This window comes from Protopterus annectens, chromosome 1.part1 (genome assembly GCF_019279795.1).
Source record: "Protopterus annectens isolate FY-2018-M chromosome 1.part1, PAN1.0, whole genome shotgun sequence".
NCBI lineage: Eukaryota > Metazoa > Chordata > Ceratodontiformes > Protopteridae > Protopterus > Protopterus annectens.
The window spans coordinates 1452972685-1453044773 of NC_056726.1; positions in this window are offsets into that span (position 1 = coordinate 1452972685).

The window sequence follows — 72089 nt, forward strand, 5'->3', positions numbered from 1 at the left end:
CAGTACTGAGTTGAGACAGCTCAGCCTCCGGTTTGGATAAATGGTTGCATCTCTCACATATATTAGTATTTCTTGGGGGGAGGTGAGGGTTGTCTGTGTACATGGGGCAGGTGTAACATTGCCTCAAGATTCACAGTGTCAACTTGTTGTAGCTGGCCTTAGTGGATTGTATGAGTGGACATATTTTATTGCCATACTACTGATTAGAGATTACTTCCCTTTTTATGTTTGCTCTATCATGTAGTAGCTTCCTCATTCTCTTGCATGGTTTGGTAACGGCTGGAGTCCACCATGGCAGATGCCTACGTGTATGGCATTGTGTCTTGGTTTTATTTGGGATTGCATAATCCATGCATTCCTGGCAGTCTTCATGGAATGCCTGTATAACAGGTTCTGAGGTGTGGCCCATATTTTGCACCTGCACAGGGCCTTTAATGAATTCCACATCAGTTTGGAGGAGTGCAACTTTTGCTTTACACATGTTTTTCACTGTGGTTTTCTGGCCAGGGACTCTGGTCAGGATGTGTATATCTGGTGTGATTACTCTATGGTCTGGTCTTACCAGTGAGGGATACACTTCTCATCTTGCCATCCAGTACCCATGTTGCTGATTATCACATCCAGTATGCTTACCCCTCTTGTGGGAGTGGTACGTTGTTCCTGGGCATTTTGGTTTATGGATTCTAGGAACTTTTGTCCTACAGTGTTGGAGCTAGAATAATGCTCCCAGTCTATGTTTGGGTATTTTCAGTCACCCAATATAATGTGGTTTGGAGGGCTTGATATATTCATGTATTCCAACATAGGCCAAGTGCAGTTCCTGGTGTTAGGATGGTAGTCTGTAGCAGGCAGACTGTGGGAGGCAGTTTTAGCCACTGTTACTTGACCATGGCTAGTCCATGCTGCTTCTTGTTGTGGTACCAACATGGGGGTGTGGTTATCCTTGACAATTATTGCTAGTCACCCTCCTTTTGTAGCTTGTTCCATGTTTTGAGGCTGTACAGCACAGTATGAGGTGTAACCTGGTAGTGTTAGGGTGCTGTTGTGAGCCTTGACCCAGTTTTCTGTTACAGGACAGATATCAACATTCTCCATACTGGGGGAGTTTAGACTGCATGCATCTTGCTGTTTAGACTTCTGGCATTGGGTAGCATTACATCCAGGTTCTTATCCCTTGTGATACCTATGGAGGTGGGTTTGTGTTTTGAGCCTTACCTATTCAAGGCACGCTGTGGGTAACAACAGCCTTTGCCAGGATCCATAAGGCCAGGACTGATAGGTGCACGCCACCCCTAGCAGGTGGAGCATCATGTCATGCTCAGCATGACATCCCAGGCTGGCACACATTGGCTCCCCTTTGACTAACAGCAATACTTCAGCCAATTATTGCAATTGATCATCTCATCGTCATATTGTGGCATCATGCTTGGTGAGGGTAGGATGTTAGTCAGGGTCATCAAGTTTGCATATACTACATGGTGTTACATTGCTTAACACATGGCATTCATGCCTCAGGTGGTGCTGCAGGGCTGCCTCTGTCGGATGCACATACTACACTCCCTGCACATGTTTGAGAGCAGGTTATGTCATTTTATGCATCCCTGTTATTATATGAGTGAGTCAAAGAGGGGTATCATTCCCAGGGTTCCTACTGAGCCAGTGTATGTGCTATGCGTTGCCTCTTTGCCAAGGCCAGGGCATACTGGGCATGCCTCCTTCTGCCTACTGGGGCAGACTCAGGTTGTTCCTCCTCCGAGTCACGCTCTGCCTGTGATGGCTTTGGAAATGGTGGGGGGCTGTTTGGCCTGGCCCTATGCTAGTCCTGCTGCAGCTGTTTTTGCAAGATCATATTATGTAGCATAGCACATACCATGACAATTTGGGTACATGTAGTTGGTGAGTACTGCAAGGCTCCACCAGATGTGTCCAGACACCAGAACCGTGACTTGAACAGCCCAAACACACGCTCTATTACATTATGTGTTTGTGCATGTGCCTCATTATGGTGTTCCTGTTCAGGTGTGTATGCGTTTCTGATGGGTGTCATCAGCCACGGCTTCAGTGCATAACCTGCATCCCCCACTAGGTGTCCATGTGGGATGTCCCCATTGGCAAATGTCTGGTACAGCTCCGACAAATGCCAGATATGGGAATCATGGTAGCTCCCAGGGCAGCCAGCACACACATTCATTATTATGCCCTGGGCATCACACACGACCTGGCAGTTGATGGAGGGGAAGCCCTTGTGGTTTATGTAGGCCCTACCCTGCTCACCGGCTGGTGCTTTGATGCATATGTGCGTGCAGTTTATTGCACCCACTACCTCAGGCTATTCTGCTATTTGCTGGAAGAGATGCATATTGCTGGCCAATACCTCACGGGCATTGGGGAAATATACATGATCACCGACATGTGCTGACATGGCATCCAGGAACTGGTGCAGTACCCTGGAGGCTGATGCCAGTGATATCCCCATCATATCACCAGTTGGTCTCTGGAAGGTACCTGTTGCTAGTATTCTTATGCCAACACATACCTTGGTTTCCACTGGGATGGGTTCCCCTCTGTTGGTTCTGTGTGTGAGGCGTGGCCTGCACAGCTCAACAATTTGCTGCAGGAGGTCTCTGTCCACTCTATAGCGCTCCACTATCTCCAGCTCATGTAACCCATGGTAGGTGACCCTAGGCCTGTACACTCTTCTCCGTCTCCTCACTGTGGGTTGTCTGGCACCATTTCCATTGTCACCACCCTCAGCAAGTCGCCTATGTCTCCTTATGACAGCTATGGCAGCTCCTAGCATTTCTGCTCTGAGTTCAGCTTTTTCAGTTTTCACTTCTAATAGCTTACTTCTGTCTTGCAGTGTCTCTTGAGAGAAACATCCTGCACTGCTGTTTGCAGAGTTTTAAGTGCTTGGCTGAGCTACTATTCTGCCTGTGTAATTGCCTGCTTCTAATTGTTTTCACCTGCTAACTCCAGCAGTATTCCCTGCTAGCTTCCTACTAATTCTGTTGCTTCCTGTTTCCTTTCTGTTTCCTCAGGGGGGAGCAACGCGCATACCAGCAGAAACACGCTCACAGTGGCTTACATGCGTGCACACATGCTTACTCGGTTTAGAATCTTCTTATTCGGGTTAAAACATGAGCACACCAGCGCAAACAGTCTTACAAGTCTGCCAACAGGCTCCCACATGCTCAGTCTGCTTTACACGCGCGCACACTGCCCTACTCGCACCTCATGGCGCGCACACATGCGCATGCACGCCCAGCAAGAAACTTTGGTGTAAGCAACAGTGTACACCTTCCATTTCTTGACTTTCCCATGCTTATCTTTTGGCACTCCTCTTTCCATGATATGTGTCTGACATCTGTCATGTAACACTGACCTCCAATGAACTGCATTTCTTTCTGCCATTTCCCCCCTGTGATGTCACCTATCTCCTACTCTGTTCCTCCCCCTTATGTAACTTTTACACTACTCAGAATGTGCTCATTTGCTATGTGACAGTGGGATTCAGTATCCTAACACTCATTTACATCAGATTGCCTACTAATGCTTAGTTACATGTCTTAGACTTAGCTTCCCCCCTTAGCAACCACTAAACGGTGGACATGTTGTTTTTGGTCTGCTGGTCCCTGCATTGTAAATCCATGTATTGCATAAAACCCACATTTGTGGGTTTATAACCTTCATTTTTATGTTTTATATAGCGCAGCCCATTTGCGCGGGGCTGCGCTGCATTTAAACATCGGCGATCGCCGAAAAAAATATATATTTATTTCTCATATTTGCATCGGGGTACCTTGCCAATGGCCACATATTTGGCCGTTGGCATGCTGCCTGACACATATGCACCCTTTATTTGGAGCTGACATGGCTCCATTGTGTTATTTGCAGAAACGTACTCATTTGTCAACTGAGTACATTTCTGCAGCTAAAACGGCTCTTACACGGGCTGGTTTGGGCTTCATGGATCGCTAATCTACCTCATTTGCATGTCTTTTGGCTGCAAGTGAGGTGATTAGCATATCCACACCCAGTCCGTGTAAGAGACGTTTTAGCTGGTCTCTTACACAGAATTTCGAGCTGTTCCTGGATCGCGAGGGCTGCATGGAGTCTTACACTACTCTTAGACTCCGTGCAAGCCTTCGTGAATCCTGCCCATAGTCTAAGCACACACAAAAGAAGCAATTAATGAAATAACATTATTTCACAAGCTGTTTAGCTAAATGATAACTGCTGTGCTCTATTTAGCATATACTAAATAGAATAATAAAAAAGATAAATCTTTTTCTCATTGCAGTTTGCTGTACGCACTAATATTGAACTAAGTCAATGAGAAATGCTTTCCATTTTTGCTTGTAACGTATCTCAAGACGGCAATGAGAATAATTTCTTTCTTCAGTCCAGAAGATTATGACTGAGTCTCCAGTCATAACCAGCTTATTCTGTCTTCAAGGTATGGATGCCAAGAACAAATAATAATAGGCTATGATCAGTGATGTCATCATAATTCTATTACATGAGCTTTATCTTTTCCATGTGCTACTAGTTACAGAAAAAAGTACAGGCAGTGTAGGACAGCAATATGTTTTGCTGGCTTTGAATCCTGATAAAGCGCTTGGTGCTGGCAAAACGAGAACGGCATACTCACCTTAACGTCTTTGCTTAAGAATTCTGATCAAGTCCAGAAATAATGAGGGGACAAAGGATAAAAACCATGGACAATTTTTAAATATTGCTCTAATCCAAGTAGGAACTTCTTAGAACAACTGTTTTTGCAGCAACGTGTATTTTCTAAACAATAAGACGCATGAAACGCTAATGTTTGATATTATTGACTGACTGTTACCCATAGTGAGTTACCAGAAAAACAAACAATTTTACAAAGGACAGGGCAAATAAATGAGACAAAATCAGGGACAATCTGAAAAATTGTAACAATATATGGACAGCTGGCAGAAATGACATGCTTTCTGTTTGTAAGCGTGGAAAAGTGAACTTGTAATATATTTTAAAAGCTGGTTTGTCTTCTGAAACTGTTCTTTGTTGGCTTTCTATCCATTGTACAAGACTTGATCTTAACAGTGGTTAGGTATCCCTAAGAAGATTTTGTTAAGCACCCCTGCATACTGCTAAGATTGGATCTCATGCTAAAGAAGTGTTTATGTTTATCTTTTTCACAATTTTGAAGCATAATTATAGCACTTTGTGTATTACAATACTGTTAGATGGGTTATCCTTCCTCCAAACCTAGCTTCACTTATAGAATATTTGAGAATAGCCATAAACTCTTTGCACCTATGTGTATAAAGGAACACCTTGTCAGTTTTAATACTTAAAGGAATACTCTTCCCAGAAACTGAAAGAAAGCACTTTTATCTTATTTTGCTATAATGTATAGTACTGCTGCCTCAGTATTATTCTACATTTAGTATTAAACTGTAAATTACTGAATCCTTAAAATCATCTGATGGGGGCTTATCATTCTAATGTGAATTTTTAGCATCCTGTGTAGCTTTCCCACTCAGTAAACTTTGTGTTCTCATAATATTGTAGACTGTATAAACAATAACTGCGAAGGTCTGTTTCTGTATTTACTTAAAATAAAATGATGCAAGCTCATAGATAATTACTAGCTTATTACTTTGTAGCCTATCACAAACCTATCCAATGACAGAATCCAACCTTGCACTTTGGGTATGTGAGATAAGACCTTAACTATTATGCCAACCCTCATGCCTTTTCTGTCTGCTTGGTCTATCTCTAGAAAAAGGTGTTTCTTCTGTATTGACTTACTCTGATTTGTGTTGAATGTTAAGCCGCTTAAAGGCTTCTTATGTTACACTTCAATCTGTTTCAGACTAAGTAGCTAAAGTTCAGGTTTCTGTTATGAAATGTGGAGTGTAGTCACTAGCAGGTTTGCACACTACTCCTATACTGTCATAACTAGCTAAGAGGTCTGGCAGGTCTCCTCATATATCTGTGAAGGGCAGATACATTTCTTAGATGTGGCAAATAAGTGTCAGTATTCAAACAGCCTGGTCTTAATTCCTACAGTATAAGGACAATCACAGCATGTCACTGGCTCACAATGAAAGTGTGTGCCTGTTTTTTTTGTTTTTTTTAGTGCTGCAGTATGCATGAACCATGTTGTTCACCAGAGGATTATTCTAGTGAACAAGTCAGCATAAAATAGTTAACTATAGCAGCTGAATGTGTGCTTCTTCTCAGAAAGAAAAGCTTTCAGTCTGCAAAACTGTTCTAGATGCTTAACAGTGAGAACGGGGAAAGAGTATTGGCATTCCAATGGCATGAATGCTGTGGCAAACTCCTTTAAAAAACAATGTGAGATTATATAATGGGGCTTCCAATGTCTGTCAGGAAAAAAATGAAAACGATGAAATTAAATGATACTGAGGGGCTTTCGGTCATTAAATCAAAAAGAAATAATCATACAGGGATTACAATTAACAGTGGGATTATGTTACCTACAATAGAGCTAGATACCCCCTTTAGACTGCACTCATTACTAAGCCTTTTGTCATAATACACTTCTCCTTGTCATAACTGATATCTATACAATCTGTTAGCGATGCTGGTCAGTAGCTGTTTTGCAACTTTAGAAGCTGGAGGTACACTTTGTGAAAGGGCAATCCACATTCATGTCCTTTTCATCTAGCAAATGCTCTAATAAATGATATTTATATTTTAGCTGGACTGAATGCACTTTATAAATTAGCACAAAAGGAAAACACTATTATGATTTATTTGTTTTATTAAACTCTGTTAAGGATTAATCACAATAAACTAATCAAGTGTGTGTGTGTGTGTGTGTGTGTGTGTGTGTGTGTGTGTGTGTGTGTGTGTGTGTGTGTGTGTGTGTGCGCGTGTGTGTGGTAGCACACTTTCTTTTGGAACACAAGGCTGTGGGTTCTATTCCCACATCAGGCAGATCAATGGCTGACACTGTAGTGCAACTCAAGGGGGGTGCTTTACTCCTGTGTATGTTTTCCTTTGGATGGGCTGTTAAACTGTGGCCCTGTCTGCCTGAGTTGGTGGAAGATTATGTAGATATAAAAGTTCCCATGCCAGCCATTGAAAAGAGAAAGGGTGTTGTATTATACCTGGCCAAGTTTCGCCCGATAGCATAAATACCACATTGGGTTTCCCATTGTGGGGCTAACCTGTCCATCCATCCATCTTTTTACAACAGGAGATTTGTCCAAAATGCTGCAGAAATTCTTGCCCTGTATGATAGCAAATGGTCAGGATAGCACAGGAGGATTTTATGCATGATGGCAATGTCGTGGACAGGGTGCAGAGTTTGAGGCAATCTGAACTACTTGTGACTATTTCAAAAAAATGTGTGCAGATTACAACTTTAAAAAGTGATCTTAAGTGATTAAATACTGTTATAATTAACACGAGAAGAAACAGTTAAATAATTTAGAAATACTTTGGCCCAATGTAGTGAAGACTGCATTGCCATATCAACAGCCCACAGTATGGCAATATTAAAATGGCAACAGTTTTGTGGTGCAGATCCTGTCTACAGAAGGCATTGGTGACAGTGAATGTGTGTCAATGACAACAGGGAAGAAGAATGCAATGTGAGTTCACATTGAGATGGTCATTGCCCATGGCATTTGAAGCATATGGTTCAGACACTGAAATGATGAGTGCTCCAGGAGTTACATGGCATGTGGTCAAACACTGAGAAGGTGACTGCCCCTGGTATGACACTGCATGTGGTTCAGACACTGTGATGGTTGACTTCTTGAGTGACACAGTATGCGGTTCAGACCTTAAGATGGTGACTGCTTCCAGTGTGATAAAGTATTTGATTAGGGACTGAGATGATGACTGTTCCTGGAGTGACACAGCATGTGGTTCAGATACTGAGCTGGTAACTCCTGGAGAGTTACTGCATGTGTTTCAGACACTGAGATGATTTTTAGCTACTACATTCTGAACAACTGCATGTTTACTTTACAGAATACAGCAGAAACTGTAGAACAAAATTTTTATTAATTATATATGAACTGCATCTTGTACAGAAAGAAAAATAAAACTTTGAAAATAGACTCAAAAGAAACATGTTCAGACACTGACATGATTACTCTGGGAGTGACACAGCATGTGGTTCAGACACTGAGCTGGTGACTCCGGGAGTGACACAGCATGTGGTTCAGACGCTGAGCTGGTGACTCCTGGAGTGACACTGCATATGGTTCGGACACTGAGATGATGATTGCTCCCAGTGTGACACAACATGTGATTCAGACACTGAAATGATGAATCCTGGAGTATTTAATTAGGCACTGAGATGATGACTGTTCCTGGAGTGACACAGGATGTGGTTCAAATACTGAACTGGTGACTCCTGGAATGACACTGCATGTGGTTCAGACACTGAGATGATGTCTCCAGGAGTGGCACAGCATGTGGTTCAGACACTGAGCTGGTGACTCCAGGAGAGACACAGCATGTGGTTCATACACTGAGATGATGACTTCTCCCAGTGTGACACAGCATGTGATTCAGACACTGAAATTATGAATCCTGGAGAATTTGATTAGGCACTGAGATGATGACTGTTCCTGGAGTGACACAGCATGTGGTTCAGATACTGACATGGTGACTGCTCCTGGAAAATTGCACAGCATGTGGTTCAGACACTGAGATGGTCACTTATCCTCATGTTCATAGGTTCATAGGTTGGTACTAGGCTATCGGCCCTAAGGCCTATACAAGACTAGCCATAATAATTCCCTTGCTATTTCTTCCCACAGTGTTTACTTCCCTGGACCCCTGTCTAGCAGGGCGACTGACATGATATCCGGAGTGAAGTTCCTTTTGAAGAGGGCCAATGAGGCTCTCTGCTTGACATGTATGGGCAGTATATTCCAGAGTCTGGGGAGTCTCTGGGATAGGAACCTATCCCTCCAGCATGTTTTGTTCATTGTGATGACAAGGTTTAGATCCCTGGAGCATGTGTCTCTGAGGGATTGGGATTTCTTTAAGTGTAGCATGTCCAACAGCTCTGGGTTTGACATGGCTTTGTTTGTTAAGCAGAGATCGCCTCGGAGTAGACGATATGCGACAGAGTATATGTGGAGTTTTTTTAGATGGTCAGCATAGGGCATCTGCTTTAGGCCTGTGATTCTTTTATTGAGGTATTTCTGTGACCTTTCCAGTTGTTGCAGATGTCTTGAGAGGTACATATCAAATAGGACATTGTATTCTATAATGGGTCTAATGAGGGATGCGTACAGTGGGACAATGACCTCCTTCATTCTGGATGAAAAGCCCTTAGTGATGAGGTGTGCCACATAGAATGATTTCCTGACTGTTGTGATGATGTGTAACACACGTAGTTTAGACACTGACTGAGATGGTGACTCCTGGTGTGACACAGCATGTGATTCCAATGCTGAGATGATGACCGCTCCCAGTGTGACACAGCATATCTTCACAGGTTGGTGCTAGGCTATCAGCCCTAGGACCTATACAAGTCTAGCCATAACAATTCCCTGGCTATTTCTTCCCAAACTATTTACTTCCCTGGACCCCTGTCTAGCAGGGCAACTGACGTGATCCCTGGGGGTGAATATCCTTTCTCCCATCCAATCGTCAAGGTTCTTTTTGAAGAGGGCGAAAGAGGCACTCTGCTTGACATGTATGGGCAATCTATTCCAGAGTCTGGGGAGTCTCTGGGTTAGGAACCTATCCCTCCAGCATGTTTTGTTTATTGTGATGACAAGGTTTAGATCCCTGGAGCGTGTGGCTCTGAGGGATTGGGATTTCTTTAAGTGTAGCATGTCCAACAGCTCTGGGTTTGACATAGCCTTGTATGTTAAGCAGAGATCGCCTCTGAGTAGACGATATGCGACAGAGTATAGCTGGAGTTTTTTAAGGCAGTCAGTGTAGGGCATCTGTTTTAGGCCTGTGATTCTTTTAGTGAGGTATTTCTGTGGCCTTTCCAGTTGTTGCAGATGTGTTGAGAGGTACATACCAAATGGGGTGTTGTATTCTATAATGGGTCTAATGAGGGATGAGTACAGTGGGACAATGACCTCCTTTTTTTTTTGGATGAAAAGTCCTTAGTGATGAGATCTGCCATATAGAAGGATTTCCTGACTATTGTGGCAATGTGGTTATCGAAGGTGAGACCACTGTCCACCTGTGTACCTAAGTCTCTTATCACACTTTCAGTGTTTAGTGTACTGCCACCTATATGGTAGTTCACGGCTACATGTTTTTTCCCAAAGGGGATAACTATACATTTCTTGGCAGTGAGCTTGAGCCCATGGCTCTGGCACCAAGCATCTGTTTCTGTAAGACCCTTTTGTAGAGTATCCACATCATTTGGGGATTCAGTAATGGCTCCCAGTTTGCAGTCATCTGCGAACTTTGTTAGCCAGAGTACCTTACTGTTGGCCTGTACTTCAGGGAAGTAGATGCCAAACAAGAGCGGTCCCAGGACTGAACCCTGAGGTACTACACTTGTCACTTGTCTGGAGCTGGATTTGGAGTTGGCTACTTTTACAGTGTGGGTTCTATCTGTAAGCCAGTTAGCAACACATTGGGTGACGTAGGGATTAATGCCCAGCTTAGTAAGTTTATCTATGATTCCAGAGTGGGGGATGGTGTCAAAGGCCTTGGCAAGTTCTAGATAGGCTGTGTGAAAAACCTTACCCTTGTCCATGGCTCTTGAGACTGATTCAAAGAAGTCAATCAGGTTTAGGAGACAAGATCGGCCCTTCACGAACCCAAACTGGGTGGGGTCCAGTGTTTGAAGGTTGCCAATGTCTTTGTTTATAAGTTCCATGATAATATGCTCCATGGCCTTGCAGATGAATCTCATCAGACTTATGGGACGGTAATTTCCGGGATCCAAGGTGGACCCCCCCCCCTGTGGAGTGGGATAACTGTAGCTCTACGCCACTCAGTAGGCACGAAACCTGAGGTGAGGTGGTTCAGATACTGAGATTGTGACTGATCCTGGTGTAACATAACATGAGGTTCAGACACCGAGACAATGACTCCTGGAGTGACACTGCATGTGGTTCAGATACTGAGCTGGTGACTCCTGGAGTGACATCCATGTGGTTCAGAAGCTGAGATGTTGACTGTTCCCAGTGTGACACTGCATGTGGTTCAGATATTGAGATAGTGACTGCTCCTGGAGTGATATAACATGTTTCTGACACTTGTCCAAAAACCCTGTATCATGTTCCATCACGTCCTAAAGTGACGCAGATGTTCCTGGATTGCTGTAATGTGTGGTTCAGACACTGAGATAGTGGCTGCTCCTGGAGTGATATAACATGTGTTTCATACACTGATATGGTGACTGATCCTGGTGTAACAAAGCATGTGGTTCAGACACTAAGATGATGACTGTTCCAGTGTGACACAGCATGTGGTACAGACACTGAGATAGTGACTGCTCCTGGAATGATATAACATGTGTTTCTGACACTTAGATGGTGACTGATCCTGGTGTAGCAAAACATGTGGTTCAGACACTAAGATGATGACTGCTTCCAGTGTGACACAGCATGTGGTACAGACACTGAGATAGTGACTGCTCTTGAAGTGATATAACATGTGTTTCATACACTGATATGGTGACTGATCCTGGTGTAACAAAACATGTGGTTCAAACACTAAGATGATAACTACTTCCAGTGTGACACAGCATGTGGTACAGACACTGAGATAGTGACTGCTCCTGGAGTGATATGTGTTTATGACACTGAGATGGTGGTTGTTCGCAGAGTGACTCAGTGTACAATTCAGACATTCTGACAATAATTGCTCCTGGAGTGAAAGGGCATGTGGTTCAGGCCAGCATGGCTCTCCTGGAGACAGAATGTGCTGTCTGATGGAGGATACTGACAAGGTGAATATGGTCATGTGACTCAGTAGCCTTGGAATATCTAGGAATCTATAAATCTATGAATTCTTTTTTGGTTGGTAATATCTAATGTAACATGGCTGGGTGATATTAATTGTAATTTAAAAAAAAGGGGAAAATGTAAATGATTGAAAGAAATGTAAAGAAATATGTCATACAGTCAAGTTACAAATTGGTAAAAAGGAAATTTTACTTATATGGCAGACTTTATTGGAACGGAAATATAGTCTTGTTTTTCTGAAAACCTGGAGCAGCTGCAGGTGATAGAATATGGTACAGGGTTTTTGGACCATTTATTACTACTGGGTACTTTTGGAAACCATATATATTAGAAAAGGTTATAAAAGAAATAACTGGTCTTTCTTAAAGTTAGAATTTATTTATTTTATAAGTCTGAGTGGGCATAGTTTTACTTTAATGAGTAGATTTCAAATTATTGATATTGCAGTCATGAAAAAGGGTGTCAGAGTATTGTATTAGACTGTAATCAGTCAAGATTGTAGTAATAGAAAAGTCTGAGGTTGTACAGGTGAGTAGGGCATTAGGATACTCAAAGAAAGTACAGTAAGATGAGACAGATTAAAGTTAATTTCAGTGTTTATGGGATCGGTATGAGAAACAAGTCATATCTTATAAAACTGCAGACATAACTGCTGCTACACATAAAATTAAAAAGTCAAGCTCCGTAGCACCAGATAATGCATCTGTTGGTTTCTTACACAGATTCAATGAAAACTTAACTAAACCCATGTCAGTCATGCAAAACAAAATGTTAAGTGTGTGGGCTTGTCCTCGAGTCATGGTCATAAGCTATAGTGATTTTAATTCCTAAAGCAGATCCATTAGACCATTTCATGGGTATAACTACTAGTCTTGCAGTCCAGAATACCATTAGGAATCCTAGCCCAAATTCTCAAATGCCCCAAAACTCTGAATAAGTGACTTGCTCAAGGTCACACAAGAGGCAAAGGAAAACTGAGGGAATCAAACCCTGTACCAAAGTAACTTGTTAACAGCTCATAGAATGAATCCTCTGTTCTAAGTGCCAGATTAGTATAAAGTACAATTCTAAAGTCATCACCCTGATCAGTATCCTCATCTGTGACTTATTATTAATTGAGTTCATCCAAAATGAACAGGGGACCTGCTTGTCTTAGATATGGAACAGTATCAGTTTGCTCAGAGGAGATCATGATGTTTGCATCTTATGGCACTCTTTGAAGTGGAAACAGCAGCACTTGTTCAATGTTTGACACAGCATGTAGCTTCTGTTCACCTAGTTAGGCATTTGAGATTGTTCCACATTGGGAGATAAATGACAAAGACATTAAATGACGAGCCATGTGTAAAATACTGGTTAAGTAATAGGGTACAATAAATCAAGGTCATAGGTTACCTGCCATCCTGCACCACCTTACTAATGTGGGCTAACCTTAACTCTAACTGTGCTACTACATTCATTCCCAGTCCAATCCCTTATCTTAGAATCTCCCTTTCCATAACACTACTACTAAACAAGACCCTCAGGCACACTTTACATACAACAGCTGCTCACATTCACACACTAACTCTGTCCCCTTCCTCAGCCCTTACACTAACCTTAACCCCCAAACACACACACACACACACACACACACACACACACACACACACACACACACACACACACACACACACACACACACACACCTCCAATGCCAAATCATTTGGTATATCCCAAAACTGTTGCCATTAAAAGCCATTCCCACACTTACCATACAACAAACACTTGCTCTTCCTTCATTCAGCATCTTGAGCACTCGAAAAACACCCCATCCATAAAGTGACTATTCAACAGAACGAGCTGCATCCGTCTATATATATGTATATATATTGTAAAATGCACAAGATAAGCACCAAGAGTAAGCCTAAGCCTAGACCAGCTGTAGGAGCACCATCGGCACCAGTACACAATGTTGGGGTTTATATAAGATACATCCCAACATGTGGTACGTTCAAATAGTCGATCATTTGTGTCCACTTTAAGATAGGAAATACTGTAACCATAAAGAAACTTACATGAAATTGTAAAAAAAATGTTTTTTTCACTCATAAAATAAAGTGTTTATGAGTCATCTCAAAGGTTTTATATTGAGAATGGATGAGACTTCATCAATGAAGAGATGAACAGTACAATTGAGAATTTCAACACAGGAAAAATAAACAGAAGAGGTTTAGATCCCTAGATTGAGTATTTCTGATGCCATTTGACTTGCTGTTGTGCAGTAAATTCTTCATTAATGAGTCAGAGGATGCCTTGCATGCCAGACGCAGGTCACCTCTTAGCAGACTGTAGGATACCGAGTATAGTGACAGGGCTTTGAGTCAGTCCATGAAGGGCATGCTATTTAGGTCTTCTATCATTTTAGTAAAGTATTTCTGTGGCCATTTTAGTTGTTGCATGCACATAATCAGCTCATTAAAAGAAATAATGAAATGTTCTTATAATGTTGTAAAAGGTAAAACAAAATAGATCATGTCACTCGGAAATAATCATACCCTGGGCTCTTATAGCAAATAAATCTGTTTACAATATTTATAGTTGCAACCTATATCAACTGTTACTAAGGAAAATTTCACTTATCCATTAGTATTAATTGAAGAACATACACTATGACAAAATTAGAGAGGGATGCAACCGGATGAGCTTATATTCAAAATAATTTAATACACATTTAGCACTTTCGTCCATGCTGAGGGTACAAGGCTAAGTGCTTCAGTATAACAGCAGATCTCTGCCTTACATGTTACACAGAGCATTTAGTAAAGCACAATGCTTAGACATGATTTGAGAAGCCTTATATAACCAGGTATGCCTATAAAACAAATCTACAAGGCTGAAGATAAAATAAACTGCAAACACATAGACTGCATACAAGACAAGGAGGTATATGTGTGCAGGTACATCACCTAAAACTCAGGCAGGTGATGCACAAGGTAGGAATAGAAAGTTATCTGGAGGGCAATGGACCACAGTAAACACTGCTGAATTGGCAGGTGACAACTATACACTTTGTAGTCAAATGTCATGCAAAACAAACCAGTGATGCACAGGCAGCTAAAAGTGATCCAGACTGTAGTACTGAAGAAGCAGCAGGCATGCAGTATCCACTACGCTGAGTCAGCATGAGAACTTTTATTGAAAGGTTGGGCAGACTCTCAAATATGTGGTTAGAAAAAGCTGTGACTCCAGCAAAAAAGTCTTTAGATGTACAAGAATAATCAAAATGGGGGAAGTTACATCCACAAGGAGACCAATCACCAGTGGAGTCCCCATGGTTCTATGCTGGGACGTCTACAGTTTGTCATTTACTTTTCTGAAGTAAAAAGCCAGTACTGCAGGGCTTTGGATAATTAAGTTTGCAGATGACTGCAAGCTAGGAGCAGTTATTGAATTACCAAATGACTTAGCCATCCTGCAGGAAGGTTTGCCCCAAATAAATAAATGGTGCCAAAATCATGGACTTAAACTAAATACCAAAAAAATGTATTATTGTATCCTTTGGGAAATCATCTACCCCATGGAACTATCACATTGACAATATGTACGTAATGGTAGATCCAGATAGTTTGGATTTGGGAACTTATGTGAAAAGTGACCTAACATTTGAACAGCATGTGTTCATTTTTGTAAGAAAGTCCTTCTATATTGCACAGCTTATGCACAAAAAGATTGTGTTTAGATCTAGGGATGTCATTGTCCCACTTTACTCAGCCTCATTAGGCCATTCATTGATTATAATGCCCCCTTTGAATCTATCTGTCCAGACACATGCAGCAACTGAAACACCCACAGCGATACCATACTGAAAGGATACAAGGCCTAAACAACATGCCCTACATGGACTGACTCAAAGCCTGTCGGTATATTCAATATCCTACTGACTGCTAAGAGGTGACCTGTGTCTGACAGTCAAGGCATTCTCCAATCCATTACTGAAAACAGAGGTAACCCAGAGGGCTTATGTTAAGTCTGGTATCCCACCTGTGACCCAGAGGGTGACAGGACTAACAAGAAATGGAATACAAAGGATGAGCCAGATAAAATCACTTTAGCTAGCAGATCTAAGAGACGGTCTGTGATACCTTCCCTGTGGGAGGAATAAAAACACCTTGTTGAAGTTTTCAGTAGTTTATTCAGTTAAGCAGGTAGATGGATGAGTGCTCTTATCCTAATATATTACATTCAACAAGTCAGTTATTTAAATGCAGTTACAGACAATGGTGGAACGGTCCATGGGAGCTGATTGGAGGAAAATCTGGGAGATGGAAAAACAAGGAGCCAATGGCAAGGCTTAGAGGTTAGTCCCTTATTTGAATATTCATAGGTTCATAGGTTCATAGGTTCATACTAGGCTATCTGCCCTAGGGAATTTATAAGCCTAGCCAGAATGTGTTTGGCTTTCGCCACACATTTTAAATTTATTTTGCTATTCCCTTTTTCGAGGTTAGTATACTGTGCCTCTGTCTAACAGTGACACAGAAGTGATACCCGGGGTAAACCTACGATCTCCCATCCACTCATCAAGATTCCTCTTGAAGAGAGTCAATGAGGGACTCTGCCTAACCTGGACTGGGATTTTATTCCAGAGTGAAGGGAGCCTCTGGGTTATGAATCTGTCCCTCCAGCATGTCCTATTTATTTCAGTGCTGAGGTTCAAGTCTCTCAAGCGCATAGCTCGATGGGATTTGGATTTTCTGAGGTGCAGCATGTCCATTAATTCCGGGTTGGACATGGCTTTATATGTCAGGCACAGATCGCCTCTGTACAGGCTCATAGGTTCATAGGTTCATAGGTTCATACTAGGCTATCTGCCCAAGGGCATTTATAAGCCTAGCCCATAGTTATGTGGCTTTCGCCACCCCTTTAGTTTGAATAAAAACTATGCCTATCATTTTGCTGTGCCTCTGTCAAGTAGTGACACTGAAGTAATCCCTGGGGTATATCTGCAATCTCCCATCCATTGGTCAAGATTCCTCTTGAACAAGGCCAGAGAGGTGCTCTGCCTCACATGTACTGGGATTTTGTTCCACAGCATAGGGAGTCTCTGGGTGATGAATCTGTCCCTCCAGCACGTTCTATTTATAACCGTGTCAAGGTTTAAGTCTCCCGCCCTTGTGGTTCTGAGGGATCTAGATTTTTTGAGGTGAAGCATATTCATCAAATCTGGATTTGACATGGCCTTATATGTCAGGCACAGGTCACCTCTGAGCAAGCGGTATGAGACTGAATAAAGCTGGAGTTCTTTCAGTCGGGCAGCATAAGACATATTATTGAGACCCTTTATCCTTTTGGTGAGGAACTTTTGGGGCCTTTCAAGCTGCAGCAGGTGTCTGGTCAGATACATTCCGAATGGGGCATTGTACTCAATCATAGGTCTAATGAGTGATGAGTACAGGGGGACGATGACCTCCCTTGATCTAGATGTGAATCCCTTCATGATCAGGTGGGCGATATAGAAGGTTTTCCTAACTACTTTAGCAACATGAGTGTCAAGCGGAAGGCTACTGTCAACCTGGGTCCCCAGATCCCTGATGACTTTTTCTGTGCTCCGTGGATTGCCACCTATATGGTAGCTAGGGGTAACCTTGTTTTTCCCGAAGGGTATGACTATGCATTTTGGCGTTTAACTTCAGGCCATGGCTCTGGCACCAGTTATCCGTTTCTGTGAGGCCCTTCTGGAGGATATCTGTGTCAGATGTGTTTTCGACTATGGTGCCCAGTTTGCAGTCATCTGCAAACTTTGTCAGCCATAACCCTCCTGTGTTTGCTTGTACTTCAGAAAAGTAGATGCCGAACAAGAGTGGACCCAGGACTGAGCCCTGTGGGACTCCACTTGTGACAGGCTTTGAGTCTGACATGGCTCCAGCAACTCTGACCCTGTGGGTTTTGTCACTTAGCCAGTTTGCAACCCATCTTGTGATGTATGGGTTTACATTCAAGCTGATGAGTTTTTCGATGATACCTGAGTGGGGTATTGTGTCGAAGACCTTTGCCAGGTCGAGGTAGGCTGTATGGACTGCCTTTCCCTCATCAATGGCCTTGGTGACTGTCTCGAAAAAGTCAACCAAGTTTAAGAGGCAGGATCTGCCTTTGACAAAGCCAAACTGGGTTGGATCCAAAGTCTGCAAGTTCCCTATGTCTTTATTTATGAGTTCCATTATGATCCTCTCCATGGCTTTGCAGATAAGGCTTGTCAAGCTAATGGGCGGTAATTTCCAGGGTCTGTGGAGGCACCGCCCTTATGAAGTGGGACCACAGTGCCGTCGCCACTCCTTGGAGTGTATCCTGAGGTGAGGCTAAGATTAAACAGCTGTCCTAACTGTGGGTTTAATTCCTCGTTGAGTTCATGAAGCACACAGCCGGGGACACCATCCGGTCCCATGGATGCTGTGTTTTTTGCCTTAGTGAGGGCAGTTCTCACCTGGGCGTTGGAGATGTTGGGGGGGCTACAATTCTCTGGAATAGATATCTCTCCTTTTGGGGGGGGGGAGAAGTTTGCACTGAACCTGTCAGCCAGTATGTTGGCAATGTGTGTAGGTTCAGTAATTTTCACATCATTTTGAACTAATTCTGAGCATATCTGGGAGTTTCCTCTAAGGTTTCTAACATAGCTAAAGAAGGCCTTATGATTCTCTTTAGAGTCCTTGGCGATTTTTCTCTCAAAATTTGCCTTGGATGATTTTATGAGAGCTCTTAGTTTTTTACTTATAATGATCAAAGGTGTCTTACCTTTCAAGGATTTTGCTCTATCTTGTAGTAGCTTCCTCCTTTTGTTGTAGAGCTTGTTTATGGCTGGGGTCCACCAGACTGGACGCTTGCCTTTGGTACAGAGAGTCTTAGTTTTGTTTGGGATTGCCTGATCCATGCAGTCCTGTAGGTGCTGGTAGAAGGCATTTGTAAGTGATTCAGCGGTTTGAGTAATGTTTACCACTGGCTCAGGGGCCTTAAAGGAGACCACACTAGTTTTTAGAAGTGTGAAATCGGCTTTTGAGAAGTTTTTCACTGTGGTCTTTTTGTTTCAGGTGGGGGCGGGATGAGGACCTCCAGCGAGATTAGTTTATGATCTGATCTCACCAGTGAGGGGTATACTTCTGGTGTTGAACATTTTGATCTCATGTTCGTGATGATGAGATCAAGTATGTTTTCTCCTCTTGTGGGGATGGTGACTAGTTGTTCCATGGCATTTGAGTTTATGAACTCCAGGAATCTTTGGGTTAGAGTGTTCGGGCTTGAGTAGTGTTCCCAGTCTATATTAGGGTAGTTGAAGTCACCTAGTATGATGGTGTTTGGAGATACATTTATCCCCTCCAATGTTTTCAGGAAGGCCATGTGAGGTTCCTGAGTTTGAGAGGGTGGCCTGTAACATGCTACAAATTGCAGAGCAGTCTTGCCTATGGTTAACTGCACCTGGATGGTCTCCTATGCATCGTGCGTTGCCACCAACCTTGAGGTGTGGGTGTCCTTTATGAATATGGACACCCCCCCTCCTTTCTTGGTGTTGTCCGGATTTTGGGTCCGGAACGCATGATATGAGGTGAAACCTGTTAGTGCTGGGGTGCTCTCAGGAGCCTTGAACCAGGTTTCTGTCACAGCACAGACATCGATGTTCTCCATATTGAGAAGGGCCTCGAGTGCGTGCATCTTGAGATTGAGACTTCTGGCATTGAGCAGCATTACCCTTAGTTTTTTCCTTTTGGTGTTCTAGGGTGGTAGGTTTAGAATTTGAGCCTTGCCTAAAAAAGGCACTATGGGGGTGGCAAGAGCCTTTGCCAATATCCGGAAGCCCAGGGGTGACAGGTGCAAGCCGTCCCTTGCAAAGCAGAGTGGCTTGTCCAGCATGTCATCCCAGGCAGACAGACATTGGATCCCCTTTGAATGACACCAGAATTTAAGCCAATTATTAAAGCTGATCATCTTATCACTGTATTGTGGCATCATTCTAGGTGAAGGTAGGATACTGCTCAAGGTCAGAGTCATACCTGCCTGGGCTACATAATCAGAGAGCTCCTCGATGTCCCTTTTCATGTAGTCCAAGAAGGTACGTCTCAGGTCGTTGACACCAGCGTGGACAATGACTGAGTCGTACTTGTACCTGCTGTTGAGAGACCTGAGTGCTTGCGTTATGTGGCGGATTCTAGCGCCAGACAGGCAGCTTACTGTGACCTTCTCTTTACTCAGTCTGGTGAGCGGGACGTCAGTGTGTCTGACTATGGAATCACCAATGACAAGTGTGTCTGGCATTTTGTTTGGCCTTAAGGGCTGTGACTGTTTGACACTCTGACTGTGTGGTCTATGTGTTGCATGTGTTGGGTCGTGAGGTGGTAGTTGTTTGGGTGTCTGCTTTGGTGGCCTCTGCTGTTTTGGTAAATTTTTGATCAGAGCCTCCGAGTATGTCTTTGTGTGAGTATGTGTATGATTTGAAGTTGTGATGGTACCATGTGTGACTGGCGGTATGCCACTGAGTAGAGCTGGTGTTTCTTTAACCGGGCAGCATATGGCATCTGTTTGAGCCCTTTGATCCTCTTGGTGAGGTACTTTTGGAGTCTTTCCAGTTGCTGCAGGTGTCTGGTAAGGTACATCCCAAAAGGGGCATTGTACTCAATTATGGGACTGATGAGGGATGAGTAAAGAGGCACGATGACCTCCCCTGATCTTGATGTGAATCCCTTCATGATTAGGTGGGCTATATAAAATGTTTTTCTAACCACTTTGGCCACGTGGTTGTCAAATGAGAGATTGCTATCAACTTGGGTCCCCAGGTCCCTAATTACTTCTTCTGTACTTAATGGATTACCACCTATGTGGTAATTTGTGGGCACTTTGTTTTGCCAAAGGGATGACTATACACTTTTTGGCATTTAGCTTGAGGCCATGGCTCTGGCACCAGTTGTCTGTTTCCATGAGGCCCTTTTGGAGGATGCTTGTGTCGGCTGGAGAGTCGATTATGGCGCCCAGTTTGCAGTCATCTGCGAACTTGGTCAGCCACAGTCCTTCTGTGTTGGCCTGTACCTCCGAGAACTATATACCGAACAAGAGAGGTACCAGGACTGAGCCTTGTGGGACACCACTTGTAACTGGTTTGGAGTCTGACATGGCTCCAGCAATTCTAACCATGTGGGTTCTGTCCTTGAGCCAGTTTGCAATCCATCTAGTGACATAGGGGTTTATATTTAAGCTGGTGAGCTTATCTATAATGCCCGAGTGGGGTATTGCATCGAAGGCTTTTGCGAGGTCCAGGTAGGCTGTGTGGACCACCTTCCCCTCGTCAATGGCCTTGGTGACTGTTTCAAAGAAATCAACCATGTTTAAGAGGCAGGATCTGCCCTTAACAAAGCCGAACTGGGTAGGATCCAGTGTCTGTAAGTCCCCAATATCTTTATTTATGAGGTCCATGATGATCCTTTCCATAGCTTTGCAGACCAAGCTAGTCAGGCTTATGGGGCGATAGTTTCCAGGATCCATTGAGGCACCACCTTTATGGAGAGGGACCACTGTTGCTGTACGTCATTCTTTGGGCACATATCCTGTAGTAAGACTGAGATTGAACAGTAGTTTTATGTTTGGGTTTAGCTCTTCTTGGAGTTTATGTAGGATGCAGCCCGGGACACCGTCTGGTCCCATTGATGCTGTGTTTTTTGCTTTGGAGAGGGCGGCTCTTACCTGAGCATCTGAGATGTCAGGGGGGCAGCACTCTGCTGGGATAGATATTTGCCCTTTTGGTGGGGAGGGGGGGAGAAGTTTGCGCTGAACCTGTCAGCTAGGATGTTGGCAATGTCTGTAGGTTCAGTGTATTTTTTGTCATTTTGGACTAATTCTGAGCATATCTGGGAATTACCACCCAGGTTCCTAACATAACTAAAGAAAGCCTTGTGATTATCCTTAGTGTCCTGTGCAATTTTTCTCTCGAAGCTGGCCTTAGACAATTTTATGAGTGCCCGTAGTTTTTTGCTAATACTGATCAGTGATGCCTTCCCTTTTTGGGATTTTGCTCTATCATTTAGTAGCTTCTCCTTCTATTGTATTGTTTGTTTATGGCTGGGGTCCACCAGACAGGACGTCTGCCTTTGGAGCATTGGGTCTTGGTTTTATTTGGGTTCGCATGATCCATGCATTCCTGAAGGTGTTCATAGAATGCGTTTATAAAGGATTCTGCAGTCTGGGCCGTATATTCCACAGGCCCGGGGGCTTTGAAGAATTCCACCTCGGTTGTGAGGAGTGTGAAATTTGCTTTAGAGAAGTTTATCACTGTGGTTTTCTGGGCAGGGGTTGGGGTCGGGATGTGAATATCCAGTGAGATTAGTTTATGGTCTGATCTTACCAGTGAGGGATACACTTCTGTTCTGGAGCATAGAGTCCCCATGTTGGTGATGATCAGGTCCAGTATTTTTTCCCCTCTTGTGGGAGTGGTAACAAGTTGTTCCATAGCATTTGAGTTTATAAATTCTAGGAACCTTTGGGCTAGGGTGTTGGAGCTAGAGTAATGCTCCCAGTCTATGTTTGGGTAGTTGACGTCACCCAATATAATGGTGTTTGGAGAGACCTTCATATTTTCCAGTGTTCTCAGGAAGGCCGAGTGGGGTTTCTGGGTTTGGGAGGGTGGTCTGTAGCAGGCTATAAACTGGAAGGCAGTTTTACCCACTGTTAGTTGCACATGGATAGTCTCTGATGCTTCGTGCTTTGCCACCAACCTGGAGGTGTGGGTATCTTTGATGAATATCGATACTCCCCCTCCTTTTGTGGTTTGGTCCAAGTTTTGGGGCCAGAAAAGTATGGTATGAGGTATAACCTGGTAGTGCTGGGGTGCTCTCGGGAGCCCTGAACCAGGTTTCTGTTACTGCACAGATATCGATGTTCTCCATGCTAAGGAGAGTTTCGATTGCGTGCATCTTGAGGTTTAGACTTCTGGCATTGAGTAGCATTACTCTTAGTTTCTTATCCCTTGTGATACCTATGGAGGTGGGTTTGTCTTTTGAGCCTTGCCTAAAAAAGGCACTATGGGGGTAGCAAGAGCCTTTGGCAATATCCGAAAGCCCAGGGGTGACAGGTGCAAGCCGTCCCTAGCGAAGCATCGTGGCTTGTCGAGCATATCATCCCAAGCTGACAGGCATTGGATCCCCTTTGAATGACACCAGTACTTAAGCCAATTGTTGAAATTGATAATCTTGTCTTCATATTGTGGCATCATTCTTGGTGAGGGTAAGATGCTACTCAAGGTCAGGGTCATACCAGCCTGGGCTACATGCTCAGAGAGCTCCTTTATGTCTCTATTCATGTAGTCCAGGGAGGTACGTCTCAGGTCATTCACACCAGCATGGACAATGACTAAGTCATATTTGTACTTGCCTTGGAGTGACCTGAGTGCTTGTGTTATGTGGCGGATCCTAGCGCCCGACAGGCTGCTCACCGTGACCCTCTCCTTGTTCAGCCTGGTGAGCGGGATGTCAGTGTGCCTGATGATAGAGTCACCTATTACAAGTGTATCAGGTGTGTTGTTTAGTCTTAAGGGCTGTGACTGTTCGGCACACTGGCTTAGTGAGATATGTGTTGCACGTGTTTTGTTTTGGGGTAGCGGTTGCTCGGGTGTCTGCTTTGGTGGTCTCTGCTGCTTAGGCAGATCTTTATTTAGAGCCTCCGAGTATGTTTTTGTGTGATTATGTGTTTGGTTTGCTGTCGTGGTAGGTCTACGTGAGTCTGGAATTGTAGTGAGTGTGGTTTCCTTCTCCTCCTGACTGGTTATGCCAGTACTGAGTTGAGAGAGTTTAGCCTCCAGTTTGGCTATATGGTTGCATCTCTCTAATGTGTTGGAATTTGTTGGGAGGAGGAGAGGGTTGTCTGTGTACATGAGGCAGTTGTAACATTGCCTCAAGATTCCCAGATTCACCAGCTGGACCGGAGAGGAGATTGACAACTGACCTTTGGACATGTTAGAATAATATTGGGAATTCCTTAATAATTGAAAACAAGGGCCAGTGGGGAGTGAGGGTGTAGTGCTTTTAATTTTTAGTGCTGACTTATATAATTGCTTTAGTGAGCAAGTGCCAGGTAACTTAAGTGCAATGTGTTACAGGTAACTTAAATTCAAAAACGAAAAACAGTAACTTTCTTTCAAGTGAAACAAGGAAATAAGTACAGTAAGCAGTGCAGATATCACTAGTGATCCACAGAAGCGCTGAGAAGCCGTGTATTAGGTGGAATTAGTGTTCCAGGGAAATAACAAGCAAACAAACAACAAGCATATAAACAAAGCTAGATTCAGCATGCCTGGATCTAGTCTATGCTACAGCAAACAAGGTGTACCAATTTCAGTAAGATACAGTTCAAATATTCAGGCACTATAAACCTTTAACCAGAAATTCCCAGCTCAGAAGGGCAGAGTCCAGCCTCTTCTCCCACAAGAGTGCAGACCACAAACCTTCTTAATGTAAAATAACTGGCCTGAAGTCCAAGTGGTTAAACCAGAACTAATACACTTTAAGAATAACAGACACTGGGCTCTCAATCAGCAGTTCCCAACTTAGAAGGATGAAAGCTACCTGTCCTGCCACCACAGTGTATGCCACAAACCTTCCTAATGTAAAACAACTGGTCTGAAGCTCAAGTGCTTAATCCAAAAGACTTAGAATGATAGCTACACTTTAATCAAGTTACTACCAAGCAGTAATAAATACAATTGAATACTTTAGAGAATGCCTGGATTAGTGCTCAAGTTACACAAACAAAGCTAGATCCAGCAGGCCTGAATCCAGTCTATGCCACAGCAAACAAGGCGCACCAACTTCAGTAAGAAGCAGTTCAGATATGCATGAACTATAAGCCTTTAACCAGAAATTCCCAGCTCAGAAGGGCAGAGTCCAGCCTCTCCTCCCACAACAGTGCAGACCACGAACCTCTTAATGTAAAATAACTGGCCTGAAAGCCCAAGTGCTTAAACCAGAATTAATACACTTTTAGAATAACAGACACTGAGCCCTCAATCAGCAGTTCCCAGCCTAGAAGGATGTAAGCTACCTGTTCTGCCACTACAGTGCAGACCACAAACCCTCTCAGTGCAAAACAACTGGTCCAAAACCCAAGTGTTTAAACCAAAAGGCTTAGAATGAGTTACACCAAGCAGTAATAAATACAACTGAGTACTTTTAAGATGATGCAAAAGTAAAATATAGTAGGTAGAAACACAAGTACAGTAAAAGCAGATGAAATTTTTTTTTTTTTTTCTGAACAAGTGCTGAGATCAAAGAAACAGATATGAGTGCTGAAACTAGAAAACTGGCTAGTTATAAGAAAAAAAACTAAGCTAGAAGGCTTCCCTCCAACACAGAAGGGCTTGGGGGCTCAGAAGCCTACAAATAGTCTATACCACTTAACAGGAAAGGCAGGAAACAAGCTTAAATTTCCTGAGAAACCTGTGATGGTTCACCAGCTCAGCAGCCTGTGGAAACTCATTCTTAGTTAAAAGGTTTTGTTTTTATTTTTATTTTTAACTTCTAACAGACAAAACATGACAACACTCTATGAGCTACAACTATAGAACTATATGTAAGAAAACACTTTCACCTGAAATTTATCAGGTCCATCTAAAAAGTGGTTTATACTCTGATCATTGAAAGTGTCTGCTTTTACAAGGCTATCACCAGACTGTCAGTTGAGTAACACAAGTAAAATGGGAGGCTGTGTCTTCATCAGTGGGACTCATATTCCTTGCAGCCGAGTATGAAAGCTCTATTACAGAACTTTTTCCAGTCTATCACATGTAATATGAGAGGCTGTGCCCACTTTTATAGGGCTCAATATCTCCTGATATATAGTATGAAAGGCTAATATTCTCTTGTATAGCAAAAAAGGTTTACAGTGCCTGCTTATAAGAGGCTCATATACATGATTAACGTGACCAGTCCCAATTACATATACATGATTAACTTGACCAGTCCCCATTTTTCTTCATCTTGATGAAGACAGACCTTTTTTTATATGTAGGGGAGGTAGTTACTAAAAGCTACACTAGGTGATTCCCTTTTTGAACAGTACATGCATCCAGAGAAATACCATACAGTGGAAAACAAGTCACAGTGCTCATGTTTTACAGAGCACATGGATGTGCACAAGTAGAAGTAAAGTTTGCAACATCAAAACCTTTATTGTAAGCTTTCTGTGCCCATGGAATGAAAATCCAACCAGTGGTGAACTGCAGAGTATACAAATACTTTTAATACACATAAGAATCTCAGATCTTCTTTGAGCACGGGCAAAGTGTGCCTCTGGTCTAAAGAATATAGCAGTGTGGAGTGGTGCCCTGGAGCAACAATTTTCATTGTACTGCAGATTATAGAAATTTTATTAAATGCAGGCCCAGTGACTACAGTATCTCTATCTGGCTGCTGTGGGGTAGCTGCAGTGAGAGTTAGAATGCTCATGGTCCCAGAGCATGGTTTTATGGAACTCCAGTTTGGGATATTCACTGTCAAGCTTCTTCCTAAGCCTAGGAGTTACTGAGGGCTCTTATGTTGAGATTCTTCCCCTCTCCAGGTTCCAGGTGGTGAAGTCAGGGCTCTTCTGTTCAAATTATTCCTCTATTCAGGGTCCAGGTAGTAGCGTTAGTGCAAATGAGGGCTGGATAGTTCTGTGCCTGGCTAGATAAAGGGCAGGAAACTGTGAGAGATCAGGTGGAAGGGCAGCTAAACAATCTCCTAAAGGAGGGGGGGTGGAGTCATGGGGCCTGGGGTGGGGTTAGATGAAGTAAGAGGCTGATGTAATCAGTATGGGAGTGGGCTGTCAGTCATACTGGGAGGCTAGATTTTGAGAACCTTTTTTGACTCATAATACCAAAAGGAAAGCCCAAGACCCAAATCAATAGTGAAAAAAACACATTTCAAAGAACTGAAAGTTGCTGTTTAGTTTGTTCACATCATGAGGTTAAAAAAACTCTTTCAAACTCACGTCAGTTACTTTTTAGATTTTACTGATGGATTTACTGCACATCAGCAAGTCAAATGACATCAGAAATACTCTGTTTAGGGATCTAAATTATTTCTGCAACATCAGCATCAACAGAAAGTTTTGTAGGAAGAGGAACTGTGGAACAGACTCCCCATCCACATAAAGCAAAGTTCATGCCTGTCCATATTTAAGTGCAACTTAGATCTATAAATGAGAAACAGAACATTTACCTTAGGACTGTCCCCTGTACTACTAATAGACAGAGGCAGCTCCTAAATGCTTTATCCCATGCATGGACCCCCTCAAATTATCTATGGTAGGATCGCAGTTATTCTCATTAGGGGTAGTATATAATTACCAACCATGGGATGGGTACGATCACTCTATAATAAAAAAGAGGATATTTTGAGCACAAAAAAGGGAAATTGGCTAAGCTTAAAGTGTCCCACAAGGGCAGCTAGCCTAGTACTTACCTATGAACCTGTAAAAAAATCAAAAAGTAAAAGGTACAGCTAGTATAACATATGGAGCACCAAAACAGAGGACAATGATGTGACAGTATGTACAGTCGGTTTGTCAAGGACCAAAAATACTGAACCAGTAGGAGACAGCAAGACAACTCAGGTACAGAGAAGATGTCCTTGAAGTAGCAGAAAAACAAAACAAAAGGAACTAAGCAAGTGGAAAAACAACAGACTCGATGACGAACTTAAAGATATGGAACAAAGGTACGTTTCCATAATGTGGTTACGCACCCTAAAAGAAACATGTACTGGCATAGTACCCAAAGATCATCTAGTGGCTTGAGGTTTTAAGGAACTATGTGTTAGAGCTTCCAAAAGACCACCCCATGTCATTTAAGTAATTTCTGATGCTGTTTGTCAAGAATGGTAGCGGTTACATTCCAGTGATACAAAGTCAGCTTTCCTTAAAGGAATTTGAACATTAGAAACTAGAAACATTGATATCCAGCCTTCATACAAAGCAAAAGAAGTATTAGGGAAGTTGGCATAATTGTTAAGCTGTTTACCTTATAGACACAAGGTGCAGGGTTTGATGCTCACATGGAGTAACTGGTGAAGCTTAAAATGTTCCACAAGGCAATTAGCCTTGTACCAACCTATGAGAAAGTATAGTTTAGAAACTAAATCAGACGAAGCTGTGTATTTACATATGCTTTATATCTGGGCAAATATGCCATGTTTGGAAGTTTTGGAAAACTATTAAAGGTGGACCGAGATGTCTCTTACTGACATAATAAAGAATGCGAGATGAGTGGGCTACCCCCTCCCCCAAAGATGTTCTTCAGATTGAACAGGAGGGACATGAAAGTCTGTGCTTCACTAATATGGAGCTTGGTTTCTGTGGTGATTTCATATACATGCAACAGAAAAATTCAGACGTTAAATCCCCTCACCTTTTCCTTCTATTTCTCTCTAGTGTCATCCAGCAGAAGTTACTCATCTGTTGGCAGATATAACAAATTCTTTGGCCTGCCACATAAAGCAGAAATGAGGTTATAGTTCTCATTCAAAACAAAAATCCTAAAATTATTGAAAAATTACTAACTGCACATCAGGCATTGGGAATGCACTCCTTATTCTGTACCTACACTATAAGGAGCAGATGACACAGATGTTAATTTTAGGTCAGATTTTGAATACTTACATTCTGCAAAGTCAGTGGTGTAAATAAACTGACTGCCAGTAGGTGCATAGCCAGCAGGCTTTGTCTCTTTCAGTTCATGGGAGAACCAACATTTTGCACCCTGTTTTTCATCATCACAAGTCATAATCATGTAAGTAATACAGTACTATACCATGACCCCCCATTAATATTCCAAAACGTGCATGCTGATTGGCCAGTGTGCACGTTGTAAATCGACTTATACTAATGGAAAAAGGTCCAGTCGCCCGGACTTTTTCCATTAGTATAAGTAATTTTTAAAACACTGTCTCGCTATGTTAAAAGAGTTTAACACAGCGACACAGGTTTTAAAAAAGCAACGGAGATCTCTGTTGCTTTTTTTAAAGCTGTCTCGCTATGTTAAACTCCTTTAACATAGCGACAATAGTAAAAAGCAACGGAGATCTTGCTTTCTCCGTTGCTTTTTTTTTTAAACCTGTCTCGCTATGTTAAATGAGATCTCCGTTGCTTATTTTAAAGTTGTCTTGCTATGTTAAACCCATTTAACATAGCGAAACAGTAAAAAGCAAAGGAGATCTTGCTTTCTCCATTGCTTTCACCCACGGCTCTGATGTACTGCATAGGCATACGCATGCGCAGTACATCAGAACTGCCGCGGATACCAGACAGCTGCGGAAGGGCAGCAAGGAGGCATTATACAATGCCATTATTTAAGAAAAGTAAATATTTCTTTTCTTAAATAATGTCATTGTATAATAGCAATAACCCACTTCTGGGTGTGGGTAATGCTGGATTTACCCACGGTTGGCTTTGTTTGGTCCCTCGGGCTTCACCCTCGGGACTAAACCACGCCAGCCGTGGGTAAATCCAGCATTACCCACACCCAGGCGTGGGTTATTGCTATAATACATCTGAATTGTGTTAGCTGCAAGAAAACCTAAGTTGTCACCAGTGATTTACCATGAAATATAGTCTGCACAATGTGGTAGGGGGGCATTAGGAGTACTAAATCTTTTCTACTGTTACTGCAAATGTAAGTATTGCAGAGTGCTAGTAACTGCACACATTGTGTAATACATATGTTATTTATAGCCACGTATATGTGAGATCACAGGGAGGTACAGCGTCTGCCTAGGTTTGGCATGATGAGGGTCACACAATCTTTCACGATCTCACTTACTAAAGTTCCCATCTTTTAGAGAAAATATACAATTTCATTATCACTTGTAAGAGACTATAAATCTTCATCTGACAAAACAGGTCACAGACCCCTCACAATAAATTGTGGCCATCAGACACCATTATTTATCCAGTTTTATGTGGCTCACATGCCACAAAACATCCACATTATCATTTCTTCCATCCTAGGATACCATCCTAGGATATGTACGCAAAATAAAATTATACATAAATTTATTGCATATCCATTCTTTATTTGGTAACTGAGTAAGTACACTGATCCACAACACAAAAAGGTATTTAGGGTTGAAAACTAAACTCTGTCCTGGATGCTGAAGTCATTTCCCACTCTTTATCCAACAACTACCACAGCCAAAGGACCTTTAGAATCCACTGACACCATCACAAGAACAGGCAGATGGGGTATGAGTAACACATCAGATATGTAGACCCCCCCCCACCCATGACACTTCTCCTAACCATGATGCACTGCAGGCAGTGTCAACATTGAAGCATAAACAAAGTGCCTGATATTGGATTAGAACCCACACCCTTTTGATATTCCAGCATCAAAAGAGTGTGGCAGATTGCTGAGCTTCTCTACACATGGTCACTTAGACAACCCCCCCACACACACACAAACTTACACACACACACACACACACACACACAAACACACACACACACACACACACACACACACACACACACACACGTGTACACACACACACACGTGTACACACACACACACACACACACACACACACGCATGCACGTGCACACACACACACACACACACACACACACACACACACACACACACACACACACACACACACACACACACACACGTGTACACACACATACACACACACACACACACACACACACACACACTAGATTATCCTTGTATGCAGTACTATAAAAAAGACTTAACATACTATTCCTACCTCACATATTTGCAAATAAAATCATCTGCTCTTTCATGGAATAAAGAAATAAAGTCTGTGCATCTCTTGATTCTGCACATGAAGGCAACTATCAATCACATATTATGAAGTGTCAACAGAGGGTATAAATGCCACACTAACAGCATTTAAAATGGCCTCAGACTGGCAAAACTAGTTGTAAAAATACAAATCAAGCTTATTTTACTGTGATGTGTGTGACAGAAAGATAAACAACTAAGCCTCTGTAGGCTGTTCAGACTACCGAATGACATTCCAAGCAAAGATGAGTAAATCACTTGGCAGGCCCAGTTTCGACACTACATGGCTGAAATCCAGCTGGGAGGTGATTATCATACAGCAAGTTCCTGTATATAAATGCTCCGTTTATTCAGCCCCATTTCCTTATTCTGATCCATCTCTCCTCCCATCGTCCGCATGCCCTGCATGCTAACATACTGTAAAGTGGAAGACAGTCAGATTTGGACAAAGAAAACATCGGATCAGTAACTGTCTATGATAGATGGTAAATAAAACACCCCCAAAGATATAATATAATGAAACAGAAACTAAGCTGCTTTTCTTGACAGAAACCTAGGGTATAAAGAGACGATGACATTACAAGGTCAATACTGTACCAATGAAATATGTGTGCATGTGGTAGTTGTGAAGTGGTATTATAGATGGTCAGCGGAACAATAAAACGCCCAAAACAGCAAAACACTGTGCTGTGCTAACATTGGCCTGGCTACGTACTTAAATATGAAATGGTGGAGAGGTAGCTCACAGCGCCCAGAAGCACATTGTGTCTGAGTACAACTGCATCTGAATCATTTGTTATCCAAATGCTGGCTGATAGTCACACATCAGTCACATAAATTTAAAAAGTATAATGAATATGTTCTGATTAGTCCCTTCTCACATAAACTTAAAGATTATTGTGAATATGTTGAGATTAGTCCCTTCTCACAATAAACAGACCTATGTTAGTCCCTTCTCACACATTTAAAAATTACAGTAAACATGTCCAGATTAGTCAGTTTTCACACAAATTTAGAAATTACAGTAAAGATGTTCTAATCAGTCCCTTCTGCCCCTACAACAGTTTATTGCATTCTACAATCATGCGGTGCAAATGTTTTTAACACCCAAATAAATTCTAACAAGCACATCTTTGTAAATCAGTGAGGCAATAGAGCAGAACATGTAGTCAATGTGTTTTGAAACAGCCCTCATCCACATAGACTAACCTTTCAGTCACTGTTTTTATCCCCCTCACTTTGATTACATTCCTAGCACACCTCTCTGCCATGCTGACTCTCTTTCTGTTCAACTGTATTTTAATCAACATTAACAGTCATGCTGTTAAACAGTTAAACAAGTTGCAGTTTTACTTTTGCACCTCTTCTGCAAAAGAAACTATGCAGGACTTTTCTGAATCACTAGGCAGGCAAATTCAAGCCTTTACTAAATCTGAGAAGAGACAGTAAATGTTATTAGGTATGTTGTCTAGGAATGCAGACAAAGATATCCTCGGAATATAAGATATAAAGAAACAAACCAGGATATAAACAGATAGATGTAGGGCCGGATTCACGATGGCTTGCACGGAGTCTACGAGTAGAGTAAGACTCCATGCAGCCATCATGTCTGACGGGCGATCCAGGAACAGCCTGTAGGGGCGTGTAAGAGAGCTCCTAAAACGTCTCCTACACGGACAGGGCTGGGATATGCAAATTACCTCACTTGCAGCCAAAAGGCATGCAAATTAGGTAAATTTGCGATCCAGGAAGCACAAACCTGTCCGAGTAGGAGACGTGTTAGCTGCAGAAATGTACTCAGTTGACAACTGAGTACCGTTCTGCAAATAGCACAATGGAGCCTTGTCAGCTCCAAATAAAGGTTGCATATGGTTGAGGAAGCATGTCAATGGCCAAATATACGGCCACTGGAAAGTTTCCCAGATGCAAAATTAAAATAAAAAGAATTTTTTTTTCCGGCAATTTCCGATGTTTAAGCGTAGCGCAGCGCCGCACAAATGGGCTGCACTATAAAAAATCATAAAATAAGACAATAAAAGCCACAAACATGGAATTTATGAAAATTGTTAAATGACAATGTAAGGGAATAGCAGGCTGAAAACAACATGGCCACCGAGTAGGGGTTGCTAAGGGGAGAAGCACAGTCTAAGACATGTAACCAAGCATTAGTATGCAATCCTATGTAAATGAGTGTTAGGATAGTGAATCGCACTTCTACATAGCAAATGAGCACAGTCAGTGGAGTGTAGGAGTAGGATATGGAGAGGAACAGAGTAGGAGATAGGTGACATCACAAAGGGGGTATGTATGAATGTAGTGAAGCTCATTGGAGCACAGTGGCATGTGTTAGCTGTCAGTTAGAAATCATGGAAAGAGGTGTGTCAACAGGTAGGCCAGGGAAAGCCAAGAAATGGAAGGTGTATACTGTGGATAACACCAAAGTTTTTTGCTGAGCGGGTATGCGCGTGTGTGCGCACCTGTAAACCCGAGTAAGACAAAGTGCACGCGTGGAAGCATGAGTGCGCGCGTTTAAGCTGGAGTAAGCATGCATAAGGCTGTTGGAAGACCTGTAAGCATGTTTGCACTGGTGTGCGCACATTTTAACCCAAATAAGCAAGTTTTAGTCCGTCTAAGCATGTGTTCATGCATGTGAGCTGCTGTGAGTGTGTTTCCACTTGTATGCGCGTCGCTCCCCCTGAGGAAACAGAAAGGAAAAAGGAAGCACAACAAATAGGAGGAAGCTACCAGAGAATACTAGTAGAGCTAGCAGGTGTAAACAATCAGAATCAGGCAATTACACAGGCAGAACACTAGCCCAGCCCAGCACTTAAAACTCTGCAAACAACAGTGCAGCTTGTTTCTCTCAAGACACACTGCAACACTGGAGTAAGCTACTAGAAGTGAAAACTGAAAAAGCTACACTCAGACAAAAATGCTAGGGGCTGCCATTGCTGTTATAAGGCGACATATGCAACATGCTGAGGGTAGTGACAATGCAAATGCTGCTGGACAACCCACAGTGAGGAGACGGAGAAGAGTGTACAGGCCCAGGGTCACCTACCAGGGGTTACATGAGCTGGAGATAGTGGAGCTCTATAGAGTGGACAGAGACCTCATGCAGCAAATTGTTGAGCTGTGCAGGCCACGCCTCACACACAGAACCAACAGAGGGGAACCCATCCCAGTGGAAACCAAGGTATGTGTTGGCCTAAGAATACTAGCAACAGGTACCTTTCGGAGACCAACTGGTGATATGATGGGGATATCACAGGCATCAGCATCTAGGGTACTACACCAGTTCCTGGATGCCATGTCAGCACATGTCGGTAATCATGTATATTTCCCCAATTCCCATGAGGTATTGGCCAGCAATATGTGTCTCTTCCAGCAAATAGCAGAATACCCTGAGGTAGTGGGTGCAATAGACTGCACGCATATACGCATCAAAGCACCAGCCGGTGAGCGGGGTAGGGCCTACATTAACTGCAAGGGCTTCCCCTCCATCAACTGCCAGGTTGTGTGTGATGCCCAGGGCATAATAATGAATGTGTGTGCTGGCTGCCCTGGAAGCTACCATGATTCCCATATCTGGCATCTGACACAGCTGTACCAGACATTTGCCAATGGGGACATCCCACATGGTCACTTAGTGGGGGATGCTGGCTATGCACTGGAGCCATGGCTGATGACACCCATCAGAAATGCACACACACCTGAACAGGAATGCCATAATGAGGCACACGCACAAACATGAAATGTAATCGAGCATGTGTTTGGGTTGCCCAAGTCACGGTTCCGGTGCCTGGACACATCTGGTGGAGCCTTGCAATACTCACCAACTACATGTACCCAAATTGTCATGGTATGTACTATGCTACATAATATGATTCTGTGAAAACAGCTGCAGCAGGACCAGCATAGGCCTGGGCCAAACAGCCCCCCACCAGTGCCAAGGCCATCACAGGCAGAGCATGACTCAGAGGAGGAACAACCTGAGCCTGCCCCAGTAGGCAGAAGGAGGCATGCCCAGTATGCTTTGGCCTTGGCAAAGAGGCAACACATAGCACATACACTGGCTCAGTAGGGACCCTGGAAATTATACCTCTCTCTGACTCGCACATATAGTAAAAGGGATGCCTAACTTGACACTACCTGTTTCCAAACATGTATAGGGAGTGCAGTATGTGCATCTGACATAGGCAGCCCTGCAGCACCACCTGATGCATGATTGCCATGTGTTAAGCAATGTAAGGTAGTGCTAAACAGCATTTACCACCATGTAATATATGCAAACTTGATGACCTTGAGTATCATCCTACCCTCACCAAACATGAGGGCACAATATGAAGACAAGATGATCAATTACAACAATTGGCTTAAGTATTGGTGTCAGTGAAAGGGGATACAATGCCTGTCAGCCTGGGATGACATGCTCGACAAGACATGATGCTTCGCTAGGGATGGATTTCACCTATCACCTGTGGCCTTTTGGATATTCCCAAAGGCTCTTGTCACCCCCATAGTGCCTTTTTTAGGTAAGGCTCCAAACACAAACCCACCTTCATAGGTATCACATGGGATAGGAAACTATAAGTAATGCTACTCAATGCCAGAAGTCTAAACTGCAAGATGCATGCACTCTAAACTCTCCTCAGCATGGAGAATGTTGATATCTGTGCAGTAACAGAAACCTGGTTCAAGGCTCCCAAGAGCACCCTAGCATTAACAGGTTACACCTCATACCATGCTTTACAGATGCAAAACATGGAACAAACTACAAAAGGAGGGTGAGTATCAATATTTTTCAGATACCCACACCCCCAGGTTGGTGGCACAGCATGAAGCATCGGAGACTATCCATGTGCAACTAACAGTGGCTAAAACCGCCTTCCCATTCATAGCCTGCTACAGACCACCCTCCTAAACCCAGGAACCACACTTGGCTGACCGGAGAACACATGAAAATATGAAGGTCTCCCCAAACACCATTATATTGGGTGACTTCAACTACCCAAACATACACTGGGAGCATTACCCTATCCCCAACACCCTAGCCCAAAGGTTCCCAGAATTTATAAACCAAAATGCTATGGAACAACTTGCTACCACTCCCACAACAGGGGAAATCATACTGGACCTGATCATCACCAACATGGTGACTCTATGCCCAAGACCAGAAGTGTATCCCTCACTGGTAAGATCAGACCAGAGAGTAATCTCACTGGATATTCACACCCCGATCCCAGCCCATGGCCAGAAAAACACAGTGAAAATTATTCACTAAAGCAAATGTCACACTCCTCAAAACTGAGGTGGAATCCTTCACAGCCCCTGTACCTGTGGAAAATATGGCCCAGACCTCATAACCCTTTATAAACGCATTCTATGAACACCTTCAGGAATGCTTGGATCATGCAATCCCAAATAAAACCAAGACCCAATCCTCCAAAGCCAGGCATCCTGTCCGGTGGACCCCAGCCATAAACAAACCATACAATACAAGGAGGAAGCTACTATATGATAGATCAAAATCCCAAAAAGGGAAGGCATCTCTGATCAGTATCATTGAAAAACTACGGCCACACATAAGATCGTCTAAGGCCATCTTTGAGATAAAAATTGTACAGGACACCAAGGATAATCACAAGGCATTCTTTACTTATGGTAGGAACCTGTGTGGGAATTCCCAGATATGCTCAGAAGTAGTCCAAAATGACAAACAATACACCAAACCCACAGACATTGCCAACATCTGAGCTGACAGGTTCAGTGCAAACTCCTCCCTCCTCCCCCCCCCCACCAAAAGGGCAAATATTGTCCCAGCAGAGTGCTTGCCTCCTGACATCGCAGATGCTCAGGTAAAACCCAGCCTCTCCAAAGCAAAACACACAGCATCAATGGGACCAGACGGTGTCCTGGGCTGTGTCCCACATGAACCCCAAGAAGAATTGAACACAAACATAAAACCACTGTTCAGTCTCAGCCTTACCACAGGATATGTACCCAAAGAGCAGTGTACAGCAACAGTGGTCCCTCTCCACAAAGGTGGTGCCTCAATGGATACTGCAAACTATCGCCCCAGAAGCCTGACTAGCTTGGTCTGTAAAGCTATGGAAAGGATCATCATGGACCTCAGAAATAAACATATTGGGGACCTACAGACACTGGATCCTACCCAGTTTGGCTTTGTTAAGGGCAGATCCTGCCTCTCAAACCTGGTTGAGTCATTTGAAATAGTCACCAAGGCCATTGACGAGGGGAAGGTGGTCCACACAGCCTACCTGGACCTCGCAAAAGCCTTCCATACAGTACCCCACTTGGTCATCATAGATAAGATCACCAGCTTCAATATAAACCCCTATGTCACTAGATGGGTTGCAAACTGGCTCAAGGACAGAACCCACATGGTCAGAAATGCTGGAGCCATGTCAGACCCCAAACCAGCTACAAGTGGCATCCCACAAGGCTCAGTCCTGGGACCTCCCTTGTTTGGTATATATTTCTCAGAGGTACAGGCCAACACAGAAGGACTGTTGGTGAACAAGTTTGCAGATGACTGCAAACTGGGTGCCATAATCAACCCTCCAGCTGACACAAGCATCCTACAAAAGGGCCTCATAGAAACAGACTGGTGCCAGAGCCATGTCCTCAAGCTAAACGCAAAACAGTGTATAGTCCTTCCCTTTGTCAAAAACTAAGTGCCCAGAAATTACCACATAGGTGGTAACCCATTAAGTATGGAAGAAGTGATAAGGGACCTGGGGACCCAAGCTGATAGCAATCTCTCATTTGATAACCACGTGGCCAAAGTGTTTAGAAAAACATTTCATATAGCCCACCTAATCTTGAAGGTATTCACATCTACATCAGGGGAGGTCATCGTGCCTCTTAACTCATCCCTCATCAGGCCCATAATTGAATACAATGCCCCTTGTGGGATATACCTTATCAGACACCTGCAGCAGCTGGAAAGACCACATAAGTACCTCACCAGGAGGATCAAAGGGCTCAAACACATGCCATTCACTGCCCAGTTAAAGAAACTGCAGCTCCACTCAGTGGCATACTGCCTGCCCAGATGCAATCTGTGTCTGATGTATAAAGCCATGTCCAACCTGGAATCAATGGACATGCTGCACCTCAGAAAATCAGAATCCCATCAAGCTACGCACTCAAGAGACCTGAACCTCAGGACTGAAATAAATAGGACATGCTGGAATGACAGATTCCTAACCCAGAGGATCCCCCCACTCTTGAGTAAAACCCCACTCTAGGTTAGCCAGAGTCTCTCATTGACTCTCTTCAAGAGGAATCTTGATGAGTGGATGGGAGATTGTAGGTTTACCCCGGGTATCACTTCTGTGTCACTGTTAGACAGAGGCACAGTATACTAACCTTGAAAAATGTCATGGCAAACTCCACTTACAATGTGTGCTGGAAGCCAAAAACACTCTGGCTAGGATTATAAATGCCCTAGGGCAGATAGCCTAGTATGAACCTATGCACAGAATCACACACACCAACTAGTACAACTGTGGTCAATGTGGAGTAATGTTTGGCAATGTCCACCCAAGTTGGTGAATACACAGCAATGTCGTACAAGCCTGGTTTAAGTAGGCCATAGCTGAACAAAATGCAACATGCTCATAGTCGCCCAACCGGCCCTTAACCAGTCTTGTCTGCTCAGTATGAACATTTAAAGCAGTGATGGGACTCAAACCCATGATACTGTGTACTAGTAGTGAAAGTACTGAACCACTACACCATGACAGCATTGCAGTGTTTAGCCAGTATGAGAGAATGTTGCCAATTCTTTGCAAACTATCACATGGAAATCCTGCAGGCACAGCATAATCCCTGTTGAGTTATGAGACAAAGGAGTCTGGCAGTAAGAACACAACATGACTTCCAACACACACAGTATAAATGTCAATATTGGTCATGTTCACACACAACCAGAAATGTAGTGGACTCCAGATCGCAACATATGGAAAGGTCACACTGGGCATGCTCACACACTTGGATAAATGAGACATATGTCAGGCAACAAAGCATGGAAAGTCTGAACTGGGCATGCTCACACACTTAGGCCATGTCTGAGTATAGCAGTCAGTTACACATATCTGGCAGTTGTATGTGTTAAGCCAGGAACCTCCCACGATCCAGCAATCTGCCCTGTGCACACAGTTAAATGACAACAGACACATATATTAATATACTGGAACCCTGTCATGATCAAACATGTTACGCAGATACACAAGTTGTTCATAGAAACTGGGAAAGCTATGGCAATAAAGACCTGCAAACAGTAGCAGCAACAAATATTGTGCATCCCGAACATAAACATAGGTGCAGAGATCAATACTAGGCTGCCTGCCCTAGGGAATTCATAAGCCTAGGCAGAGTGTATTTGGCATCCACCTGCCCAGTAGAGTAGCCTACTGTGCCTCTGTAAAGTATGTCACAGAAGGCACCCTTTAAGGCTAGTTTGCTGTGCCTCTGTCAAGCAGGGAGACAGTGGAGATCCCAGGGGTGAATTAGCAATTTTCCATCCATGCGGCTGTATTTCGGTGGAAGAGGGTTGGCTATGTCTAACTTTAATTGGGATTCAATTCCAGAGTGAGGGGAGCCTCTGGGTAATGAATCTGTCCCTGCAGCATGTCCTATTTATTTTTGTGCTGAGGTTTAAGTCCCTGGAGTGTGTAGCTCTAAGGGTCTTGGATGTTATGAGGTGGAGCATGTCCATTACTTCTGGGTTTGAAATGGTTGCGTACGTCAGGCATAGATCACCTCTGAGTAGGCGTTAAGCAACTGAGTAGAGCTGGAGATCCTTTAGTTGAGCTGCATAGGACATCTGTGTGTAGCCCATGATCCTCTTGGGGAGGTACTGTTGTGTTCACTGTAGTTGCCAAAGGTATTGGGTAAGGTACACCCCAAAAGGGGCATTGTAGTCAAACATGGGCCTGATGAGTGACTAGCAGAGGGCCACAATGACCTCCCATGATCTACATGCAAATACCCATATGATAAGGAGGGTTATATAAAGGTTTCTGCAATGACTCTGTCAATGTGATTAGCAAAGGAGAGGTTATGATCTATGTGGGTCTGTGGGATATTGCTCTGTTATGTAGTAGCTTCCTCCTTCTGTTGTACAGCTTATATATGGCTGGGGTCAACCTGACAGGTCTCCTGTTTTGGAGGAGTCATGGTTTTATTTGAGATAGCATGTTCAATGCATACCTGCAGGTGCTCATACAATGCGTTTGTAAAGGAGTCTGCAGATTGGGCTGTATTATCCTCCAGCACAGGGCCTTTGACGTATTCTACCCCAGTCTTCACAAGTGCAAAGTCTGCTTTTGAGAAATTCTTTACAGTGATTTCCTTGGCTGGGGGTGGGGACGGGATATGGATGTCCAGGGAAAGTTGTTTATGGTCTGATCTTAACAATGACAGTTCTACCTCTGGTGTGGAACATAGAGTCCCCATGTTGGTGATAATCAGGTCCAATATGTATTCCCCCTTGTGGCTGTGGTGACTGGTTGTGCCATAGCACATGGATTCACAAATTGTAGTGGCTGTAGGGTTATGTTGTTGAGGGCCTGAGTAGTATCCCCAGTCAATATTTGTGTACCTGAAGTCAACCACTATAATAGTGTGTGTGAAGACCTGCATATCCTACACTGTTCCCAGGAAATCCATGTGTGGTCACTGGGTATGAGGGGGTGGTCTGAACTACACACCAAACCAAAAGGCAGTTTTGCACAGTGGTAGTTGTATATGTATGGCCTGTCATGCTTAGTGCAGTGGTACCAACCCAGAGGTGTGTGTATCTGTGATGTATATGGATACACCCCCTACTTGTGTTGTGTGTTACAAGTCCTGTGGTCATGAAGCATGGTATAAAACATAACCTGGCAGTGCCAGTGTGCATATGTGACCCTGAACTAGGCGTCTGTTAATGCACAGATATTGTTATCCCCCATACTGAGGGATAGTTAAAGAATTACATTCTTCTTTGGAAAGACTGATGATGTCAGCACCCTATAAATACAGCAGGAGAAGAAAAATCAACCAGTAATGTGAATAGTGCGCTGTTCTAATGCATCTCTCTCATGTATCATGACATACTTAGGGAGGGGTTTGAATCCTGCAAATGCTGTGTGTGGGGCGGTAGGGGGTGTGTATGTATGCAATTCCCTGTGAAAGGAATGCCCTTTTTGAAGACTGGGATAACACACTAAAAGATGTATATTCTTCTTTGGAAAGACTGATGATGTCAGCACCCTATAAATACAGCAGGAGAAGGGAAATCCCCCAGTAATGCAAATAGTGTGCTGTGCTAATGCGTCTCTCTCAAGTATCATAACATAGTTAGGTAGGGGTCTGAATCTTGCAAACGCTGTGTGTGTATGCAATTCTCTGTGAAAAAAATGGCCTTTTTGAAGACTGGGATAACACACTAAAAGATGTACATTCCTCTTTGGAAAGACTGATGATGTCAGCACCCTATAAATACAGCAGGAGAAGGGAAATCATCTAGTAAGGAAAATAGCACGCTGCACTAATGCGTCTCTCTCAAGTATCATAACATAGTTAGGTAGGGGTTTGAAACTTGCAAACACTGTGTGTGTATGCAATTCTCTGTGAAAGAAATGGCCATTTTGAAGACTGGGATAACACACTAACAGATGTGCATTCCTCTTTGGAAAGACTGATGATGTCAGCACCCTAAAAATACAGCAGGAGAAGAGAAACCATCCAGTAATGCGAATAGCGTGCTGTGCTAATGCGTTTCTCTCGCAAGTATCATAACATAGTTAGGTAGGGGTCTGAATCTTGCAAACGCTGTGTGTGTATGCAATTCTCTGTGAAAAAAATGGCCTTTTTGAAGACTGGGATAACACACTAAAAGATGTACATTCCTCTTTGGAAAGACTGATGATGTCAGCACCCTATAAATACAGCAGGAGAAGGGAAATCATCTAGTAAGGAAAATAGCACGCTGCACTAATGCGTCTCTCTCAAGTATCATAACATAGTTAGGTAGGGGTTTGAAACTTGCAAACACTGTGTGTGTATGCAATTCTCTGTAAAAAGAATTGCCTTTTTGAAGACTGGGATAACACACTAAAAGATATACATTCCTCTTTGGACAGACTGATGATGTCAGCACCCTATAAATACAGCAGGAGAAGGAAGTATTTAAATTGATTTAACTGTGTTGCAGGAATATTAACTGAACTGGAAGTTTTGACTCTGCTCTTCAGTTAGTCCCACTCACCCTCCCTGTTTTTGTTTTGGTTTTAATCTTAGTGGCCTTGAAACTGACCGCCCCTATTGTAAATTTGTGTTTGGATACTCCTTCTGGGCCCATCTCATTTGCTCACTCAACTGAGTGCAGTGAGATCATATTCTGATATCAGGCACTCCTACTGTGTACAAAGACAGCATCTGGGAAACAGAAGAAAAAAAATATTTTAAGCTCGTTTCCTGCCTTTCCTGTTAAGTGGTATAAACTGTTTGTAGGCTTCTGAGACCCCAAGCCCTTCTGTGTTGGAGGGAAGCCTTCTAGATTATTTTTTTTTCTTATAACTAGCCAGTTTTCTAGTTTCACCACTCAAATCTGTTTCTTTGAACTCAGCACTTGTTCAGAACTCATTGTAAGCACTACATAAGCTGCAAATTACTACAGCGCTCAACTTTCCTCACTTGTCTAGTGGAAAGCAGTTTTTAGTACTTAATAAATAAGCACTTATCCAGGCATGTCTAAGGGTCATCTCCCAGTGATTTCTCCTGTCTACCTGGTGAATCTGGGCATCTTGGAGCAATGCAGCAATTGCCTCATGTACACAGACAACCCTCTCCTCCTACCACCCAACACTACAACCTGTGAGAGATGCACTTATATAGCCAAACTGGAAGCAAAGCTCTCTTCACCCAAGACTAGACTAGACAGTGAAGAGGAGAAGGTAAACACTTGCATCACACCACACTCATCACAAAGTCCCTCAAAACCTACACTACCAAAACACACACATAGAAACACAAAACACACACCTACATTCACGGAGGCTCTCAATAAAAACCTGCCCAAGCATCAGGGACATCCAAAGCATAAACGCAAGCAAACTCCACCCCCCAACACAACCCAAATGACACATAGCCCACAAACTCAGTGTGCCACTCAACCACAGCCCATAAGGCATAACAACGTACCCAACTCTCTAGTCATAGGTGACTCTATAGTCAGGCACACTGATGTTCCACTCACTAGACTAAACAAGGAGAAAGTTACTGTCAGCTGCCTGTCAGGTGCCAGGATCCACCACATAACACATGCACTCAGGTCACTCCACAATAAGTACAAATATCACATTGTCATTGTCCATGTTGGTGTGAATGACCTGAGATGTACCTCCCTGGACTACATGAAAAGAGACATGGAGGAGCTCTCCGATCTTGTATCCCAGGCAGGTATGACCCTAACCCTGAGTAGCATCCAGCCATCACCCAGAATGATACCACAGTACAAGGTCAAAATTATTGACTTCAACAATTGGCTAAGCTTCTGGTGTCATTCTAAGGGGATCCAGTATTTGTCTGCCTGGGATGACATGATCGACAGTCCACGATGCTTTGACAGAGATGGCCTGCACCTGCCACCCTTAGGATTCCGGATACTGGCTAAGACTCTTGCCACCTCTATAGTGCCTTTTTTAGGCAAGGTTCAAATGACAAATTCACCACTGTAACAGGTACAAGCAAGCAAAATATGAGGGTAATGCTACTCAATGCTAGAAGTCGAAACCTTAAAATGCACTCACTCGAGGCACTCCTTAAAATGGAGAACATTGACATCTGTGCAGTGACAGAGACCTGGTTCAAAGCTCCAGAGAGCACCCCTGCATTACCAGGCTTCAATTCATAACACACCTTTTGGCCACCTAACCCAGAAAGAAGCAGTAAAGGTGGAGGCGTGTCCATATTAATTAAGGATATCCACACCTCCAGGCTAGTTGCACAGCATAATGCATCCGAGATTATCCAAGTGCAACTAACTCTGGGCAAGACCGCAATCCAAATTGTAGCTTGCTACAGACCCCCCACCATGCCCCAGGATTCACACTCCTCATTTCTTGATACACTGGAAAGTATTAGGGTACAATCCAACACCCTAATAATGGGCGATTTCAACTACCCCACCATTAACTAGGAAAACTACTCATGTACCAACTCTTTTGCTCAACGTTTTCTAGAATTCATAAATTCCAACGCCTTGGATCAACTTATTCACACCCCCACCAAGGGCAGCAATATCCTAGACCTGGTCATTACCAACATGGGAAACTGGTGTTCCACACCAGAGGTCAATTCCTCGTTGGTCAGATCCAACCACAAGCTAATCAGCCTAGACATCCACATCCCACCCCCAGCCCCAATTAGGGAAACCATCATAAAAAACCTTTCCAAAGCCAACTTCACACTTCTTAAGACAGAAGTGGCAAACTTCATGACACCCATGCAGACGGACAATAGAGGTATGACTGCCAAATCCTACACAAATGCACTTTATAAGCACTTACACGAGTGCATGGATCATGCTATCCCTAATAGAACCAAGATGTTATCCTCTGGTGGTCCTCTGCCAAAAACAAACTCTACAACAGAAGAAAGAAACTGTTGCAAAAAAGAGTAAACTCCCATGACTGGAGGAATTCCCTGGTCAACCTTAGTAAGAATCTGAGATCCCTCAAAAAATCCTCCAAAGTTAGTTACGAAAACAAAATTGCCGCTGACTCTAAAGACAACCACAAAGCATTCTATAGATATGCCAAGAATCTAAATGGCAACACTCAGATCTGCTCTGAGTTACAGCATAATGGCACTAAATATACAGAACCAACTGATATTGCCAACACCCTAGCAGATAGGTTCAGTGCTAACTTTACCCCCCTCTCACCCCCTAGAGGGCCCATCGCTATACCAGAAGAATGCAAAGTTCCTATAATCACAGCTGCACAGGTAAAAAACCCACTCTCCAAAGCCAAGAACACAGCATCCATGGGACCTGACAATATCCCAGGCTGCGTTCTACACAAACTACAGAATGACCTGGCACCCTACCTAAGTACCATGTTCAATCATAGCCTCACCTCAGGCTTTGTACCCACTGAATGGCGCACCATGACAGTTATCCCACTCCACAAAGGGGGAGCCATGACGGACCCCAGGAACTACTGCCCCATTAGCCTGACAAGCCTGGTCTGCAAGGCCATGGAACGTATCATCATGGAACTCATAAACAAAGACATTGGTAATCTCCAAACTCTGGACCCTACTCAGTTTGGATTTGTAAAAGGCAGATCATGTCTCCTAAACCTGATTGACTACTTTGAAGCAGTCACCAAAGCCATAGATGAGGGTAAAATGGTTCACACAGCTTATCTAGATCTCGCCAAGGCTTTCGACACCATCCCCCACTCTGGAATTCTAGATAAGCTCACTAAACTAGGTATAAATCCCTATGTCACAAGATGGGTTGCCAACTGGCTCACGGACAGAACCCACACTGTGAAAGTAGCGGATTCCAAATCCGACATCAGACCAGTGACAAGTGGAGTACCACAGGGTTCAGTCCTGTGTCCTCTCCTGTTTGGTATCTACTTCTCAGAAGTGCAGGCCAACACAGAAGGTCTTTGGCTAACAAAGTTTGCAGATGACTGCAAACTAGGAGCCATAATCGAAACTCCTAACAATGTGGACAAACTACAAAAGGGCCTCACTGAGACAGATACTTGGTGTCAAAGCCATGGCCTGAAGCTCAATGCCAAAACGTGTATTGTCATCCCCTTTGGTAAAAACTCTCTACCCATGAACTACCACTTAGCTGGTAGTCTACTTAATGCCGAAAATGTGATAAGAGACCTTGGGACACAGGTGGACAGTAGTCTCTCCTTTGATAATTACATCTCCACAGTGGTCAGGAAATCCTTCTACGTGGCTCATCTCATCACAAAAGGATTCTCATCCAGAAAAAAAGAGGTCATTGTTCCCCTCTACTCATCACTCATTAGACCCATTATAGAGTACAATGCCCCTTTTGGTATGTACCTCACAAGACATCTACAACAACTGGAAAGACCACAGAAATACCTCACAAAGAGGATTAGTGGCCTCAAACAGATGCCCTATGCAGACCGTCTCAAAAAACTACAGCTTTACTCCATCGCATATTGCCTACTCAGGGGCGATCTCTGCCTAACATACAAAGCTATGTCAAACCCAGAGCTGTTGGACATGCTCCACTTAAAGAAATCCCAATCCCTCCAAGCTACACGCTCTAGGGACCTTACCTTGTCACCACAATAAACAGAACATGCTGGAGGGATAGATTCCTGTCCCAGAGACTTCCCATACTCTGGAACAGACTACCTATCTATGTCAAACAGAATTCCTCATTAGCACTCTTCAAGAAAAATCTTGATGATTGGATAGGAAATGGGAAATTCACCCCGGGGATCACTTCTGTGGCTCTGCTCGACAGGGGCACAGGAAAATAATTTTCTTGTGTGGCGAAAGCCAGGGTACATTTTTTGGCTAGGCTTGTATGGGCCCTAGGGCCGATAGCCTAGAACCTACCTATGAACCTATGAACCTATGAAATCATCCAGTAATGCGAATAGCGTGCTGCGCTAATGCGTCTCTCTCAAGTATCATAACATAGTTAGGTAGGTGTTTGAATCCTACAAATGCTATGTGTGCGTTTGTCAATGTGTTGTGTGTTTTGCTTTTATTATTGTATGACATATTATTATAACAGTAATTTCAATGCGCACATCAGGTATGTGTGTGCCACATACAGATATGTACCTGTGACCTTTAATAGTTCCTATGTGTGAAGCCTGCCCCATATGAATACAGTTGTTACCTTTGCCAGCATGTGTTGCAGCTTACCAGACCTTAGGCCATACATGTATGTTGGTGACAATGCAGGCTACTGCAGTGATCTGTGTCCTAGGCCAACTATGTGACACACACCCATGAAAGCTTTGATAGATTAATGTGGGTGAGTGTTCATGTCTGGAGTATATGTCAGACATGTTAAAACACAGCAAAGTCTGTGAGTGATGGACACCCAGTGTAGGTGTATGGCAACTGTCGCCGATATGCATACAGACACCTTCTTGCTTAAGTGATACACCGAGGGACTGCAGAATACCTTTGGAAATGTGAATATCACAGGAAAGACATGATAACACTTGTCCACATGTACACACCATTACCCGTTCTACATGATGGGTGCTACCACCTACATAGTACTGTTGGAATACTATGTTAACTACATGCCGATGCCAATGCCACAGTTGCATTACAGCAATACAGCATGGCTTGGACAACAGGTTTCTGTCCGTATGATACCCTTGTGGTGGTTAGGTGTGTCATGTCTAGAATGCATTGTAGGCCATTGTATGTGTTTGCAGTCGTGGATGGACATATCCGTAGTGTGTTGGCATGTACGTGAAACTGCTATATGCCAAAAAGTATTGTTCCCAGGGATGTGTGGGGCTCAGTAAGAATGGCTAATGGTATAGTGTAGTACTGCAGGGATATCACTGACACCAGGTTTCTACATCTGTGTATCAGTTGAGGAGACACCATGTAATGACCACGGAATGTCAGGCTATGTAAGCTGTGTATACTACCAGAATGCAGACCATTGACGTTTGGAAACTGTATCACACCCCAACACATGCAGACACAGGTACACACAACAGCCATGTGGCACATGCGCAGACAGTACACTTTGGGAATTACCACTGGTGTATACAAAACTGCAATGACAAACATAGGTAATGCATCATGCATGCTCGAATATACCCACAACAATATCATTACACTATACTGTTAACAACATGATAATATTACTACAGTGCTATGTAGTCACCCTGTGCATCAGCACCATGCTACCCTGTTCCTGCATCAATGTTACAGATGCAGGAGGTGGCACAGTTTCATCATATGCACAGGGTGTGTACATGGTTTGCCAGAGTCTGCCATTGACACATCCAATTGACATGTATGTGTGTGTGTGTGTGTTAGTGAGGGACAACAGTACAACATGGGGCAATGTTGCTGCAATGTGTGTGTGTATGTGTTAGCCCTAGGTGTTAGCATTATGTGTGTGTGTGTATGCATGCACACAGTTCCACCACATGGCTGCCATATACGGGTGCTTGTGGACAGCCACAGACTGTACCTGCCAGGTCATACATACCACTGTCTCTGGCCACGGACATGGTACCTGTGCCTGGCAGGGGTGCGACGGACAGTATCAGGTACTAAGCCAGACTGGGTACTGTCATCAGAAGCAGTGGGTTGTTGACTGGGCACATGTCCCTGCTGGCACTGTCCAGAGCCACGTGCATGTGGTCTTCTCGGGCGGTCTAATGACAGCACAGACCCAGCATTGCTGGGGCTGGTACTGGCACTATGGGAGCGGCTGCAGGTTTGTTGTCATCCGCGATGACTGCCAGCTGATAATGTTGCTGGCATATGTCCACGTCAATGCCTCAACCGTCCTGCACTGTCCTGGCTCCTGGACATGTAGTTGTGGAAGAGATCTAATGTGTCCCCCCAACGTCTATCAATGACCACGCTGATGTTACAGATGGCAGATGCAATGTCACGCATAGTGTCATTCATAGCAGTGCGATGTGCTCTAAGCTCCCTCAGACCCTGTCTTATGTACCGTTCCATACGTGCCTGTGCCTGCATTACAGCCCGGAACATAGCTGAGGTTAAAAGACCTCTGTGGGCACGTCTGACTGGGGCAGTATGACCACGGATGCTCTCATGAGAACCCCTGGACATCTGCCTGTGTGGTACCATGTCAGGAATCTGGTCATGGCTGCTGTGAGGGGATGCATGTGCCAATGATACCACACTACCCTGGTCAATGTCCACTGTATGCTGTCCCTCAGCTAAGGACATTGGTGACAATGAATGTATCGGCAGGATGACTGTGCACATTGATGGGGTTGACTGCTGTGTAGTGTCAATTTGGCTGACCAACAACAGACCCTGTCACACCTCCCTGTGCCATTACACATGTATCATCATAATCACTATCCCCAGCAGTGGCTTCAGGTTCCCTGCTGCACTCCACCAGAGCAACATCAGAACCTGTGAGAAGAAGATAGGAAACACAGTTTACAAATGTGTACACGATATTAGCGCACATGCACACATGAACACATGCACACATGCACACATGCGCACTTGCACACAGGCGCACATGCACACAGGTGCACATGCAAACATGCACACAGGCACACAGGCACACAAGCACATAGGCACACTCCTCAGTACAGCAGATACAAACATACAAACACCTGCAATCCAACACATACACAATACTGTTTTAGGGTGGGTGACAGTATCACAAGGAAAAACATCACTGCACACAGTTCAGCATGCAGATTATTTGCTGCACAGGAACATGCAGTGCAAGTGTAGACAGCCCTTGTTAATAACAGTATACGTGTACTTGATGCTTGTGTGTACTTGTTCAGTGATTGTCTCCACCCTGGGACACAATGTGTACAAGGACATAACAATGTTGTGCAAGTGTTACAAGCTGTGGGTGCATAGATTTGCACACACACACACAACACATGATGGTGCTACGCAATGACTGCTATGTGTACTTTTGTGGTCGGCGGAACTGGATGTGGTGTAGTAACGTGAGCCATGATCAACATGCTTCTTGTGGTCAGTCAACAATAATAATTGTGTACTAGACAGGCAGCTAACATGCTGTACCTGATGTGCAGTAACATGACTACATCCACAGTTACACAGCCACTTGTTACATGGGTTTGTACGGTGACCAATAGTGAGCATTGCCTAACATAAATGTATTATTTGTTCAAGACTGTTGCACAAAGACATGATAGGCCTCTACCCCTCAGGTATATTATGTGTGCTGTGTAGATGATAAGTGGGATACTGAAGGGTGGCCATACAGCAGGTGTCATAACTGGACATGTGTAGCAGGCTAAGGTGTAGTGTGTATGCCAAACATGTGTGTGTTGTGTACATGTGTATCAGGTATGCCTATGCAATGTCCAGTACTGTGTTGCCACACATGTGTGTCATGCTCTGTGTATTGCATGTGAGTGAGGCAGCTATTGAGAATAATGGGATATGCATAGTCTCACAGCAAACATGCACAGCATGCATTATGCGTAGGTGTGTTACATGTGCACAGACTACACCTCCATATGACATGCACATGTCATTAGCAATAGTATTGTTATGACACACTCACCAGCATGGATTGGCTGCCTTGCTGTCACTCCAGAGGGACCTGCAAAAATATGAGAGTGATTGCCAGTGGCCACAACTGTGCCATTGATACTGTGAGTATGATAAAGCCCAGTAGTACAACAGGTGGCTTTCACAGGTGTACAGATTATGCTCAGAATATCAATCTTGCAGAAGAATAGGCAGGTTAACAACTACACAAACAGTACACATCTCACACATGCATAAACTACCAGTACAGAGAACAGTCAACTACAGATATGGCATGTTACCTGCACGCTCCATTTCAACATGTTGGGTGGCTCCAGCCTCCATGATGACACATGTTTGTGGATGTTGCTGTTTTCCTGGATCCACAACACTTAGGAGGTGCTCTTCCACACTGGTAAGGGGGGGTGGATAGGTACCCCACCACCTGTGGCAAGCTGTTGTCTGTGGATATCAGATGCAAGCTGCCGGACATGTCTAATTAAATCACTGCAGTGATGGCGTACCTGCTCATATGTCCGGTTATGCATGCCTATGTCATTTACCCGACGAACAAGATCTTGCCACAGTGCAGCCCTCTCATGCTGGTTCTGGCTGGTCCTGGAAAACAGCACACAGTAATTCTGCACCAGGCTCTGGTGGATCTCCTGATCCTCTGCTGCTGTATAAGGTGGGTTTCGCTGATGCACCATCACCCCGGAAGGAAAAGAAAAATATGTGAGCAAGTCATGTGGCACACTTAATATTCTAATGTACTGATATCACTTAACTGCAATATATAGCATCTGTCTGTCTATCAGGGGATACACATGTTCGATACCACATATCAGTACTCAGCCCACAACTGTCTGACAGTATCTGCCACACTCCATACAACAAACTAGTATACACAAGCACTCGGCACACTGTGTGGGATACAATGCACAACCTCACACTGGGGGTATGTATCAAGCTAATGGATGAAGAATATTGTCATCCCATGCAATGAATGCAATCCACATTTAAAGTTGTAACGGTCCACCCTAGTCTTTGATGCCATACCCCTACCTGACATATGTGCACAGTTGTTACTATAGCCAGCATACTGCTGTCACAGAGTATACATGCTGCCAGGTACACACACATACCCTGTAACACACATGTGATTGCGGCCATGGTACAGGCATCATTACACACACATTACACATACATACAACACACAAATGTATGACAACACAGATGAGCATTAACTGTGTACCTTATGGTACTGTGTGCCCCTACTTACAGATACCTATGCATGAGGTATGTAATTTGTGCAGACTACAGGAAACACACCAGACAGTATTACCAGGGAATGTGAACATACACCATACTGTAGTGTTTAGGCCTACAACATCAGGTAGTACAACAGTTCATATGTGAGCTGGATTCAACAGCAGTACCACTTACTGAGCATACATGTATTGCTTCTGCCTACGATGGGACACCGCAGTTGTACACAGGGAAGTACGGCACAACATATGCCAATCTACTGTGTTTGCATCCCGATAACTGACACATCTTTCTCTGGTCTCACACCAAGGGCACAAACTACAATGACAGACACAAACTCACACTAAGCTATCACACCTTTACAGACCTTGCACGCAATCAGTGTCACACTCATTCAATGTCACATAGCTGGTATTGCACTGAGTACATGTGTGTGTGCATTGTGTCATAGGTAGGTACTATGCTATTGGCCCTGGGCCTAGGGCAGCCTAGCCATATGCTACCTTGCCCTTTGGGACACATGTAATGTGATTTTACTTGCTCCTGTGAAACAGTTACACAGAGGTGACTCACAGGGCATATTACCTATCTCCATAACATTCATCAGGGGTATGTATGACATCTACTAATAAGGAGCCTTGTGTGTTAATGCTGGGTGGTTTACTCCAGGGTATGGCATGTTTGTGTATAGAAACCTGTACCTCCAGCATGTGCTGTTTAGTGCAGTGACAAGGAGTAGGGCCCTAGGTCATGTAGGCTGGACGGATTGTGAGGTGTTGCCATGGTGGTTGGCCAGCTGGTATTGGTGTGACATAACTGTGTATGTCCATCAGTGGTAACCTCTGTTTAGGAAGTATGCAAGGCACTCTAGCTGTGGTTTTGAGAGTCAGTCTGCATAGGGAATGTGTTTGAGGGCATTATCAGTGTTTGTTAGGTATGTCTGTGGCCTTTCCACTTGCTGTAGTTCTCATGGGAGGTACATACTGCATAGGACATTGTGAGGTGTAGAGGGGTAAAATGACTTACATTTCCCTAGCTGACACACCTTTTGTGATGACATGTACCATGTACAGGGATTACAAGACTAGTGTGCCACTATAGATATCAAAGGGGAGGCTATTGTACTCCTGTGTCCCATGTTCCCTTCTGACACCTCCAGTGGTAGGCGGGCAATCACCTATGTGGTAGTTAGTGGGTGACATGTTTTGGAATGGGGTATGGTACTGCAGTATCAACAATGGTGTTCAGTCCATACCTTGGTCACCAGGCACCTGTTGCAGTACATCTGCCCCCATGTCCCCCTCTCTCACTCTCTCTTTATATATATCTATATATCTACACACACTTCTAAACATCCATTGCTGTACATATACATGCACTTGTAGGCACATAGACTGCCCACCTTTCATGGTGGGAATATCACTTCTGAAACAGTTGTGAGACATACCATTCTGGAATGATATTGCACAGTGTTGTGCATAATGCATTATGCTGTCCTCAGGCTGTATAGCTGTAGCAGGCCTCACTGGCTCAGTCCCACAGAAGTTCACCACCACATGACATATACCTGCACTGCATGCTGTTTTCAATGCCACACACTACAACCTACATTGATATGTGCACATAGCAACCTTCAACTACATATGTATGTCCAGCCTTCACTAACAGTTGCAGTATGTCCCTTGCCCTATGCACATCTGCATATACATATAGATACAGACTGCTAACACATATGGAGGGTTCACAGTATGTAGACTATTAGATTATGTAGTTTACATTACCTTTGTCTCTGACAGCTTTTTTCTGCTAGCTTTCTGGCTTGCTTGCTGGCTTGCTGGCTTGCTTGCTGCCTTGCTTGCTGGTTTGCTTGCTGCCTTGCTTGCTGGCTTGCTTGCTTTTTATTTTTTTTTTGGTCTCTGTCTCCGTCTCTCTCTCCCTCTCTCTCTCTCTCTCTCCCTCCAGTTGCTGCAATGATATTATTGCATGTGTGGACTGGCAGTACAGGCTGCTTTTGTAGGTATCTGCACATGTGCATGTGATGGCCTCTGCACCAATTGGTGGCCAGCATTTAGTAATTGCATGCAGCCTGCTGTGTGGTAATTGCAGTTCTCACTGTGATTTCAGGACACTGCTATAAAATGATAGGTTAGGTAGGTGTAGGCTTTTCAGTTTTGCAAGGTGGGGACCATGCTGGTTTGCTGTGGACACTGTTGTGTGAGTCAGAAGGTTGGTATATCTCTCATATCTAACGCTGTGTTGTAGCCACTGAAATGCATTTTGTACTGAAACCTGACTGTTGCTTCTTCCAGTTCACTCTTCTCAGTGTGTATGTTAACTCACACCTGCTAATGCTAACACTGTTTACATGGGAGTATGTACTTACCTGTGGGATTTGAGGATTAACTGGCATACAACAGCAGTTCTTGCAATGTGATGCTATGGCTTTTGTATTTTCCCTTTACTTTCACTCCTTGAATGCCTGATATTTGTCTTTACTGGAATGTGTTGCTATGGCTTTCCTATTATCCATTTACATTCACTCCTTGTAATGCATGATATATTTCTTTCAGCACTAAGTTCTTATATGTTTGCTGTGGCTTGGTGGCACTTCATGCAGTTTGGTGAGCCCAAGGTCTGGGGTTTGACACTTACAGGGGTATTTTATTTTTCTGCTGAGCAGTACTAGGGCCTTGTCATACAGAGTGAATAAGGCACTTTTAAACAGTTGTAAGCAGGAAGCAGGAAGTCAGTGGGGACACTAGCTAGGGATGTGCAGGCTGGGTGTAGGGAAGGTCCATAACTGCACATTTCTTTAACTGCAATAGCTGTACATATGTTTGACATTTGCTGTGACATTTGAAACCTTCCACCCCTGAGAGAGGGGTGAGGACAACTAAGTATATTGTACTAACAATTATGAATATCAGGCACATGCAGTGCTTGTGAACTGCTATACTGTCATTAGTATGTTAGATGGCTACATCCTTTAATATTTCTGTGTTATACTCCTACATAAGGGCATGCTTGTGGAAGTAATTCTACAGCTATTCGCAGAGTATGTAACAGCAGACAGGCTGAAATGCCTGTGTGTTTCTGACACTTGCAGGCCTCAGATACTCCTAGGTATATATTTGAACAGCCTCATGGAAAGGAAAATATCAGTGGGATACACCCGTGATATATTTCAGATATTCTGCAGTTGTGACTGTGGGGTATTTTGAGCATATGTATTACTACACCATTTCTGACATGCAAGTAGTGTCTACTTTAACTTGACAGTTACCATTACGTGGGATTCCCCATCTTTCTGCCTACTGTCAGTACATTTCACAGGGAGTCAGTGGGGCACAGGTAACAGGTGTTTGCAAATCAGGGACATCCCTGTAAATCAGTCCCAGTTGGGAGGTCTGGCCTCTTACCTATTCAAATATGGCGGTGTTTATCCTGCTCTGATACTGTGTGGGGTTTGTAAGGTGCTACTGTAACATTATTACCTACTAGCATGGCTGTTTCTCTTCTCACACTAATGTAATGCAATTCCACAAGAATTGCCAGCAAAGATACACAGAACAAGCTTTGTGTAATGGCCTTCCTATTTTCCCTTTACATTCACTCCTTGTATTTCATGATGTATTTCTTTCAGCACCAAGTTCTTGTATATCTGTTGTGGCTCAGTGGTAATTAATGCAGGCTAGTGTTTCCAAGGTCTGGGGTTTGAGACTGACAGGAGTATTTTATTTTGCTGATGAGCAGACTACAGGCCTTGTCATACAAAGTGACTAAGGCACTTTTAAGCAGTTGTAAGCGGGTTTGCGCGAGTTTGCGCGATGCTTAGCTATGCTTATCTACGCTTAGCTAAGCGCACACAAGCACACACCCGCTGACTACTGCTTAAAAGTGGTTACTCCCGCTAACACCTGCGCTAATTTCTTTTAAAGAAAAGAAAATGGGGAAATAGGAAAGTGGTGAAAAAGGGGGCACAAAGAGGAAAAGACAGTAGGGAAACCAGCTCGGGATGTGCAGGATGGGTGTAGAGAAGGTCCATAGCTGCCCATTTCTTTATCAGCAACAGCTGTGCATATGTTTGAAATTTGGTGTGAAATTTTAAACCTTCCACCCCTGAGTTTGCGCGATGCTTAGCTATGCTTATCTACGCTTAGCTAAGCGCACACAAGCACACACCCGCTGACTACTGCTTAAAAGTGGTTACTCCCGCTAACACCTGCGCTAATTTCTTTTAAAGAAAAGAAAATGGGGAAATAGGAAAGTGGTGAAAAAGGGGGCACAAAGAGGAAAAGACAGTAGGGAAACCAGCTCGGGATGTGCAGGATGGGTGTAGAGAAGGTCCATAGCTGCCCATTTCTTTATCAGCAACAGCTGTGCATATGTTTGAAATTTGGTGTGAAATTTTAAACCTTCCACCCCTGAGAGAGGGGTAAGGATAACAAAATATGTTGTACTGCCAATTAGAATTATCAGTTTACATGTCCAGCAGACATGTGTGCGAATTTGGCAGCTATGTATGGGGCGTAATTTTTTTGTGGGAACAGAGTGCCCTTTTTTTATTTTTTTTTTTCAGGTGAGAGTGGAATGTGAGGTACAGGACGTAGGTATATTTGGGGAGGTAGGTTGGGGAGGTTAACAGACAAGACAAACAAGACTCATACAGTGGCGGAGTATGACACATATGGGGGGTAAACACAATTGATGGGGATGGATGTTTGGATATCGCGAGCCCATGAGCCCACAGATGGCAACAGTGGAACTGAGATCCCCACCCATGGGCAGTTACCACTGCGCCTTCACAGCCCAGGCCGGGGCTGTGCTGGGGGCTGGATAAGACGGGCAGGCACACCCATGAGTTGCGCCACTCTCGCCTCGAGCTGGCATAGGGAATCAGTCACAGAACGCCTGATCTCACTACGCACCACAGACCAGACCCTATGGAGGGTGAGTGGAGGCTCTCCTCCGGCCATGCTTGCAGAGAGGGGACGAGCCCCATCCCCTGCAGCGCTTCCACCCGAAGGTGGCACAGGGACACCGGAGGAGGAGGTCCTGGCCTGGGCACTGGTGCCAGGTGCACTCACCAGCTGAGGTGGGAGAGGAGGGTCCGCTGGAACCCGCCTTCCCTGTTGTCCTATGTTTAGCAGTATTTTATGGCATTTTGGGTTAGTAACAAACAACACCATTCAAAATTAGTTGAAACAGCATGCATCAGTATTCCCATTAACCAAACACCCATGAATTCCGAACATTGAGCAGCAAGCATAACACATGCATATTTAGAACAACAGTGCACATTCCAACAGCATGCAGGGTTGATTGGTGGCAACAGGCCATCAGGTTTGGATATGCGAACAGGGCACATGCATCAACGTACATGCAGATATGTATGAACCAACAGGACAAATGTCCATGGGAATTAGTTGTGAATACACATACCCAGTTTGGTGTGGAAGGGCATAATTTGTGAAAATAGGGTAGGGTGGAGAAATATTACATTAACAACTTACACTACCTATACATATACTGTACATTCCTAGTAAATGCAGATATATATCCACTACATGTATTAGTACAGTTTCCTGTATGTAACCTTAGGAATGTTAGTGATGGGGATATTACTGCTACATTAATATACATTCCATTTGTATTCATATTTGTTCATATCTGGCTGTGTTCAGGTACAGCATCCTGCTACATTTGATTTATATGGGTCTAGACAACTGTGGATGTTCAGCATTTCATACAACCATACTATCTCCATAATGCAAGGGTACAGCAACATATCCAAATTGTGGGACGGACACAGTCCAGGTTCTGTACTTTATTTAAGACATTACACTCTTTGGTTGTGGCTGTCTCATTCATTTCATTATGTAATGACTGCACTATACCTTTATTCCAGACTTATGACAGCTTTCTTTGTAGCTTCACTGTCTTTCTCACACTCTCTCACTTATTTTATATTTACATTTCAGAATGGTACTTAATTCTAGGCTTTATTAACATTTATTACTGGGTTACAACAATCCTTTCCAGCTGACTCACTTATTTCATATGGCAGAATTTACAAGGATGTATTCGACACTTGTCTATCCTTTGTTGATTGATTACCACTCATTTTCAGGCTGAAGCAGTTATCTGATATTACAATATAGGTGGAAACTCTATTTGAGACTTGTTTAATCTTTATTACTGGATTGCAATACACTCTTTTCTAGGCTGCATCACTTATCTAATCTAACAATACTAGCAGAATCTTTATTCTAGGCTTATTTCACCTTTATTACTGGGTTACAACACTGAACCCTTTTACAATCTGTCTCACTTATATTCTATAACAATACCAGCTAAATAATTACTAACCTACCTGCTGGCGCAACCTCAGCAGCCTATCAGCATAGGCTCGCCGATTCGCAGAACAAACACCTGCAGCTGTAATATAAATGAAGGAATATTGGAACATACTTCTCCATACTATAGGCTAGGATAGCACTTCTTACATATGTAATTACATGGATACTTACTCAGTAGTGGGGCACTGGGCATTTGGCTGGCCTCCTGGATCAAATGGTTCAGTTGGTCCTCCTTACGTCGCTTCATGTCCGCATGGTGGTGACGGACCTGTTCACCAGTCCTCGGAATGCCTGTGGCACTGGTGAGATCATGTGCCAACTGGTTCCATGCCTCTGCCTTATACACTCCCCATTGAACCTGGCCCTGCATGAGTTGTGCTTCATGATCATGGACTAGGAGCCAAACCATATATTTTGACTCCTCAACACCCCACCTTTGTGCTCTAAAGCTATTTCCCTCTCCTGCACTTGCCATCCTGACTGCAAATGGGTACCACAATCAGTTATGGTGTGTATTCCCGCCTATGGGGCTTATATATGCCGTTTTTCACGCAGTTATCTGTGATTGGCCATTTTGGATATTTATCAGCTTAAAGCAAACCTGCTTTGTCATGGTTCTATTTTCATTTATTCCTATATATATGCTAATACTGTATTTCTCAGTACAACTGTCATGGCTTAGTGGTTTAGTACTTTGACTATTGTGCACAGTATCCCGGGTTCGACCCTTGGCATTGCTTTTTTTATTTTACTACTGTATAGATAGGCTAGGAGGTGTGTCTGTGTAAAGGCAGCTTTGATACAGCTTGCCCAATGTTGTCCACCGGTAAGCTGGTTGGCTCTCTGCGCAACTCCGCGCAAAAGGCTTATGCTGGGTAACGCATTATTTAGCTATGAGCACTCATATTACACTGGGTGAAGTGCTGCTAAGCTACGGGCACTCATATTAAAGCGCTGCTCACCTCCGGGCACTCATATTAAGCTTGTTACAGCACTGCTCACCTCTGGGCACTCATATGCAGCTTGTTAAAGCACTGCTCACCTACGGGCACTCATATTCAGCTTGCTAAAGCATTGCTCAGCTATGGGCAATTATAATCCTTTTTTTATAAATTATTCTGTCAGATTTCTTCACAAATACATGGCCCATTTCATTACATTTTACTTAAATTATAGTTTTATATATATATATATATATATATATATATATATATATATATATATATATATATATGTCAGGGGATTATGGTGAATAATGTTGTGGGGGCTCGAACCGTGACTACCTTCTCTTTGGCCAACATCTCTACCGCTACGCTATTGCTACTTGGCTTACTTTGCATATGTAGGATCTTATATGCTTTCCAATGTCTGCTAACTGTGGCTGAGCGAAGGGCACATCCACGTAAATGAGCGCAAATGCGGGCAAACATTTTTGAAATTATAAAAAAAAAAATTAAAAATGCTATTTTTACGTTTTACACATTTTCAGTAGGGTTTAGTCTGCGGGGATGTGTGGTGTTGTGTTCCTTGACATTTCTAAGGACTCGCTCATGGGTGTTTACTTTCAGGCCTCTGACTCTTCTGGGGGCATGTCCCTTTGCAGTACTCAGCATTCGGACACTCCCCCTACTTTGCTACATGGACCGTGTTAGCCTAGGGTATGATTCAGCATGCCCTCATGAATATGCATGGCATGCTGACATCATACCATTCAACTGCAGCCTCCGAGTAAGACATATTAAGTCTTACACGGAGGTTTCGTGAATCCAGCCCGTAATCTGAACGCAGGTCTTCCAGAATAAAAATTAGGCCCGCTTCCTTTTCTGCTCATTCCGTGATCTAAAAGCAGTTGTACTCATACTGTTTTAATGTCCACCTCAATTTGACATGTGAAAGAGCTGTATACATCTACATATATTTATATATGGGTGTTGTTAAGTTGGCCAATCAACAGTTTAATCGAACATGTGCTGGATATGTTCTTTATCCTGAACTGCAGATTGTTCACTGTATAAGTGTGTTGACAGGTTTGTTGTTGCAAAGTGCTGTTGTTTAAGATTGGTATGGTTTGTTATGCTTTGTGGCCTTTTCTTTACATGCAGAAGGGGATTGCTAGATATTTGAGAAATTACTTTTAGCGCAGTTTGTAACTGCATCCTAGAAGTGATTCATTTGGTATGGAGGGTTTCCATTATTTATGTTTCTACAACAGGGGATGCCAGGATTGCTGCATAACTGTGGAAGTCACTGCTATTACGATTTGCAAGTGAGAGCCAGCCATGATTCACATGCTTTGGGAGATTTCTCGCTTGTTTGCATTTGTGCGAACTTGGAGTTGGTATATATAAGTTTGAGGTGGTGTGAGCATCATGCCCCCCCCCCCCCGACAGCAATTACAATTTCTCTAATATTTATTTGTTTTCAAGGTTTGCTCATTTGGGAAATTTAATGTTCAATGATTTTGTGTGATTTTTTTTGTGCTGTTTTGACATTTTTGTTTTTGTAGTAATTCAAAATATTATATACATATACATGGAGATATAGCTATAGATGTAGATACACATACCTATATGTCTTTATGTATATATGCATGGGCGCGCACGTGTGTGTGTGTGTGTGTGTGTGTGTGTGTGTGTGTGTGTGTGTGTGTGTGTGTGTGTGTGTGTGTGTGTGTGTGTGTGTGTGTGCACTTGTCTGTGTGTGCATATAGGCACGTAAATTAGGAGTGAAAGAGAAGAACTGTGTTTTGGGGTGTGTGGCTGGAAAAAATGAAAACGCAGTGAATGCATAAGCTTGGTAGATAAGAGGACTTGTGAAATAATTACACTCAGTTTTCGTAAACGGTTGAAGTAAAAGGTAGCATAGGGGATTTAACTGTGAAATGTAACATGGTTAGAGGGTTGAGGAGGCTGTAAATGGGAATAATTTTAAAAGGCAATGGTAACTAAACTAATACAAGGACATCAAAAACATGCAAAAGTACTGAGGCTTTATAAAGACAACAGAAACTGAGCAGATGATAATATAAGTAGAAATACTAGATGATGGAGAAATAACTATACTATACAGCAGGGAAGTTGTGTCAAAGAAAACTGATCCCAACTCATCAATGATGGTGTCTGGAAAGAACTTTTAATGATAAAAGTTGGTAAGCTGATGCACACGATAGAATGCAGCTCAACGTTATGAAGGCAGTAAGTAGTAAAACCACTTACTAGGCTAAATATGCGTTTTACTTTACCTCTGACCCCTTGGTTCTTAAAAAAAAAGAAAAAGAAAGCATCCGAAGGAAATGAAGCATATTTCCTGGTTACCTTGTTTATGAACTTCTGAACTTCATTGTTTTGTCAAAAACCCTATTTTGTAAACCAAATTTCAAATACTTTAAAGGAATATTTTCAGAAAAGAAGTTAATTTCCAGTTATTAAACAGTAATAAATCTAAAGGTGCATGCAGATATGGGTGCAGTGATCAGTGCCACTTTATTTCTAACAGTCCGTTTATACTGAATACAACTAAATAGGGTCTTTTGAAGAAGTTATAGGTGTAAAACTCAGAATGCATTTACCATGTTTGATACCATTCCTATACTGTATTTTATACTTTAAAAATTCTAGAGTCCCTAAAATGATTACAGCACTTACAGCAGAGCATTTCAGGTCAACAAAAGGAATCAACAAGGCATTGTTCTGCAAACAAACTTAAAACAGTACATGTTCTGATGCTGCAGCATTTATTTGTTTATTTATTTATTTCTTTATTTGTTTGTTTGTTTGTTTTATTTATTTATTGATATTTGTTTACTGGGAAAGTCTGACTGGGTACGGGTGCCCTTTTGCAGTGGATGCCCAGGGAGAAAATCTCCACCCATATGAAATACAATCAATATTTACAATAACAAATTTTATAATGTAGTTTCAGTGAATACCCAGCATACAGTCATTATAAGAAATTGTATTGATATTTACAAACATTCCATTTATAAGATTTGTACTTAGACTTTACAGATAGAAAAGTGGTGTATAAGATATGTAGGAGTAATTGAAGAAATACAATAAAGTGACGTATTAGATGAGATAAGCAAGTCTGAGTTTTAACATAGAAGTAGTAATGGAAGAGTAATTTGGTTTTGCTAATTAGAAGTAGGTATAGTAGTTTAAGAAGTACAATAAGGTGAGGTATTAGAAGGCAACAAACAGGTTAAGTGATTTACTGCTCTAAAGGGAGGAATACAAAAGGTCATGAAGGGTGTTAGAAAGCTACAGTACGTCACAGATAAGAACAGAGGCAAAGACAAGAGGCAGAGAGGTATTGGATATATCTTGCCAACAATATACTGGCTGGCCAGTTTCCAAAGCTTAAGGGCACCTTCCATGCACCCCAAACCATTGCCAGGTCAAGCAGAGCTGAAGAAAAAGAGAGGCTTTGGCATCTAGCACTTCACAGCTTTCAAGCCAACTGAGATAGGAATGCTGCAGCCCTGAAAGAAGACCATATTATGAAAATAAAAATAAAGCTCATCAACCTGGCAACAAAAAAACATACAAAAATAAGGGGGTAGACATAGGATGCAATTAATGCAGCAGTGATCATTAAAACATCTCCTATTATGGTACATTTACTTACACAACTGTACTGTGTTCATCATTTTATCACTATTGCTGTGACTTTAACTATCTGGATAGACTACGGTAGCTTACTTACTTAATTACTGACTGGGAAGAGATGGAGGGACACGACTCAAAGCGCCACTGGAGAATGATCTTAGCAAAGCCTGACCTAGACATGAAGAAGGAATGTAGCTTACAGTGTTTGGTAAAAGTATGCACAGAGGACTAAGTTGCTGCTTCTAGAACACTTCCAGAATGCAACCCTATCCAAAAAGTCACAGATAGACTACAACCCTTTCCAAAAAGCCACAGATGTAGCCAGGGCCTTGCTAGAGTGAGCCTTGACCCTGGAAGAACTTGCCTTATTGTGGTAGGTATAAAAAAAGATATTTTGTATGAGACAACTATTTGGAGATAGTCTGGTTTGACACAGGCTGTGCTTTTATCTTACATTCATAAGGAATAAATAACTGATCAGGGTTTCTGAAAGTTTTAGTTCAGACAAGATAATATCTTGGTTATCTGTTGATATCCAGACTGTGGAGAATACTTTTGCCCTTGTTTTGGGGTTCTAGAAAGAAGACAGGGAGACAGATAACTTGGCTGAAAGTAAACTTGGATACCTCAAGCATAAAAGAAGGATTAGTTGTGAAGGAAACTTCATCTTTGCAGAAAATGAGATAAGGCTGACCTACCATAAGAGCTTTCAGTTCAGATACTTTTCTTGCAGGCTGTTTTAAGATTCTTAACTTGGAAAAAATGTTTGGTCATTGGAATGACCAAATGTGTTTCCCAAGTTAAGAATCTCAAAACACCTTGATGAGCTGTTTCAAATAGAGCAAGAGTTCATTTTTCAAATAAAAATAAAAAAAAGGTTAAGATCCAAGTACAGGCCACCTGTATTCTTGGAGACCTGGTAAGTAACATTCCATTTAAACACATTTTCATGTGGGAATGCATTGAAAGGAGAGAATCCATGGGCAGTGTGATGCCCTTGCACTGACCAAGTAATCAAGGATCCTCAATCTTCACCACTAGCACCTGTGAGGGGCGTCCACATTGGGAGGATAACAAGTACACACACAGTAAAGTACAATTTCCTTTAAGAGCACACATAGATCACAGTTAGTCTGGGGCTGGTTTCTCCCTTTCTCTCCAGATCCCCAATAAGACAACCCACTGGCACAGCTATAGGGTTCAGATCTCAGCTGAGTAGTCAAGCCAAAACCTCCAGTAGCCTCTCTGTCCAACAAGCACTTTGTGTCCCTGCCCAAGCAGCTGACAAACACACACACTTTGAGATTTGGTTTATATACAAACACACAGACACTCTCGGGGAAGGCTGGCACAGGTTCTCCGGCTATGCCCCCTTCTGCCCAGACTATCCGGTGGTACCACCTGCCTCCATCTACTCTTATCATCTACTCTAAAGGCCCTTACAAAGGGTGATCAATTCTACTGTGCAATGTTTATGTTATCCAAATAGTAAGTGAGATGAACAGCAAGGCTATTGGAGTGGCTTGTACAGTATCACCAAATACATGCAAGTTCTCTAAGAGCTTCAAATAGCAACAGTTAAAAGGTTTAAAAATGTTAATAATAATAAAAACACAAGACAATACACATTGATTCACCACAGTGACAACAGAGAGTTCATAAATCACAGGAAATACTTTAAAACAACATTGTAGGACAGTCTGGCATAAATATAGAAAACCACTAGACTAATCTTGTTATTTCTATCTATCTCTAAGAGACATACTAATATCTAAATCCTACTTAGAGGGCAAGCAAGTGCTGGTGAGTTGATAACATGTATGAAGACAAATACAAAATGCAATATCATTCTCTTGAGATAGTTCTTAAATTGATAATACACATTACTGCTGAGTCATTTCAGATTGCATCATTCTTCTCACTTCTGCTTATGTTTCTCAGGCTCACAGAACTTAAAATTTTACATTTCTTTGTGATCTGCACCTGCCAGGAAGTCACAGCAATAAAATACACTTTACATGTGAAACCTAGTAATTATCTCTGTCTTAAGACAATAGAAAAAAGCCCCAAGCCCAGACATCCTGTCTCTTAGCTTGAGATCACACACAGTCATAAAATAATTTTTTCACAGGTTATTTTCTTAGAGTTTGCAAGTTAACTCTGTATGTCCCAGTTTTCTACCATGAAAATGTACATTACATAGGCATAGATTTTATACACATTTCTGCTGTTTTCCCAGCAGGGTACACTGCGGTTACATTTTTGAAGCTTAACACATAACACTGGTTTCTAACATTTGTGAAAAAGCCTGTGGATCATATTAGTATTTACAATGACATAGAATTATTTACAAAATTATATCTAGCTAGGCTGGCAACCTCTCAATTTATCACATTTCTCCTCTCCCTGAGAACTCAAGCTAGTTTTTAAAGTGACCCTTGAGAAATGTTGCTTGAGAGGGTTGAGTCTATCTGAGTATACCTTACCCCACTCCTTGTCTTGAGAGCCCATCTGCATTGGCATTGCTAATCCCACTGCAGTGCTGCACTCACATATCATATGCTTGCAACCCTAGGCTCCACCTTAGTAACTTGCATTTTGCTGGTTGGCTCAATGTAACCATGTTAGGAGATTGTGATCAGTAACTACAGTGAATGTCCTGCCATACAGATAAGGCTGAAGTTTCTGCAGTGCCCACACTATAGATAGACATTCCTTTTCTACAGCTGCATAGCATTCCTCCCTGTGTTAGAGCCTACAACTGAGATAAACCAATGGGTGCCCTTCGCCCTCTGAAGAAATCCGGCTGAGAACAGCCCCCAGCCCATGGTTCGAAGTGTCCACCCGCTCAACAAATTATTTGCTGTAATCTGGACTGGCTAACACAGGAGGTCCTCCCAGAGCTTCTTTAAGCTTCTGGAATGCCTGCTCACATGCTGTGGTCCACACTACCTTATCTGGCCTGTTTTTCCTTGTCAGGTCTGTGAGGGGAGCAGCTATGGTACTATAACTGGGGATGAACTTTCTGTAATATCCTGCTGGCCCTAAAAATGCCCTCACCTGCATTTTGGTAACAGGTGCAAGCCATGCCTGAATGGCTTCAACTTTGGCAGGTTCTGGCCTGATCTTTCCATGCCACACTCTATGTCCAAGGTAAGAGATCTCTGCCTTACCCACCTGACATTTGCTGGGCTTAATGGTCAGCCCTGCCCTTTGTAGTCTGCCCAGCACCTCCCTGACATGCTGAAGGTTCTCTTGCCAGGAATGGCTATAGATGTCAATAGCATTATGGTAAACAAGAACAAACTCTCCTGGTCCTGCTAGGATATGATCCACCAGCCTCTAGAAAGTTTCCAGGGCATTTCCCATGGAAAAAGTCATCTTTGTGATCTCATACAAGCCAAAAGGAGTCACAAAGGCTGCCCTCTGTCTAGCACTGGGAGTCAAGGGTACCTGCCAGTAACCCTTGGTAAGATCAATGGTGGTAAGATACTTAGCCCCACCCAGCTGCTCTAGAGCTTCATCTGTCCTAGGCATGGGGTAAGCATCTGACTCTGTGTGACTATTTAATTTCCTGTAGTCCACACAAAACCTGGTGCTGCCATCCTTCTTTGACTCTTGAATTACCCCTAGTTCCAACATTTCCTGTATCTCCTCCCACAGAGTCTGTTTGACTCTCTCAGACACCCTATAAGGGGCCTGCCTAATAGACCCTTGGGGTTCTGTATCCACTTGGTGCTGCACCAGGTGTGTGAACCCTGGTTTCCCAGTGAACATGTCCCCAAACTCCTGCTATACTGCATGGATTTTTCGAACCTGGGTAGGAAATAATTGCTGGGACATTGCTACCCTTTCCACTGAGGTGTCAATCCGAGCCTCAATGAGGACATCATTCACCAGATCTCCCTCAGACTCCTCCTGCAATCCACTGGAAATACTGAGCACAAGGGTCTCTTTATCGTGGTAAGGTTTCATCATGTTAACATGGTACAATTTGTACCCCTGTCTCCTGCCTAGCAGTTCCACCATGTAGTTAACATCACTGCCTTCCTTACTACCTTGTAGGGTCCCTGCCAAGCTGCCTGCAGCTTGCTGTGTTTGACAGGGATGAGAACCATTACCTGCTGCCCTACAGCATACCCTCTAGCTTGAGCATTCCTGTCATACCAGACCTTTTTCTGCTGTTGGGCTTCTGCCAGCTTCACCTGGGCCAAGCCCATTAGTTCCCTGATCCTTGTCCTGTAGTTTAGTACATATGACACAGAAGATTCCTGGTGAGATTCACACTCACCCTCCCACTCATCTCAAATTAAATCTAGAGGCCCCCTCACCATATGCCTATACAACAACTCAAAGGGTGAAAAGCCTGTGGATTCCTGGGGAACATCTCTGTAAGCAAACAACAGATGGGGAAAATATTTGTCCCACTCCCTCTTTAACTGGTCTGCAAATACCTGTAGCATGGACTTGAGTGTAAAGTTTAACCTCTCAACATGACCATTAGTCTGGGGATGTTAGGGGGTGGTCTTTAAGTGCTTCACCCCACAGTGCTTCCACAGACAAGCCAGCAGGTCTGACATGAAATTGGCACCTCTGTCAGTCAGTATTTCTTTTGGGAAACCTACCCTGCTGAAAATCTCTAACAAAACATTTGTCACCTTTTCTGCCTCAATGGAGGACAAAGCCACTGCCTCATGGTTTCTTGTAGCATAATCTACTACCACTAGGATATACTTTTTTCCTGTGGAGCTTGGAGTACTCAAAAGCCCCACAGTATCCATAGCTACCCTCTGAAATGATTCCTCAATCACAGGCAAAGGCATCAAAGGAGCTCTCGCCTTGTCTCCTGCTTTGCCTACCCATTGGCACTGCTCACAGGTCCTGCAGTACCCTGTTACATCTCTGGAAATCCCAGTCCAATACAAGTTCTGCATAATGTATCTCTTTGTGTGTTTTCTGCCCATATGACCTGTAAAGGGAATATCATGGGCTATGACTAGAAGTGCCAGACGGTAGGCACTAGGCACTATCAACCGTTGTATTCTCTCACCTTCTAGCCCTCCCTCAGCGGTCCACTCTCTGTACAGTAACCCTTTGCCACAGTATGCAGATTCCCCCTTCCTTTGAGAATCAGAAGCCTCACTAGCTACCTGCCTCAGGCCTTGTAATGTAGATTCTGAGAGCTGAGCCTGTCTCAACTCTCTCTTTGTAACCCTTTCAGCTCTCCTTCCACAGGACGTCTGGTATCCTCTGACACCAATGCCTCACTGTCAGCCTGGGTACTACTACTCACCTTTGCCCTTTAAGTCACTCTGTTATGCAGAACTTATGTTAGACACCTAGGAGGAAACTCCCAGATATGCTCAGAACTAGTTCAAAATGATGTGAAGATTACTGATCCTACAGACATTGCCAACATACTGGCTGACAGGTTCAGTGCAAACTTCTCCCCCCCCTCCCCCCCAAAAGGAGAGATATCTATACCAAACGATTGCAGCCCCCAAACATCTCCAGCGCCCAAGTGAGAACTGCTCTCTCCAAAGCAAAAAACACAGCATCCATGGGACCTGATGGTGTCCCCGGCTGTGTGCTCCACGAACTCAATGAGGAATTAAACCCACAGCTAGGACAGCTGTTTAATCAAAGTCTTACCTCTGGATACGTTGCCCAGGGTGGCGCACTGCAACTGTGGTCCCACTTCACAAAGGCGGTGCCTCCACCATTAGCCTGACAAGCCTTATCTGCAAAGCCATGGAGAGGATCATAATGGCCCTCATAAATAAAGACATAGGATATTTGCAGGCTTTGTCTCCACCCCAGTTTGGCTTTGTCAAAGGCAGATCATGCTTTTTCAACTTGTTTGACTTCTTGAAACAGTCACCAAAGCCATTAAGGCAGTCCATACAGCCTACCTCGATCTGGCTAAGGCCTTGATACAATACCCCACTCGGGTATCATTGAAAAACTCATCAGCTTTAATGTTAACCCATACATCACAAGATGGGTTGCAAACTGGCTGAGTGACAGAACTCACAGGGTCAGAGTTGCTGGCGCCATGTCAGACTCAAAACCTGTCACAAGTGGTGTCCCACAGGGCTCAGTCCTGGGCCCACTCTTGTTTGGCATCTACTTTTCCGAGTACAAGCAAACACAGGAGGGTTATGGCTGACAAAGTTTGCAGATGACTGCAAACTGAAGCCATAGTAGAAAACACATCTGACACAGATATCCTTCAGAAGGGTCTCACAGAAGCGGATAACTGGTGCCAGAGCCACGGCCTGAAGTTAAATGCCAAAAATGCATAGTCATACCCTTTGGGAAAAACAAGGTTACCCCTAGCTACCAAATAGGTGGCAATCCACTGAGCACAGAAGAAGTTATCAGGGACCTGGGGACCCAGGTTGATAGTAGTCTGTCATTCGACACCCATGTAGCTAAAGTAGTTAGGAAGACTTTCTACATTGCCCACCTTATCATGAAGGGATTCTCATCTAGATCAAGGGAGGTCATAGTCTCCCTTTACTCATCACTCATCAGACCAATGATTGAGTACAATGCCCCATTTGGGATGTATCTGACCCGACACCTGCAGCAGCTGGAGAGGCCACAAAAGTTCCTCACCAAAAGGATAAAGGGTCTCAAAAATCTGTCCTATGCTGCCCGACTGAAAGAACTCCAGCTCTATTCAGTCGCTTACATTTACTCAGAGGTGACCTTTGCCTAACATACAAGGCCATGTCAAACCCAGATTTGATGAATATGCTTCACCTCAAAAATCTAGATCCATCAGAGCCACAAGGCGGAGACTTAAACCGTGCTGGAGGGATAGATTCATTACCCAAAGACTCCCTATGCTGTGGAACAAAATCCCGGTACATGTGAGGCAGAGCACCTCGCTGGCCTTGTTCAAGAGAAATCTTGACCAATGGATGGGAGATCGCAGATATACCCCAGGGATTACCTCAGTGTCACTGCTCGACAGAGGCACAGCAAAATAATGGGTATAGTTCCCCATACTAAAGGGGTGGCGTAAGCCACAAAACGATGGGCTAGGCTTGTAAATGCCCTCGGGCAGATAGCCTAGTATAAACCTATGAACCTAAACCTATGTCCAAGGGAATATCAGTACCCACAAGCAGCTGTGGCTCATCTTCAGTCTCACTGCTACAGGGTAGCTCCCTCCCTGAAATAACCACCTCACCAGTCCTGGCTGCAAGTTTGCGGTCTCTCTGGGTCTCCCCCAGGCTACCAGACATACATGCTTGTCTCCAAGCCTGATTACGTGTATCTGCATAAACACATGGTACTGCCTCATCAAGATCCTTCCCTATCAGGACATCTGCAGGATGGTAGTTTGGTACCCCTGTTGTCTCAAGACAACCTACTATTGGCATTTTGTAATTCCCACTTACTTGCTCTCTCACCTTTTCTTCCCCACCTTGCCTCCATGGACATCTATATGCCACATGGTCCCACTGGTTGCATTCAAAACCGTTAACCCTAGGTCCTGGATGTGTACCTGGACTAGTGGCTTTCCCTGCTACTGGCAGATTCTGTTGGGGCAGTCTGGACTGCCCACCATGGGTTCCCTTAGACCCATGAGCAGCACTGGGTGTCCCTTTCCTGTGCAGGGATGCACTGCTTGCTAGGTATAGGTTTCCCTTCTTCCCCAACTCATCTGTAGTAGAGCATTGTCTATCAGCTAACAAGATTCTCATGTCCTCAGGCAAAGTGCTAAGGGTTTGTTCCCTCACCAAAAGGTCTGCCAGCCCTTCAAAATTGGTGACCTGACATCCACTTACCCACCTATGAAAATAAGTGCTCAGTTCAGCAACATATTCACACACTTTCATCTGCCATGCATCTATGCTCACAAAATCTTTTCCTATAATCTTTAGATGTTAGCTTAAAAAATTCTAGCAAACAGTTCTTTACAACATTATCGTTTAAAAATTCAATGTCAGATAGTTTGGATAGAACATTTACAGATTTACCATGGAGTAGGGGCATCAGGAACTGTACCCAGAGTGCTTGTTCAACATTATACTGTTTACATACCCTCTCAAACATATGAATGAAACTATCAAAATTAGCCCCCTCTGTAAATTGTGGAAGAAATTTACTGACATTTGTTGCTTCTGGGGTTCAGTTGCTCCCTTCTCCATTACCTCCATGACTCTGGCAGAGAGTCAGCATCTCCTTCTCATGTTGCCTCTGGCTCTCCTTCTCCTCAGCTTTCAGGCATAGCAGTTTCTCATTCTCATCAACCTGCAGACATCACAGTATCTCATTTCTCATTCACTAGATGCCTCAGTCTCTCTGCTGCTTCTATTTCCAAATGCTTGGCCTCCAACTCAAGTCTCTTTAGCTCCAGACGGATTTGAAGTCCTCTGTAGAAAAGTTGAGCTGTCCATTCTCTGAAAGTTGTAAATCTGCACGGCCAGTCTGATCATCCTCCTGGTTGCTATCCTCTGATACAGCTGTGACTAAAGCTGCGATCATGTCTGCTTTAGTCAAGTTTCCATGCACCAGTCCTTTAGCCTGGCACATCTCAGCCAACTGGCTCCTTGTCAGCTTGCCATACTCCTCTGCTGACATGCTTACCTGCTCTCCCTGACTAACTAAGCTAACAAAAGAAATAAAACAATTGTGATCTGAACTCTGAATGTTCACTGCATGGCTGATTTAGAGTACAAAAACACCTTCAATAATCACTGTATACATGCTTCAGGAATTCAATGTTCACACCAGCACAAGCCACTTAATATGTGATGTGGCTATTTCACCACTATCAAACAATTAATATCTGATGTGGATATCCCACCACTGCCAAACAATTAATATGTGATGCCCGTGTACTGGCCCAGTAATCAAGGAACCTCAATCCTCACCACTAGCACCAGTGAGGGGCGTCCACATTGGGAGGATAACAAGTGCACACACAGTAAAGTACGATTTCCCTTAACAGCACACAGAGATCACAGTCAGTCTGGGGCTGGTTTCTCCCTTTCTCTCCAGATCCGTAATGAGGCTCCCCACTGGCACAGCTATAGGGTTCAGATCTCAGCCAAGTAGTCAAGCCAGAACCACCAGTACCCTCTCTGTCCAACCAGTGCTTCATGTCCCTGCCCAAGTAGCTGACACACACACAAATACACACACACACACACACACACACACACACACACACACACACACACACACACACACACACACACACACACACACTTTGAGATTTGATTTATATACAAACACAAAGACACTCCTGGGGAATGCTGGCACAGGTTCTCCAGCTATGCCCCCTTCTGTCCAGAGTATATGGTAGTACCACTTGCCCCCAATAAATTTTATCAGCTACTCTAAAGGCCCTTACAAAGGGTGACCAATTCTACTGTGCAATGTTACTGTTATCCAAATAGTAAGTGTGACGCACATCAAGGCTATTGGAGTGGCTTGTACAGTATCACCAAATACATGCAAGTACGCTAAGAGCTTAAATATCTCTATAGAAAACAGCCACAGTTAAAAGGTTTAAAATATTTAATAATATATAATAAAAATACAAATCAATGCTCAATGAATCAACACAGTGGCAATAGAGAGTTCAGAAATCACAGGAAATACTTTAAAAGAACATTGTAGGACAGTCTGACAAATATAGAAAACAGCTAGACTAATCTTGCTATTTCTATCTATCTCTAAGAGACATACTAAGATATGAATCTTACTTACAGGGCAAGCAAGTGCTGGTGAGCTGTTAACAGGTCTGAAGACAAATACAAAAAGCAATCTCTTTCTCTTGAGATAGTTCTTAAATTCATAATACACATTACTGCTGAGTCAT